This window comes from Martes martes, assembly GCF_963455335.1.
Source record: "Martes martes genome assembly, chromosome: 11".
Taxonomy (NCBI): Eukaryota; Metazoa; Chordata; class Mammalia; order Carnivora; family Mustelidae; genus Martes; species Martes martes.
This window is the reverse complement of record NC_137899.1, coordinates 17,173,635-17,240,677: the sequence shown is the minus strand read 5'-3', so window position 1 is coordinate 17,240,677 and position 67,043 is coordinate 17,173,635.

The following is a 67,043-nucleotide window of genomic DNA, read 5'->3' as shown; positions in this document are numbered from 1 at the left end:
GTTGGCATTGCGCTGGGGCAAGTGAGGCCAAGCAGGAGAGCCTGCCGTCTGAGCCCGAGTGGGTCGGGGGGTGGGGACAAGTGTCACCCACTCACGGGGCCCGGCGCCGGAAGCCTGGCTGCCAAGGAGACACGGGGGGATGATGAGGGCAGGGGCGCGTGCTCCGGTCTGAGCCAGCAGTCTGGGCAGAAGGCAGGCCCGTCCTGGGCCTCGAGGCCCAGGGCGACAGCAGGGCCTCGGCCAGCAGTCCCTGGGGCAGCCTTGTGGGGGCTCCCAGGCGCCAGCCCCTGAAAGCGCAGAAACCACTCCCTGGAGCAGCGGGCCGTCGGCCCCCGTCTCCCTCCAGGGTGGGGCAGCGTTCTGGGTGGCAGGGGCGGCCGGGGAAGGCGCGGGGACAGTCCCCCCACAGGCTCCCCGTCCCAGGGCCCGGGCGGTGCGCAGTGCTCCTGGAGCCTCTCCTCTCTGCGCGGGAAGCCCCAGGCCTCTTCCCGAGTCGGCCTGAACGCGAGAGGAAGAGGCCAGGCCCCGGCGAGCCCGGGAGAAGGCCGTCTGCGCAGAGGGGCCACCCCGGGCGACACACGCTGCTGCAAGGAGGAGGCCGCGTCTCCCGACATCGGCGAGGCCCTGGGAGCCCAGGGTCCGCACCTGGGCCCCGGGAAGCGAGGCCCCAGAAGCACCGACTCTCCCGCAACACTTCTCCCCTGTCGCGAGAGAGCGAACGCCCAAAGCCGGAGCGAGGAAGCAGCAGCGAGGCGCGGTCCGCTTCGTGCGGAAAACCTAGGCGAAAGCTCTGCCTTCGCTGGGGAATCAGGGTGGGGTCTGTGGGCTGCTGCTGGGTGCCGCAGCCGAGTGCTCTGCAGCGCTCTGGCAGAAACTACCCCGGAGTGAACGCCTCCTTGACGGGACATCCCGCCTGCCCCAGACAGGAGCCCGGTCGCGCCTGGGGGACCGGCCTTCAGAAAAGGGACACGCCTGTCCCCTCGGTCCCCAGGAGCATGTCTGGGGAGAGCGCAGCACGCCGCCCCGGCAGTGCAGCCGAGCCGTTGGCATTGCGCTGGGGCAAGTGAGGCCAAGCAGGAGAGCCTGCCGTCTGAGCCCGAGTGGGTCGGGCGGTGGGGACAAGTGTCACCCACTCACGGGGCCCGGCGCCGGAAGCCTGGCTGCTAAGGAGACACGGGGGGACGACGAGGGCAGGGGCGCGTGCTCCGGTCTGAGCCAGCAGTCTGGGCAGAAGGCAGGCCTGTCCTGGGCCTCGAGGCCCAGGGCGACAGCAGGGCTCGGCCAGCAGTCCCTGGGGCAGCCTTGGGGGGGCTCCCAGGCGCCAGCCCCTGAACGCGCAGAAACCGCTCCCTGGAGCAGCCGGCCGTCGGCCCCCGTCTCCCTCCAGGGTGGGGCAGCGTTCTGGGTGGCAGGGGCGGCCGGGGAAGGCGCGGGGACAGTCCCCCCACAGGCTCCCCGTCCCACGGCCCGGGCGGTGCGCAGTGCTCCTGGAGCCTCTCCTCGCTGCGCGGGAAGCCGCAGGCCTCTTCCCGAGTCGGCCTGAACGCGAAAGGAAGAGGCCAGGCCCCGGCGAGCCCGGGAGAAGGCCGTCTGCGCAGAGGGGCCACCCCGGGCGACACACGCTGCTGCACGGAGGACGCCACGTCTCCCGACATCGGCGAGGCCCTGGGAGCCCAGGGTCCGCACCTGGGCCCCGGGAAGCGAGGCCCCAGAAGCACCGACTCTCCCGCAACACTTCTCCCCTGTAGCGAGAGAGCGAACGCCCAAAGCCGGCGCGAGGAAGCAGCAGCGAGGCGCGGTCCGCTTCGTGCGAAAAACCTAGGCGAAAGCTCTGCCTTCGCTGGGGAATCAGGGTCATGTCTGTGAGCTGCTGCTGGGTGCCGCAGCCGAGTGCTCAGCAGCGCTCTGGCAGAAACTACCTCGGAGTGAACGCCTCCTTGCCGGGACATCCCGCCTGCCCCAGACAGGAGCCCGGTCGCGCCTGGGGGACCGGCCTTCAGAAAAGGGACACGCCTGTCCCCTCGGTCCCCAGGAGCATGTCTGGGGAGAGCGCAGCACGCCGCCCCGGCAGGGCAGCCGAGCCGTTGGCATTGCACTGGGGCAAGTGAGGCCAAGCAGGAGAGCCTGCCGTCTGAGCCCGAGTGGGTCGGGGGGTGGGGACAAGTGTCACCCACTCACGGGGCCCGGCACCGGAAGCCTGGCTGCTAAGGAGACACGGGGGGACGACGAGGGCAGGGGCACGTGCTCCGGTCTGAGCCAGCAGTCTGGGCAGAAGGCAGGCCTGTCCTGGGCCTCGAGGCCCAGGGCGACAGCAAGGCCTCGGCCACCAGTCCCTGGGGCAGCCTTGGGGGGGCTCCCAGGCGCCAGCCCCTGAACGTGCAGAAACCGCTCCTTGGAGCAGCGGGCCGTCGGCCCCCGTCTCCCTCCAGGGTGGGGCAGCTTTCTGGGTGGCAGGGGCGGCCGGGGAAGGCGCGGGGACATTCCCCCTAGAGGCTCCCCGTCCCAGGGCCCGGGCGGTGCGCAGTGCTCCTGGAGCCTCTCCTCTCTGCGCGGGAAGACGCGGGCCTCTTCCCGAGTCGGCCTGAACGCGAGAGGAAGAGGCCAGGCCCCGGCGAGCCCGGGAGAAGGCCGTCTGCGCAGAGGGGCCACCCCGGGCGACACACGCTGCTGCACGGAGGAGGCCGCGTCTCCCGACATCGGCGAGGCCCTGGGAGCCCAGGGTCCGCACCTGGGCCCCGGGAAGCGAGGCCCCAGAAGCACCGACTCTCCCGCAGCACTTCTCCCCTGACGCGAGAGAGCGAACGCCCAAAGCCGGAGCGAGGAAGCAGCAGCGAGGCGCGGTCCGCTTCGTGCGGAAAACCTCGGGGAAAGCTCTTCCTTCGCTGGGGAATCAGGGTCGGGCCTGTGTTTGCTGCTGGTTGCCGCAGCCGAGCGCTCTGCAGCGCTCTGGCAGAAACTACCCCGGAGTGAACGCCTCCTTGCCGGGACATCCCGCCTGCCCCAGACTGGAGCCCGGCCGCGCCTAGGGTATCAGCCTTCAGAAAAGGGACACGCCTGTCCCCTCGGTCCCCAGGAGCCTGTCCGGGGAGAGCGCAGCACGCCGCCCCGGCAGGGCAGCCGAGCCGTTGGCATTGCGCTGGGGCAAGTGAGGCCAAGCAGGAGAGCCTGCCGTCTGAGCCCGAGTGGGTCGGGGGGTGGGGACAAGTGTCACCCACTCACGGGGCGTGGCGCCGGAAGCCTGCCTGCTAAGGAGACACGGGAGGACGACGTGGGCAGGGGCACGGGCCCCGGTCTGAGCCAGCAGTCTGGGCAGAAGGCCGGCCTGTCCTGGGCTTCGAGGCCCAGGGCGACAGCAGGGCCTCGGCCACCAGTCCCTGGGGCAGCCTTGGGGGGGCTCCCAGGCGCCAGCCCCTGAACGCGCAGAAACCGCTCCCTGGAGCAGCGGGCCGTCGGCCCCCGTCTCCCTCCAGGGTGGGGCAGCGTTATGGGTGGCAGGGGCGGCCGGGGAAGTCGCGGGGACAGTCCCCCCACAGGCTCCCCGTCCCAGGGCCCGGGCGGTGCGCAGTGCTCCTGGAGCCTCTCCTCTCTGCGCGGGAATACGCGGGCCTCTTCCCGAGTCGGCCTGAACGCGAAAGGAAGAGGCCAGGCCCCGGCGAGCCCGGGAGAAGGCCGTCAGCGCAGAGGGGCCACCCCGGGCGACACACGCTGCTGCAAGGAGGAGGCCGCGTCTCCCGACATCGGCGAGGCCCTGGGAGCCCAGGGTCCGCACCGGGGCCCCGGGAAGCGAGGCCCCAGAAGCACCGACTCTCCCGCAACACTTCTCCCCTGTCGCGAGAGAGCGAACGCCCAAAGCCGGAGCGAGGAAGCAGCAGCGAGGCGCGGTCCGCTTCGTGCGGAAAACCTCCGGGAAAGCTCTTCCTTCGCTGGGGAATCAGGGTCGGGCCTGTGGTCTGCTGCTGGTTGCCGCAGCCGAGCGCTCTGCAGCGCTCTGGCAGAAACTACCCCGGAGTGAACGTCTCCTTGCCGGGACATCCCGCCTGCCCCAGACTGGAGCCCGGCCGCGCCTAGGGTATCAGCCTTCAGAAAAGGGACACGCCTGTCCCCTCGGTCCCCAGGAGCCTGTCCGGGGAGAGCGCAGCACGCCGCCCCGGCAGGGCAGCCGAGCCGTTGGCATTGCGCTGGGGCAAGTGAGGCCAAGCAGGAGAGCCTGCCGTCTGAGCCCGAGTGGGTCGGGGGGTGGGGACAAGTGTCACCCACTCACGGGGCGCGGCGCCGGAAGCCTGCCTGCTAAGGAGACACGGGAGGACGACGTGGGCAGGGGCGCGGGCCCCGGTCTGAGCCAGCAGTCTGGGCAGAAGGCCGGCCTGTCCTGGGCTTCGAGGCCCAGGGCGACAGCAGGGCCTCGGCCACCAGTCCCTGGGGCAGCCTTGGGGGGGCTCCCAGGCGCCAGCCCCTGAACGCGCAGAAACCGCTCCCTGGAGCAGCCGGCCGTCGGCCCCCGTCTCCCTCCAGGGTGGGGCAGCGTTCTGGGTGGCAGGGGCGGCCGGGGAAGGTGCGGGGACAGTCCCCCCACAGGCTCCCCGTCCCAGGGCCCGGGCGGTGCGCAGTGCTCCTGGAGCCTCTCCTCGCTGCGCGGGAAGCCGCAGGCCTCTTCCCGAGTCGGCCTGAACGCGAAAGGAAGAGGCCAGGCCCCGGCGAGCCCGGGAGAAGGCCGTCTGCGCAGAGGGGCCACCCCGGGCGACACACGCTGCTGCACGAGGACGCCACGTCTCCCGACATCGGCGAGGCCCTGGGAGCCCAGGGTCCGCACCTGGGCCCCGGGAAGCGAGGCCCCAGAAGCACCGACTCTCCCGCAACACTTCTCCCCTGTAGCGAGAGAGCGAACGCCCAAAGCCGGAGCGAGGAAGCAGCAGCGAGGCGCGGTTCGCTTCGTGCGAAAAACCTAGGCGAAAGCTCTGCCTTCGCTGGGGAATCAGGGTCATGTCTGTGAGCTGCTGCTGGGTTCCGCAGCCGAGTGCTCAGCAGCGCTCTGGCAGAAACTACCCCGGAGTGAACGCCTCCTTGCCGGGACATCCCGCCTGCCCCAGACAGGAGCCCGGTCGCGCCTGGGGGACCGGCCTTCAGAAAAGGGACACGCCTGTCCCCTCGGTCCCCAGGAGCATGTCTGGGGAGAGCGCAGCACGCCGCCCCGGCAGGGCAGCCGAGCCGTTGGCATTGCACTGGGGCAAGTGAGGCCAAGCAGGAGAGCCTGCCGTCTGAGCCCGAGTGGGTCGGGGGGTGGGGACAAGTGTCACCCACTCACGGGGCCCGGCACCGGAAGCCTGGCTGCTAAGGAGACACGGGGGGACGACGAGGGCAGGGGCGCGTGCTCCGGTCTGAGCCAGCAGTCTGGGCAGAAGGCAGGCCTGTCCTGGGCCTCGAGGCCCAGGGCGACAGCAAGGCCTCGGCCACCAGTCCCTGGGGCAGCCTTGGGGAGGGCTCCCAGGCGCCAGCCCCTGAACGTGCAGAAACCGCTCCTTGGAGCAGCGGGCCGTCGGCCCCCGTCTCCCTCCAGGGTGGGGCAGCTTTCTGGGTGGCAGGGGCGGCCGGGGAAGGCGCGGGGACATTCCCCCCAGAGGCTCCCCGTCCCAGGGCTCGGGCGGTGCGCAGTGCTCCTGGAGCCTCTCCTCTCTGCGCGGGAAGACGCGGGCCTCTTCCCGAGTCGGCCTGAACGCGAGAGGAAGAGGCCAGGCCCCGGCGAGCCCGGGAGAAGGCCGTCTGCGCAGAGGGGCCACCCCGGGCGACACACGCTGCTGCACGGAGGAGGCCGCGTCTCCCGACATCGGCGAGGCCCTGGGAGCCCAGGGTCCGCACCTGGGCCCCGGGAAGCGAGGCCCCAGAAGCACCGACTCTCCCGCAGCACTTCTCCCCTGACGCGAGAGAGCGAACGCCCAAAGCCGGAGCGAGGAAGCAGCAGCGAGGCGCGGTCCTCTTCGTGCCGAAAACCTCGGGGAAAGCTCTTCCTTCGCTGGGGAATCAGGGTCGGGCCTGTGGTCTGCTGCTGGTTGCCGCAGCCGAGCGCTCTGCAGCGCTCTGGCAGAAACTACCCCGGAGTGAATGCCTCCTTGCCGGAACATCCCGCCTGCCCCAGACAGGAGCCCGGTCGCGCCTGGGGGACCGGCCTTCAGAAAAGGGACACGCCTGTCCCCTCGGTCCCCAGGAGCATGTCTGGGGAGAGCGCAGCACGCCGCCCCGGCAGGGCAGCCGAGCCGTTGGCATGGCGCTGGGGCAAGTGAAGCCAAGCAGGAGAGCCTGCCGTCTGAGCCCGAGTGGGTCGGGGGGTGGGGACAAGTGTCACCCACTCAAGGGGCCCGGCGCCGGAAGCCTGGCTGCTAAGGAGACACGGGGGGACGACGAGGGCAGGGGCGCGTGCTCCGGTCTGAGCCAGCAGTCTGGGCAGAAGGCAGGTCTGTCCTGGGCCTCGAGGCCCAGGGCGACAGCAGGGCCTCGGCCACCAGTCCCTGGGGGAGCCTTGCGGGGGCTCCCAGGCGCCAGCCCCTGAACGCGCAGAAACCGCTCCTTGGAGCAGCGGGCCGTCGGCCCCCGTGTCCCTCCAGGGTGGGGCAGCTTTCTGGGTGGCAGGGGCGGCCGGGGAAGGCGCGGGGACAGTCCCCCCACAGGCTCCCCGTCCCAGGGCCCGGGCGGTGCGCAGTGCTCCTGGAGCCTCTCCTCTCTGCACGGGAAGACGCGGGCCTCTTCCCGAGTCGGCCTGAACGCGAGAGGAAGAGGCCAGGCCCCGGCGAGCCCGGGAGAAGGCCGTCTGCTCAGAGGGGCCACCCCGGGCGACACACGCTGCTGCACGGAGGAGGCCGCGTCTCCCGACATCGGCGAGGCCCTGGGAGCCCAGGGTCCGCACCTGGGCCCCGGGAAGCGAGGCCCCAGAAGCACCGACTCTCCCGCAACACTTCTCCCCTGACGCGAGAGAGCGAACGCCCAAAGCCGGAGCGAGGAAGCAGCAGCGAGGCGCGGTCCGCTTCGTGCGGAAAACCTCCGGGAAAGCTCTTCCTTCGCTGGGGAATCAGGGTCGGGCCTGTGGTCTGCTGCTGGTTGCCGCAGCCGAGCGCTCTGCAGCGCTCTGGCAGAAACTACCCCGGAGTGAACGTCTCCTTGCCGGGACATCCCGCCTGCCCCAGACTGGAGCCCGGCCGCGCCTAGGGTATCAGCCTTCAGAAAAGGGACACGCCTGTCCCCTCGGTCCCCAGGAGCCTGTCCGGGGAGAGCGCAGCACGCCGCCCCGGCAGGGCAGCCGAGCCGTTGGCATTGCGCTGGGGCAAGTGAGGCCAAGCAGGAGAGCCTGCCGTCTGAGCCCGAGTGGGTCGGGGGGTGGGGACAAGTGTCACCCACTCACGGGGCCCGGCACCGGAAGCCTGGCTGCTAAGGAGACACGGGGGGACGACGAGGGCAGGGGCGTGTGCTCCGGTCTGAGCCAGCAGTCTGGGCAGAAGGCAGGCCTGTCCTGGGCCTCGAGGCCCAGGGCGACAGCAAGGCCTCGGCCACCAGTCCCTGGGGCAGCCTTGGGGGGGCTCCCAGGCGCCAGCCCCTGAACGCGCAGAAACCGCTCCTTGGAGCAGCGGGCCGTCGGCCCCCGTCTCCCTCCAGGGTGGGGCAGCTTTCTGGGTGGCAGGGGCGGCCGGGGAAGGCGCGGGGACATTCCCCCCAGAGGCTCCCCGTCCCAGGGCCCGGGCGGTGCGCAGTGCTCCTGGAGCCTCTCCTCTCTGCGCGGGAAGACGCGGGCCTCTTCCCGAGTCGGCCTGAACGCGAGAGGAAGAGGCCAGGCCCCGGCGAGCCCGGGAGAAGGCCGTCTGCGCAGAGGGGCCACCCCGGGCGACACACGCTGCTGCACGGAGGAGGCCGCGTCTCCCGACATCGGCGAGGCCCTGGGAGCCCAGGGTCCGCACCTGGGCCCCGGGAAGCGAGGCCCCAGAAGCACCGACTCTCCCGCAGCACTTCTCCCCTGACGCGAGAGAGCGAACGCCCAAAGCCGGAGCGAGGAAGCAGCAGCGAGGCGCGGTCCGCTTCGTGCGGAAAACCTCGGGGAAAGCTCTTCCTTCGCTGGGGAATCAGGGTCGGGCCTGTGGTTGCTGCTGGTTGCCGCAGCCGAGCGCTCTGCAGCGCTCTGGCAGAAACTACCCCGGAGTGAACGCCTCCTTGCCGGGACATCCCGCCTGCCCCAGACTGGAGCCCGGCCGCGCCTAGGGTATCAGCCTTCAGAAAAGGGACACGCCTGTCCCCTCGGTCCCCAGGAGCCTGTCCGGGGAGAGCGCAGCACGCCGCCCCGGCAGGGCAGCCGAGCCGTTGGCATTGCGCTGGGGCAAGTGAGGCCAAGCAGGAGAGCCTGCCGTCTGAGCCCGAGTGGGTCGGGGGGTGGGGACAAGTGTCACCCACTCACGGGGCGCGGCGCCGGAAGCCTGCCTGCTAAGGAGACACGGGAGGACGACGTGGGCAGGGGCACGGGCCCCGGTCTGAGCCAGCAGTCTGGGCAGAAGGCCGGCCTGTCCTGGGCTTCGAGGCCCAGGGCGACAGCAGGGCCTCGGCCACCAGTCCCTGGGGCGGCCTTGGGGGGGCTCCCAGGCGCCAGCCCCTGAACGCGCAGAAACCGCTCCCTGGAGCAGCGGGCCGTCGGCCCCCGTCTCCCTCCAGGGTGGGGCAGCGTTATGGGTGGCAGGGGCGGCCGGGGAAGTCGCGGGGACAGTCCCCCCACAGGCTCCCCGTCCCAGGGCCCGGGCGGTGCGCAGTGCTCCTGGAGCCTCTCCTCTCTGCGCGGGAAGACGCGGGCCTCTTCCCGAGTCGGCCTGAACGCGAGAGGAAGAGGCCAGGCCCCGGCGAGCCCGGGAGAAGGCCGTCTGCGCAGAGGGGCCACCCCGGGCGACACACGCTGCTGCAAGGAGGAGGCCGCGTCTCCCGACATCGGCGAGGCCCTGGGAGCCCAGGGTCCGCACCGGGGCCCCGGGAAGCGAGGCCCCAGAAGCACCGACTCTCCCGCAACACTTCTCCCCTGTCGCGAGAGAGCGAACGCCCAAAGCCGGAGCCAGGAAGCAGCAGCGAGGCGCGGTCCGCTTCGTGCGAAAAACCTAGGCGAAAGCTCTGCCTTCGCTGGGGAATCAGGGTCGTGTCTGTGAGCTGCTGCTGGGTGCCGCAGCCGAGTGCTCAGCAGCGCTCTGGCAGAAACTACCCCGGAGTGAACGCCTCCTTGCCGGGACATCCCGCCTGCCCCAGACAGGAGCCCGGTCGCGCCTGGGGGACCGGCCTTCAGAAAAGGGACACGCCTGTCCCCTCGGTCCCCAGGAGCATGTCTGGGGAGAGCGCAGCACGCCAACCCGGCAGGGCAGCAGAGCCGTTGGCATTGCGCTGGGGCAAGTGAGGCCAAGCAGGAGAGCCTGCCGTCTGAGCCCGAGTGGGTCGGGGGGTGGGGACAAGTGTCACCCACTCACGGGGCGCGGCGCCGGAAGCCTGCCTGCTAAGGAGACACGGGAGGACGACGTGGGCAGGGGCACGGGCCCCGGTCTGAGCCAGCAGTCTGGGCAGAAGGCCGGCCTGTCCTGGGCTTCGAGGCCCAGGGCGACAGCAGGGCCTCGGCCACCAGTCCCTGGGGCAGCCTTGGGGGGGCTCCCAGGCGCCAGCCCCTGAACGCGCAGAAACCGCTCCCTGGAGCAGCCGGCCGTCGGCCCCCGTCTCCCTCCAGGGTGTGGCAGCGTTCTGGGTGGCAGGCGTGGCCGGGGACGGCGCGGGGACAGTCCCCCCACAGGCTCCCCGTCCCAGGGCCCGGGCGGTGCGCAGTGCTCCTGGAGCCTCTCCTCGCTGCGCGGGAAGCCGCAGGCCTCTTCCCGAGTCGGCCTGAACGCGAGAGGAAGAGTCCAGGCCCCGGCGAGCCCGGGAGAAGGCCGTCTGCGCAGAGGGGCCACCCCGGGCGACACACGCTGCTGCAAGGAGGAGGCCGCGTCTCCCGACATCGGCGAGGCCCTGGGAGCCCAGGGTCCGCACCGGGGCCCCGCGAAGCGAGGCCCCAGAAGCACCGACTCTCCCGCCACACATCTCCCCTGACGCGAGAGAGCGAACGCCCAAAGCCGGAGCGAGGAAGCAGCAGCGAGGCGCGGTCCGCTTCGTGCGGAAAACCTAGGCGAAAGCTATGCCTTCGCTGGGGAATCAGGGTCGGGTCTGTGGGCTGCTGCTGGTTGCCGCAGCCGAGCGTTCTGCAGCGCTCTGGCAGAAACTACCCCGGAGTGAACGCCTCCTTGCCGGGACATCCCGCCTGCCCCAGACAGGAGCCCGGTCGCGCCTGGGGGACCGGCCTTCAGAAAAGGGACACGCCTGTCCCCTCGGTCCCCAGGAGCATGTCTGGGGAGAGCGCAGCACGCCGCCCCGGCAGGGCAGCCGAGCCGTTGGCATTGCGCTGGGGCAAGTGAGGCCAAGCAGGAGAGCCTGCCGTCTGAGCCCGAGTGGGTCGGGGGGTGGGGACAAGTGTCACCCACTCACGGGGCCCGGCGCCAGAAGCCTGGCTGCTAAGGAGACACGGGAGGACGACGTGGGCAGGGGCGCGGGCCCCGGTCTGAGCCAGCAGTCTGGGAAGAAGGCAGGCCTGTCCTGGGCCTCGAGGCCCAGGACGACAGCAGGGCCTCGGCCACCAGTCCCTGGGGCAGCCTTGGGGGGGCTCCCAGGCGCCAGCCCCTGAACGCGCAGAAACCGCTCCTTGGAGCAGCGGGCCGTCGGCCCCTGTCTCCCTCCAGGGTGGGGCAGCATTCTGGGTGGCAGGGGCGGCCGGGGAAGACACGGGGACAGTCCCCCCACAGGCTCCCCGTCCCAGGGCCCGGGCGGTGCGCAGTGCTCCTGGAGCCTCTCCTCTCTGCGCGGGAAGACGCGGGCCTCTTCCCGAGTCGGCCTGAACGCGAGAGGAAGAGGCCAGGCCCCGGCGAGCCTGGTAGAAGGCCGTCTGCGCAGAGGGGCCACCCCGGGCGACACACGCTGCTGCACGGGGGAGGCCGCGTCTCCCGACATGGCGAGGCCCTGGGAGCCCAGGGTCCGCACCTGGGCCCCGGGAAGCGAGGCCCCAGAAGCACCGACTCTCCCGCAGCACTTCTCCCCTGACGCGAGAGAGCGAACGCCCAAAGTCAGAGCGAGGAAACAGCAGCGAGGCGCGGTCCGCTTCGTGCCGAAAACCTCGGGGAAAGCTCTGCCTTCACTGGGGAATCAGGGTCGGGCCTGTGGTCTGCTGCTGGTTGCCGCAGCCGAGCGCTCTGCAGCGCTCTGGCAGAAACTACCCCGGAGTGAACGCCTCCTTGCCGGGACATCCCGCCTCCCCCAGACTGGAGCCCGGTCGCGCCTGGGGGACCAGCCTGCAGAAAAGGGACACGCCTGTCCCCTTGGTCCCCAGGAGCCTGTCTGGGTAGAGCGCAGCACCTTGCCCCGGCAGGGCAGCCGAGCCGTTGGCATGGCGCTGGGGCAAGTGAAGCCAAGCAGGAGAGCCTGCCGTCTGAGCCCGAGTGGGTCGGGGGGTGGGGACAAGTGTCACCCACTCACGGGGCCCGGCGCCGGAAGCCTGGCTGCTAAGGAGACACGGGGGGACGACGAGGGCAGGGGCGCGTGCTCCGGTCTGAGCCAGCAGTCTGGGCAGAAGGCAGGTCTGTCCTGGGCCTCGAGGCCCAGGGCGACAGCAGGGCCTCGGCCACCAGTCCCTGGGGGAGCCTTGCGGGGGCTCCCAGGCGCCAGCCCCTGAACGCGCAGAAACCGCTCCTTTGAGCAGCGGGCCGTCGGCCCCCGTGTCCCTCCAGGGTGGGGCAGCTTTCTGGGTGGCAGGGGCGGCCGGGGAAGGCGCGGGGACAGTCCCCCCACAGGATCCCCGTCCCAGGGCCCGGGCGGTGCGCAGTGCTCCTGGAGCCTCTCCTCTCTGCACGGGAAGACGCGGGCCTCTTCCCGAGTCGGCCTGAACGCGAGAGGAAGAGGCCAGGCCCCGGCGAGCCCGGGAGAAGGCCGTCTGCTCAGAGGGGCCACCCCGGGCGACACACGCTGCTGCACGGAGGAGGCCGCGTCTCCCGATATCGGCGAGGCCCTGGGAGCCCAGGGTCCGCACCTGGGCCCCGGGAAGCGAGGCCCCAGAAGCACCGACTCTCCCGCAACACTTCTCCCCTGACGCGAGAGAGCGAACGCCCAAAGCCGGAGCGAGGAAGCAGCAGCGAGGCGCGGTCCGCTTCGTGCGGAAAACCTCCGGGAAAGCTCTTCCTTCGCTGGGGAATCAGGGTCGGGCCTGTGGTCTGCTGCTGGTTGCCGCAGCCGAGCGCTCTGCAGCGCTCTGGCAGAAACTACCCCGGAGTGAACGCCTCCTTGCCGGGACATCCCGCCTGCCCCAGACTGGAGCCCGGCACGCCTAGGGGATCAGCCTTCAGAAACGGGACACGCCTGTCCCCTCGGTCCCCAGGAGCCTGTCCGGGGAGAGCGCAGCACGCCGCCCCGGCAGGGCAGCCGAGCCGTTGGCATTGCGCTGGGGCAAGTGAGGCCAAGCAGGAGAGCCTGCCGTCTGAGCCCGAGTGGGTCGGGGGGTGGGGACAAGTGTCACCCACTCACGGGGCGCGGCGCCGGAAGCCTGCCTGCTAAGGAGACACGGGAGGACGACGTGGGCAGGGGCGCGGGCCCCGGTCTGAGCCAGCAGGCTGGGCAGAAGGCCGGCCTGTCCTGGGCTTCGAGGCCCAGGGCGACAGCAGGGCCTCGGCCACCAGTCCCTGGGGCAGCCTTGGGGGGGCTCCCAGGCGCCAGCACCTGAACGCGCAGAAACCGCTCCCTGGAGCAGCGGGCCGTCGGCCCCCGTCTCCCTCCAGGGTGGGGCAGCTTTCTGGGTGGCAGGGGCGGCCGGGGAAGGCGCGGGGACAGTCCCCCCACACGCTCCCCGTCCCAGGGCCCGGGCGGTGCGCAGTGCTCCTGGAGCCTCTCCTCTCTGCGCGGGAAGACGCGGGCCTCTTCCCGAGTCGGCCTGAACGCGAGAGGAAGAGGCCAGGCCCCGGCGAGCCCGGGAGAAGGCCGTCTGCGCAGTGGGGCCACCCCGGGCGACACACGCTGCTGCAAGGAGGAGGCCGCGTCTCCCGACATCGGCGAGGCCCTGGGAGCCCAGGGTCCGCACCGGGGCCCCGGGAAGCGAGGCCCCAGAAGCACCGACTCTCCCGCAACACTTCTCCCCTGACGCGAGAGAGCGAACGCCCAAAGCCGGAGCGAGGAAGCAGCAGCGAGGCGCGGTCCGCTTCGTGCCGAAAACCTCAGCGAAAGCTCTGCCTTCGCTGGGGAATCAGGGTCGGGCCTGTGGGCTGCTGCTGGTTGCCGCAGCCGAGCGCTCTGCAGCGCTCTGGCAGAAACTATCCCGGAGTGAACGCCTCCTTGCCGGGACATCCCGCCTGCCCCAGACTGGAGCCCGGCCGCGCCTAGGGGATCAGCCTTCAGAAAAGGGACACGCCTGTCCCCTCGGTCCCCAGGAGCCTGTCTGGGGAGAGCGCAGCACGCCGCCCCGGCAGGGCAGCCGAGCCGTTGGCATTGCGCTGGGGCAAGTGAGGCCAAGCAGGAGAGCCTGCCGTCTGAGCCCGAGTGGGTCGGGGGGTGGGGACAAGTGTCACCCACTCACGGGGCCCGGCGCCGGAAGCCTGGCTGCTAAGGAGACACGGGAGGACGACGTGGGCAGGGGCGCGGGCCCCGGTCTGAGCCAGCAGTCTGGGAAGAAGGCAGGCCTGTCCTGGGCCTCGAGGCCCAGGGCGACAGCAGGGCCTCGGCCACAAGTCCCTGGGGCAGCCTTGGGGGGGCTCCCAGGCGCCAGCCCCTGAACGCGCAGAAACCGCTCCTTGGAGCAGCGGGCCGTCGGCCCCCGTCTCCCTCCAGGGTGGGGCAGCGTTCTGGGTGGCAGGGGCGGCCGGGGAAGGCGCGGGGACAGTCCCCCCACAGGCTCCCCGTCCCAGGGCCCGGGCGGTGCGCAGTGCTCCTGGAGCCTCTCCTCGCTGCGCGGGAAGCCGCAGGCCTCTTCCCGAGTCGGCCTGAACGCGAGAGGAAGAGGCCAGGCCCCGGCGAGCCCGGGAGAAGGCCGTCTCCGCAGAGGGGCCACCCCGGGCGACACACGCTGCTGCACGGAGGAGGCAACGTCTTCCGACATCGGCGAGGCCCTGGGAGCCCAGGGTCCGCACCTGGGCCCCGGGAAGCGAGGCCCCAGAAGCACCGACTCTCCCGCAACACTTCTCCCCTGTCGCGAGAGAGCGAACGCCCAAACCCGGAGCGAGGAAGCAGCAGCGAGGCGCGGTCCGCTTCGTGCGGAAAACCTAGGCGAAAGCTCTGCCTTCGCTGGGGAATCAGGGTCGGGTCTGTGGGCTGTTGCTGGGTGCCGCAGCCGAGTGCTCTGCAGCGCTCTGGCAGAAACTACCCCGGAGTGAACGCCTCCTTGCCGGGACATCCCGCCTGCCCCAGACAGGAGCCCGGTCGCGCCTGGGGGACCGGCCTTCAGAAAAGGGACACGCCTGTCGCCTCGGTCCCCAGGAGCATGTCTGGGGAGAGCGCAGCACGCCAACCCGGCAGGGCAGCAGAGCCGTTGGCATTGCGCTGGGGCAAGTGAGGCCAAGCAGGAGAGCCTGCCGTCTGAGCCCGAGTGGGTCGGGCGGTGGGGACAAGTGTCACCCACTCACGGGGCCCGGCGCCGGAAGCCTGGCTGCTAAGGAGACACGGGGGGACGACGAGGGCAGGGGCGCGTGCTCCGGTCTGAGCCAGCAGTCTGGGCAGAAGGCAGGCCTGTCCTGGGCCTCGAGGCCCAGGGCGACAGCAGGGCTCGGCCAGCAGTCCCTGGGGCAGCCTTGGGGGGGCTCCCAGGCGCCAGCCCCTGAACGCGCAGAAACCGCTCCTTGGAGCAGCGGGCCGTCGGCCCCCGTCTCCCTCCAGGGTGGGGCAGCTTTCTGGGTGGCAGGGGCGGCCGGGGAAGGCGCGGGGACATTCCCCCCAGAGGCTCCCCGTCCCAGGGCCCGGGCGGTGCGCAGTGCTCCTGGAGCCTCTCCTCTCTGCGCGGGAAGACGCGGGCCTCTTCCCGAGTCGGCCTGAACGCGAGAGGAAGAGGCCAGGCCCCGGCGAGCCCGGGAGAAGGCCGTCTGCGCAGAGGGGCCACCCCGGGCGACACACGCTGCTGCACGGAGGAGGCCGCGTCTCCCGACATCGGCGAGGCCCTGGGAGCCCAGGGTCCGCACCTGGGCCCCGGGAAGCGAGGCCCCAGAAGCACCGACTCTCCCGCAGCACTTCTCCCCTGACGCGAGAGAGCGAACGCCCAAAGCCGGAGCGAGGAAGCAGCAGCGAGGCGCGGTCCGCTTCGTGCGGAAAACCTAGGCGAAAGCTCTTCCTTCGCTGGGGAATCAGGGTCGGGCCTGTGGTCTGCTGCTGGTTGCCGCAGCCGAGCGCTCTGCAGCGCTCTGGCAGAAACTACCCCGGAGTGAATGCCTCCTTGCCGGGACATCCCGCCTGCCCCAGACTGGAGCCCGGCCGCGCCTAGGGTATCAGCCTTCAGAAAAGGGACACGCCTGTCCCCTCGGTCCCCAGGAGCCTGTCCGGGGAGAGCGCAGCACGCCGCCCCGGCAGGGCAGCCGAGCCGTTGGCATTGCGCTGGGGCAAGTGAGGCCAAGCAGGAGAGCCTGCCGTCTGAGCCCGAGTGGGTCGGGGGGTGGGGACAAGTGTCACCCACTCACGGGGCCCGGCGCCGGAAGCCTGGCTGCTAAGGAGACACGGGGGGACGACGAGGGCAGGGGCGCGTGCTCCGGTCTGAGCCAGCAGTCTGGGCAGAAGGCAGGCCCGTCCTGGGCCTCGAGGCCCAGGGCGACAGCAGGGCCTCGGCCAGCAGTCCCTGGGGCAGCCTTGGGGGGGCTCCCAGGCGCCAACGCCTGAACGCGCAGAAACCGCTCCCTGGAGCAGCGGGCCGTCGGCCCCCGTCTCCCTCCAGGGTGGGGCAGCTTTCTGGGTGGCAGGGGCGGCCGGGGACGGCGCGGGGACAGTCCCCCCACAGGCTCCCCGTCCCAGGGCCCGGGCGGTGCGCAGTGCTCCTGGAGCCTCTCCTCTCTGCGCGGGACGCCGCAGGCCTCTTCCCGAGTTGGCCTGAACGCGAGAGGAAGAGGCCAGGCCCCGGCGAGCCCGGGAGAAGGCCGTCTGCGCAGAGGGGCCACCCCGGGCGACACACGCTGCTGCAAGGAGGAGGCCGCGTCTCCCGACATCGGCGAGGCCCTGGGAGCCCAGGGTCCGCACCTGGGCCCCGGGAAGCGAGGCCCCAGAAGCACCGACTCTCCCGCAACACTTCTCCCCTGTCGCGAGAGAGCGAACGCCCAAAGCCGGAGCGAGGAAGCAGCAGCGAGGCGCGGTCCGCTTCGTGCGGAAAACCTAGGCGAAAGCTCTGCCTTCGCTGGGGAATCAGGGTCGTGTCTGTGAGCTGCTGCTGGGTGCCGCAGCCGAGTGCTCAGCAGCGCTCTGGCAGAAACTACCCCGGAGTGAACGCCTCCTTGCCGGGACATCCCGCCTGCCCCAGACAGGAGCCCGGTCGCGCCTGGGGGACCGGCCTTCAGAAAAGGGACACGCCTGTCCCCTCGGTCCCCAGGAGCATGTCTGGGGAGAGCGCAGCACGCCGCCCCGGCAGGGCAGCCGAGCCGTTGGCATTGCACTGGGGCAAGTGAGGCCAAGCAGGAGAGCCTGCCGTCTGAGCCCGAGTGGGTCGGGGGGTGGGGACAAGTGTCACCCACTCACGGGGCCCGGCACCGGAAGCCTGGCTGCTAAGGAGACACGGGGGGACGACGAGGGCAGGGGCGCGTGCTCCGGTCTGAGCCAGCAGTCTGGGCAGAAGGCAGGCCTGTCCTGGGCCTCGAGGCCCAGGGCGACAGCAAGGCCTCGGCCACCAGTCCCTGGGGCAGCCTTGGGGGGGCTCCCAGGCGCCAGCCCCTGAACGCGCAGAAACCGCTCCTTGGAGCAGCGGGCCGTCGGCCCCCGTCTCCCTCCAGGGTGGGGCAGCTTTCTGGGTGGCAGGGGCGGCCGGGGAAGGCGCGGGGACATTCCCCCCAGAGGCTCCCCGTCCCAGGGCCCGGGCGGTGCGCAGTGCTCCTGGAGCCTCTCCTCTCTGCGCGGGAAGACGCGGGCCTCTTCCCGAGTCGGCCTGAACGCGAGAGGAAGAGGCCAGGCCCCGGCGAGCCCGGGAGAAGGCCGTCTGCGCAGAGGGGCCACCCCGGGCGACACACGCTGCTGCACGGAGGAGGCCGCGTCTCCCGACATCGGCGAGGCCCTGGGAGCCCAGGGTCCGCACCTGGGCCCCGGGAAGCGAGGCCCCAGAAGCACCGACTCTCCCGCAGCACTTCTCCCCTGACGCGAGAGAGCGAACGCCCAAAGCCGGAGCGAGGAAGCAGCAGCGAGGCGCGGTCCGCTTCGTGCGGAAAACCTCGGGGAAAGCTCTTCCTTCGCTGGGGAATCAGGGTCGGGCCTGTGGTTGCTGCTGGTTGCCGCAGCCGAGCGCTCTGCAGCGCTCTGGCAGAAACTACCCCGGAGTGAACGCCTCCTTGCCGGGACATCCCGCCTGCCCCAGACTGGAGCCCGGCCGCGCCTAGGGTATCAGCCTTCAGAAAAGGGACACGCCTGTCCCCTCGGTCCCCAGGAGCCTGTCCGGGGAGAGCGCAGCACGCCGCCCCGGCAGGGCAGCCGAGCCGTTGGCATTGCGCTGGGGCAAGTGAGGCCAAGCAGGAGAGCCTGCCGTCTGAGCCCGAGTGGGTCGGGGGGTGGGGACAAGTGTCACCCACTCACGGGGCGCGGCGCCGGAAGCCTGCCTGCTAAGGAGACACGGGAGGACGACGTGGGCAGGGGCACGGGCCCCGGTCTGAGCCAGCAGTCTGGGCAGAAGGCCGGCCTGTCCTGGGCTTCGAGGCCCAGGGCGACAGCAGGGCCTCGGCCACCAGTCCCTGGGGCAGCCTTGGGGGGGCTCCCAGGCGCCAGCCCCTGAACGCGCAGAAACCGCTCCCTGGAGCAGCGGGCCGTCGGCCCCCGTCTCCCTCCAGGGTGGGGCAGCGTTATGGGTGGCAGGGGCGGCCGGGGAAGTCGCGGGGACAGTCCCCCCACAGGCTCCCCGTCCCAGGGCCCGGGCGGTGCGCAGTGCTCCTGGAGCCTCTCCTCTCTGCGCGGGAATACGCGGGCCTCTTCCCGAGTCGGCCTGAACGCGAGAGGAAGAGGCCAGGCCCCGGCGAGCCCGGGAGAAGGCCGTCTGCGCAGAGGGGCCACCCCGGGCGACACACGCTGCTGCAAGGAGGAGGCCGCGTCTCCCGACATCGGCGAGGCCCTGGGAGCCCAGGGTCCGCACCGGGGCCCCGGGAAGCGAGGCCCCAGAAGCACCGACTCTCCCGCAACACTTCTCCCCTGTCGCGAGAGAGCGAACGCCCAAAGCCGGAGCCAGGAAGCAGCAGCGAGGCGCGGTCCGCTTCGTGCGAAAAACCTAGGCGAAAGCTCTGCCTTCGCTGGGGAATCAGGGTCGTGTCTGTGAGCTGCTGCTGGGTGCCGCAGCCGAGTGCTCAGCAGCGCTCTGGCAGAAACTACCCCGGAGTGAACGCCTCCTTGCCGGGACATCCCGCCTGCCCCAGACAGGAGCCCGGTCGCGCCTGGGGGACCGGCCTTCAGAAAAGGGACACGCCTGTCCCCTCGGTCCCCAGGAGCATGTCTGGGGAGAGCGCAGCACGCCAACCCGGCAGGGCAGCAGAGCCGTTGGCATTGCGCTGGGGCAAGTGAGGCCAAGCAGGAGAGCCTGCCGTCTGAGCCCGAGTGGGTCGGGGGGTGGGGACAAGTGTCACCCACTCACGGGGCCCGGCGCCGGAAGCCTGGCTGCCAAGGAGACACGGGGGGATGATGAGGGCAGGGGCGCGTGCTCCGGTCTGAGCCAGCAGTCTGGGCAGAAGGCAGGCCCGTCCTGGGCCTCGAGGCCCAGGGCGACAGCAGGGCCTCGGCCAGCAGTCCCTGGGGCAGCCTTGGGGGGGCTCCCAGGCGCCAGCCCCTGAAAGCGCAGAAACCACTCCCTGGAGCAGCGGGCCGTCGGCCCCCGTCTCCCTCCAGGGTGGGGCAGCGTTCTGGGTGGCAGGGGCGGCCGGGGAAGGCGCGGGGACAGTCCCCCCACAGGCTCCCCGTCCCAGGGCCCGGGCGGTGCGCAGTGCTCCTGGAGCCTCTCCTCTCTGCGCGGGAAGCCCCAGGCCTCTTCCCGAGTCGGACTAAACGCGAGAGGAAGAGGCCAGGCCCCGGCGAGCCCGGGAGAAGGCCGTCTGCGCAGAGGGGCCACCCCGGGCGACACACGCTGCTGCACGGAGGAGGCCGCGTCTCCCGACATCGGCGAGGCCCTGGGAGCCCAGGGTCCGCACCTGGGCCCCGGGAAGCGAGGCCCCAGAAGCACCGACTCTCCCGCAGCACTTCTCCCCTGACGCGAGAGAGCGAACGCCCAAAGCCGGAGCGAGGAAGCAGCAGCGAGGCGCGGTCCGCTTCGTGCCGAAAACCTCGGGGAAAGCTCTTCCTTCGCTGGGGAATCAGGGTCGGGCCTGTGGTCTGCTGCTGGTTGCCGCAGCCGAGCGCTCTGCAGCGCTCTGGCAGAAACTACCCCGGAGTGAATGCCTCCTTGCCGGGACATCCCGCCTGCCCCAGACTGGAGCCCGGCCGCGCCTAGGGTATCAGCCTTCAGAAAAGGGACACGCCTGTCCCCTCGGTCCCCAGGAGCCTGTCCGGGGAGAGCGCAGCACGCCGCCCCGGCAGGGCAGCCGAGCCGTTGGCATTGCGCTGGGGCAAGTGAGGCCAAGCAGGAGAGCCTGCCGTCTGAGCCCGAGTGGGTCGGGGGGTGGGGACAAGTGTCACCCACTCACGGGGCCCGGCGCCGGAAGCCTGGCTGCTAAGGAGACACGGGGGGACGACGAGGGCAGGGGCGCGTGCTCCGGTCTGAGCCAGCAGTCTGGGCAGAAGGCAGGCCCGTCCTGGGCCTCGAGGCCCAGGGCGACAGCAGGGCCTCGGCCAGCAGTCCCTGGGGCAGCCTTGGGGGGGCTCCCAGGCGCCAACGCCTGAACGCGCAGAAACCGCTCCCTGGAGCAGCGGGCCGTCGGCCCCCGTCTCCCTCCAGGGTGGGGCAGCGTTCTGGGTGGCAGGGGCGGCCGGGGACGGCGCGGGGACAGTCCCCCCACAGGCTCCCCGTCCCAGGGCCCGGGCGGTGCGCAGTGCTCCTGGAGCCTCTCCTCTCTGCGCGGGACGCCGCAGGCCTCTTCCCGAGTCGGCCTGAACGCGAGAGGAAGAGGCCAGGCCCCGGCGAGCCCGGGAGAAGGCCGTCTGCGCAGAGGGGCCACCCCGGGCGACACACGCTGCTGCAAGGAGGAGGCCGCGTCTCCCGACATCGGCGAGGCCCTGGGAGCCCAGGGTCCGCACCTGGGCCCCGGGAAGCGAGGCCCCAGAAGCACCGACTCTCCCGCAACACTTCTCCCCTGTCGCGAGAGAGCGAACGCCCAAAGCCGGAGCGAGGAAGCAGCAGCGAGGCGCGGTCCGCTTCGTGCGGAAAACCTAGGCGAAAGCTCTGCCTTCGCTGGGGAATCAGGGTCGTGTCTGTGAGCTGCTGCTGGGTGCCGCAGCCGAGTGCTCAGCAGCGCTCTGGCAGAAACTACCCCGGAGTGAACGCCTCCTTGCCGGGACATCCCGCCTGCCCCAGACTGGAGCCCGGCCGCGCCTAGGGGATCAGCCTTCAGAAAAGGGACACGCCTGTCCCCTCGGTCCCCAGGAGCCTGTCTGGGGAGAGCGCAGCACGCCGCCCCGGCAGGGCAGCCGAGCCGTTGGCATTGCGCTGGGGCAAGTGAGGCCAAGCAGGAGAGCCTGCCGTCTGAGCCCGAGTGGGTCGGGGGGTGGGGACAAGTGTCACCCACTCACGGGGCCCGGCACCGGAAGCCTGGCTGCTAAGGAGACACGGGGGGACGACGAGGGCAGGGGCGCGTGCTCCGGTCTGAGCCAGCAGTCTGGGCAGAAGGCAGGCCTGTCCTGGGCCTCGAGGCCCAGGGCGACAGCAAGGCCTCGGCCACCAGTCCCTGGGGCAGCCTTGGGGGGGCTCCCAGGCGCCAGCCCCTGAACGCGCAGAAACCGCTCCTTGGAGCAGCGGGCCGTCGGCCCCCGTCTCCCTCCAGGGTGGGGCAGCTTTCTGGGTGGCAGGGGCGGCCGGGGAAGGCGCGGGGACATTCCCCCCAGAGGCTCCCCGTCCCAGGGCCCGGGCGGTGCGCAGTGCTCCTGGAGCCTCTCCTCTCTGCGCGGGAAGACGCGGGCCTCTTCCCGAGTCGGCCTGAACGCGAGAGGAAGAGGCCAGGCCCCGGCGAGCCCGGGAGAAGGCCGTCTGCGCAGAGGGGCCACCCCGGGCGACACACGCTGCTGCACGGAGGAGGCCGCGTCTCCCGACATCGGCGAGGCCCTGGGAGCCCAGGGTCCGCACCTGGGCCCCGGGAAGCGAGGCCCCAGAAGCACCGACTCTCCCGCAGCACTTCTCCCCTGACGCGAGAGAGCGAACGCCCAAAGCCGGAGCGAGGAAGCAGCAGCGAGGCGCGGTCCGCTTCGTGCCGAAAACCTCGGGGAAAGCTCTTCCTTCGCTGGGGAATCAGGGTCGGGCCTGTGGTCTGCTGCTGGTTGCCGCAGCCGAGCGCTCTGCAGCGCTCTGGCAGAAACTACCCCGGAGTGAATGCCTCCTTGCCGGGACATCCCGCCTGCCCCAGACTGGAGCCCGGCCGCGCCTAGGGTATCAGCCTTCAGAAAAGGGACACGCCTGTCCCCTCGGTCCCCAGGAGCCTGTCCGGGGAGAGCGCAGCACGCCGCCCCGGCAGGGCAGCCGAGCCGTTGGCATTGCGCTGGGGCAAGTGAGGCCAAGCAGGAGAGCCTGCCGTCTGAGCCCGAGTGGGTCGGGGGGTGGGGACAAGTGTCACCCACTCACGGGGCGCGGCGCCGGAAGCCTGCCTGCTAAGGAGACACGGGAGGACGACGTGGGCAGGGGCACGGGCCCCGGTCTGAGCCAGCAGTCTGGGCAGAAGGCCGGCCTGTCCTGGGCTTCGAGGCCCAGGGCGACAGCAGGGCCTCGGCCACCAGTCCCTGGGGCAGCCTTGGGGGGGCTCCCAGGCGCCAGCCCCTGAACGCGCAGAAACCGCTCCCTGGAGCAGCGGGCCGTCGGCCCCCGTCTCCCTCCAGGGTGGGGCAGCGTTATGGGTGGCAGGGGCGGCCGGGGAAGGCGCGGGGACAGTCCCCCCACAGGCTCCCCGTCCCAGGGCCCGGGCGGTGCGCAGTGCTCCTGGAGCCTCTCCTCTCTGCGCGGGAATACGCGGGCCTCTTCCCGAGTCGGCCTGAACGCGAGAGGAAGAGGCCAGGCCCCGGCGAGCCCGGGAGAAGGCCGTCTGCGCAGAGGGGCCACCCCGGGCGACACACGCTGCTGCAAGGAGGAGGCCGCGTCTCCCGACATCGGCGAGGCCCTGGGAGCCCAGGGTCCGCACCGGGGCCCCGGGAAGCGAGGCCCCAGAAGCACCGACTCTCCCGCAACACTTCTCCCCTGTCGCGAGAGAGCGAACGCCCAAAGCCGGAGCGAGGAAGCAGCAGCGAGGCGCGGTCCGCTTCGTGCGAAAAACCTAGGCGAAAGCTCTGCCTTCGCTGGGGAATCAGGGTCGTGTCTGTGAGCTGCTGCTGGGTGCCGCAGCCGAGTGCTCAGCAGCGCTCTGGCAGAAACTACCCCGGAGTGAACGCCTCCTTGCCGGGACATCCCGCCTGCCCCAGACAGGAGCCCGGTCGCGCCTGGGGGACCGGCCTTCAGAAAAGGGACACGCCTGTCCCCTCGGTCCCCAGGAGCATGTCTGGGGAGAGCGCAGCACGCCGCCCCGGCAGGGCAGCCGAGCCGTTGGCATTGCGCTGGGGCAAGTGAGGCCAAGCAGGAGAGCCTGCCGTCTGAGCCCGAGTGGGTCGGGGGGTGGGGACAAGTGTCACCCACTCACGGGGCCCGGCGCCGGAAGCCTGGCTGCCAAGGAGACACGGGGGGATGATGAGGGCAGGGGCGCGTGCTCCGGTCTGAGCCAGCAGTCTGGGCAGAAGGCAGGCCTGTCCTGGGCCTCGAGGCCCAGGGCGACAGCAAGGCCTCGGCCACCAGTCCCTGGGGCAGCCTTGGGGGGGCTCCCAGGCGCCAGCCCCTGAACGCGCAGAAACCGCTCCTTGGAGCAGCGGGCCGTCGGCCCCCGTCTCCCTCCAGGGTGGGGCAGCTTTCTGGGTGGCAGGGGCGGCCGGGGAAGGCGCGGGGACATTCCCCCCAGAGGCTCCCCGTCCCAGGGCCCGGGCGGTGCGCAGTGCTCCTGGAGCCTCTCCTCTCTGCGCGGGAAGACGCGGGCCTCTTCCCGAGTCGGCCTGAACGCGAGAGGAAGAGGCCAGGCCCCGGCGAGCCCGGGAGAAGGCCGTCTGCGCAGAGGGGCCACCCCGGGCGACACACGCTGCTGCACGGAGGAGGCCGCGTCTCCCGACATCGGCGAGGCCCTGGGAGCCCAGGGTCCGCACCTGGGCCCCGGGAAGCGAGGCCCCAGAAGCACCGACTCTCCCGCAGCACTTCTCCCCTGACGCGAGAGAGCGAACGCCCAAAGCCGGAGCGAGGAAGCAGCAGCGAGGCGCGGTCCGCTTCGTGCGGAAAACCTCGGGGAAAGCTCTTCCTTCGCTGGGGAATCAGGGTCGGGCCTGTGGTTGCTGCTGGTTGCCGCAGCCGAGCGCTCTGCAGCGCTCTGGCAGAAACTACCCCGGAGTGAACGCCTCCTTGCCGGGACATCCCGCCTGCCCCAGACTGGAGCCCGGCCGCGCCTAGGGTATCAGCCTTCAGAAAAGGGACACGCCTGTCCCCTCGGTCCCCAGGAGCCTGTCCGGGGAGAGCGCAGCACGCCGCCCCGGCAGGGCAGCCGAGCCGTTGGCATTGCGCTGGGGCAAGTGAGGCCAAGCAGGAGAGCCTGCCGTCTGAGCCCGAGTGGGTCGGGGGGTGGGGACAAGTGTCACCCACTCACGGGGCGCGGCGCCGGAAGCCTGCCTGCTAAGGAGACACGGGAGGACGACGTGGGCAGGGGCACGGGCCCCGGTCTGAGCCAGCAGTCTGGGCAGAAGGCCGGCCTGTCCTGGGCTTCGAGGCCCAGGGCGACAGCAGGGCCTCGGCCACCAGTCCCTGGGGCAGCCTTGGGGGGGCTCCCAGGCGCCAGCCCCTGAACGCGCAGAAACCGCTCCCTGGAGCAGCGGGCCGTCGGCCCCCGTCTCCCTCCAGGGTGGGGCAGCGTTATGGGTGGCAGGGGCGGCCGGGGAAGTCGCGGGGACAGTCCCCCCACAGGCTCCCCGTCCCAGGGCCCGGGCGGTGCGCAGTGCTCCTGGAGCCTCTCCTCTCTGCGCGGGAATACGCGGGCCTCTTCCCGAGTCGGCCTGAACGCGAGAGGAAGAGGCCAGGCCCCGGCGAGCCCGGGAGAAGGCCGTCTGCGCAGAGGGGCCACCCCGGGCGACACACGCTGCTGCAAGGAGGAGGCCGCGTCTCCCGACATCGGCGAGGCCCTGGGAGCCCAGGGTCCGCACCGGGGCCCCGGGAAGCGAGGCCCCAGAAGCACCGACTCTCCCGCAACACTTCTCCCCTGTCGCGAGAGAGCGAACGCCCAAAGCCGGAGCCAGGAAGCAGCAGCGAGGCGCGGTCCGCTTCGTGCGAAAAACCTAGGCGAAAGCTCTGCCTTCGCTGGGGAATCAGGGTCGTGTCTGTGAGCTGCTGCTGGGTGCCGCAGCCGAGTGCTCAGCAGCGCTCTGGCAGAAACTACCCCGGAGTGAACGCCTCCTTGCCGGGACATCCCGCCTGCCCCAGACAGGAGCCCGGTCGCGCCTGGGGGACCGGCCTTCAGAAAAGGGACACGCCTGTCCCCTCGGTCCCCAGGAGCATGTCTGGGGAGAGCGCAGCACGCCAACCCGGCAGGGCAGCAGAGCCGTTGGCATTGCGCTGGGGCAAGTGAGGCCAAGCAGGAGAGCCTGCCGTCTGAGCCCGAGTGGGTCGGGGGGTGGGGACAAGTGTCACCCACTCACGGGGCCCGGCGCCGGAAGCCTGGCTGCCAAGGAGACACGGGGGGATGATGAGGGCAGGGGCGCGTGCTCCGGTCTGAGCCAGCAGTCTGGGCAGAAGGCAGGCCCGTCCTGGGCCTCGAGGCCCAGGGCGACAGCAGGGCCTCGGCCAGCAGTCCCTGGGGCAGCCTTGGGGGGGCTCCCAGGCGCCAGCCCCTGAAAGCGCAGAAACCACTCCCTGGAGCAGCGGGCCGTCGGCCCCCGTCTCCCTCCAGGGTGGGGCAGCGTTCTGGGTGGCAGGGGCGGCCGGGGAAGGCGCGGGGACAGTCCCCCCACAGGCTCCCCGTCCCAGGGCCCGGGCGGTGCGCAGTGCTCCTGGAGCCTCTCCTCTCTGCGCGGGAAGCCCCAGGCCTCTTCCCGAGTCGGCCTAAACGCGAGAGGAAGAGGCCAGGCCCCGGCGAGCCCGGGAGAAGGCCGTCTGCGCAGAGGGGCCACCCCGGGCGACACACGCTGCTGCACGGAGGAGGCCGCGTCTCCCGACATCGGCGAGGCCCTGGGAGCCCAGGGTCCGCACCTGGGCCCCGGGAAGCGAGGCCCCAGAAGCACCGACTCTCCCGCAGCACTTCTCCCCTGACGCGAGAGAGCGAACGCCCAAAGCCGGAGCGAGGAAGCAGCAGCGAGGCGCGGTCCGCTTCGTGCCGAAAACCTCGGGGAAAGCTCTTCCTTCGCTGGGGAATCAGGGTCGGGCCTGTGGTCTGCTGCTGGTTGCCGCAGCCGAGCGCTCTGCAGCGCTCTGGCAGAAACTACCCCGGAGTGAATGCCTCCTTGCCGGGACATCCCGCCTGCCCCAGACTGGAGCCCGGCCGCGCCTAGGGTATCAGCCTTCAGAAAAGGGACACGCCTGTCCCCTCGGTCCCCAGGAGCCTGTCCGGGGAGAGCGCAGCACGCCGCCCCGGCAGGGCAGCCGAGCCGTTGGCATTGCGCTGGGGCAAGTGAGGCCAAGCAGGAGAGCCTGCCGTCTGAGCCCGAGTGGGTCGGGGGGTGGGGACAAGTGTCACCCACTCACGGGGCCCGGCGCCGGAAGCCTGGCTGCTAAGGAGACACGGGGGGACGACGAGGGCAGGGGCGCGTGCTCCGGTCTGAGCCAGCAGTCTGGGCAGAAGGCAGGCCCGCCCTGGGCCTCGAGGCCCAGGGCGACAGCAGGGCCTCGGCCAGCAGTCCCTGGGGCAGCCTTGGGGGGGCTCCCAGGCGCCAACGCCTGAACGCGCAGAAACCGCTCCCTGGAGCAGCGGGCCGTCGGCCCCCGTCTCCCTCCAGGGTGGGGCAGCGTTCTGGGTGGCAGGGGCGGCCGGGGACGGCGCGGGGACAGTCCCCCCACAGGCTCCCCGTCCCAGGGCCCGGGCGGTGCGCAGTGCTCCTGGAGCCTCTCCTCTCTGCGCGGGACGCCGCAGGCCTCTTCCCGAGTCGGCCTGAACGCGAGAGGAAGAGGCCAGGCCCCGGCGAGCCCGGGAGAAGGCCGTCAGCGCAGAGGGGCCACCCCGGGCGACACACGCTGCTGCAAGGAGGAGGCCGCGTCTCCCGACATCGGCGAGGCCCTGGGAGCCCAGGGTCCGCACCGGGGCCCCGGGAAGCGAGGCCCCAGAAGCACCGACTCTCCCGCAACACTTCTCCCCTGTCGCGAGAGAGCGAACGCCCAAAGCCGGAGCGAGGAAGCAGCAGCGAGGCGCGGTCCGCTTCGTGCGGAAAACCTCCGGGAAAGCTCTTCCTTCGCTGGGGAATCAGGGTCGGGCCTGTGGTCTGCTGCTGGTTGCCGCAGCCGAGCGCTCTGCAGCGCTCTGGCAGAAACTACCCCGGAGTGAACGTCTCCTTGCCGGGACATCCCGCCTGCCCCAGACTGGAGCCCGGCCGCGCCTAGGGTATCAGCCTTCAGAAAAGGGACACGCCTGTCCCCTCGGTCCCCAGGAGCCTGTCCGGGGAGAGCGCAGCACGCCGCCCCGGCAGGGCAGCCGAGCCGTTGGCATTGCGCTGGGGCAAGTGAGGCCAAGCAGGAGAGCCTGCCGTCTGAGCCCGAGTGGGTCGGGGGGTGGGGACAAGTGTCACCCACTCACGGGGCGCGGCGCCGGAAGCCTGCCTGCTAAGGAGACACGGGAGGACGACGTGGGCAGGGGCGCGGGCCCCGGTCTGAGCCAGCAGTCTGGGCAGAAGGCCGGCCTGTCCTGGGCTTCGAGGCCCAGGGCGACAGCAGGGCCTCGGCCACCAGTCCCTGGGGCAGCCTTGGGGGGGCTCCCAGGCGCCAGCCCCTGAACGTGCAGAAACCGCTCCCTGGAGCAGCCGGCCGTCGGCCCCCGTCTCCCTCCAGGGTGGGGCAGCGTTCTGGGTGGCAGGGGCGGCCGGGGAAGGTGCGGGGACAGTCCCCCCACAGGCTCCCCGTCCCAGGGCCCGGGCGGTGCGCAGTGCTCCTGGAGCCTCTCCTCGCTGCGCGGGAAGCCGCAGGCCTCTTCCCGAGTCGGCCTGAACGCGAAAGGAAGAGGCCAGGCCCCGGCGAGCCCGGGAGAAGGCCGTCTGCGCAGAGGGGCCACCCCGGGCGACACACGCTGCTGCACGAGGACGCCACGTCTCCCGACATCGGCGAGGCCCTGGGAGCCCAGGGTCCGCACCTGGGCCCCGGGAAGCGAGGCCCCAGAAGCACCGACTCTCCCGCAACACTTCTCCCCTGTAGCGAGAGAGCGAACGCCCAAAGCCGGAGCGAGGAAGCAGCAGCGAGGCGCGGTTCGCTTCGTGCGAAAAACCTAGGCGAAAGCTCTGCCTTCGCTGGGGAATCAGGGTCATGTCTGTGAGCTGCTGCTGGGTTCCGCAGCCGAGTGCTCAGCAGCGCTCTGGCAGAAACTACCCCGGAGTGAACGCCTCCTTGCCGGGACATCCCGCCTGCCCCAGACAGGAGCCCGGTCGCGCCTGGGGGACCGGCCTTCAGAAAAGGGACACGCCTGTCCCCTCGGTCCCCAGGAGCATGTCTGGGGAGAGCGCAGCACGCCGCCCCGGCAGGGCAGCCGAGCCGTTGGCATTGCACTGGGGCAAGTGAGGCCAAGCAGGAGAGCCTGCCGTCTGAGCCCGAGTGGGTCGGGGGGTGGGGACAAGTGTCACCCACTCACGGGGCCCGGCACCGGAAGCCTGGCTGCTAAGGAGACACGGGGGGACGACGAGGGCAGGGGCGCGTGCTCCGGTCTGAGCCAGCAGTCTGGGCAGAAGGCAGGCCTGTCCTGGGCCTCGAGGCCCAGGGCGACAGCAAGGCCTCGGCCACCAGTCCCTGGGGCAGCCTTGGGGAGGGCTCCCAGGCGCCAGCCCCTGAACGTGCAGAAACCGCTCCTTGGAGCAGCGGGCCGTCGGCCCCCGTCTCCCTCCAGGGTGGGGCAGCTTTCTGGGTGGCAGGGGCGGCCGGGGAAGGCGCGGGGACATTCCCCCCAGAGGCTCCCCGTCCCAGGGCTCGGGCGGTGCGCAGTGCTCCTGGAGCCTCTCCTCTCTGCGCGGGAAGACGCGGGCCTCTTCCCGAGTCGGCCTGAACGCGAGAGGAAGAGGCCAGGCCCCGGCGAGCCCGGGAGAAGGCCGTCTGCGCAGAGGGGCCACCCCGGGCGACACACGCTGCTGCACGGAGGAGGCCGCGTCTCCCGACATCGGCGAGGCCCTGGGAGCCCAGGGTCCGCACCTGGGCCCCGGGAAGCGAGGCCCCAGAAGCACCGACTCTCCCGCAGCACTTCTCCCCTGACGCGAGAGAGCGAACGCCCAAAGCCGGAGCGAGGAAGCAGCAGCGAGGCGCGGTCCTCTTCGTGCCGAAAACCTCGGGGAAAGCTCTTCCTTCGCTGGGGAATCAGGGTCGGGCCTGTGGTCTGCTGCTGGTTGCCGCAGCCGAGCGCTCTGCAGCGCTCTGGCAGAAACTACCCCGGAGTGAATGCCTCCTTGCCGGGACATCCCGCCTGCCCCAGACAGGAGCCCGGTCGCGCCTGGGGGACCGGCCTTCAGAAAAGGGACACGCCTGTCCCCTCGGTCCCCAGGAGCATGTCTGGGGAGAGCGCAGCACGCCGCCCCGGCAGGGCAGCCGAGCCGTTGGCATGGCGCTGGGGCAAGTGAAGCCAAGCAGGAGAGCCTGCCGTCTGAGCCCGAGTGGGTCGGGGGGTGGGGACAAGTGTCACCCACTCAAGGGGCCCGGCGCCGGAAGCCTGGCTGCTAAGGAGACACGGGGGGACGACGAGGGCAGGGGCGCGAGCTCCGGTCTGAGCCAGCAGTCTGGGCAGAAGGCAGGTCTGTCCTGGGCCTCGAGGCCCAGGGCGACAGCAGGGCCTCGGCCACCAGTCCCTGGGGGAGCCTTGCGGGGGCTCCCAGGCGCCAGCCCCTGAACGCGCAGAAACCGCTCCTTGGAGCAGCGGGCCGTCGGCCCCCGTGTCCCTCCAGGGTGGGGCAGCTTTCTGGGTGGCAGGGGCGGCCGGGGAAGGCGCGGGGACAGTCCCCCCACAGGCTCCCCGTCCCAGGGCCCGGGCGGTGCGCAGTGCTCCTGGAGCCTCTCCTCTCTGCACGGGAAGACGCGGGCCTCTTCCCGAGTCGGCCTGAACGCGAGAGGAAGAGGCCAGGCCCCGGCGAGCCCGGGAGAAGGCCGTCTGCTCAGAGGGGCCACCCCGGGCGACACACGCTGCTGCACGGAGGAGGCCGCGTCTCCCGACATCGGCGAGGCCCTGGGAGCCCAGGGTCCGCACCTGGGCCCCGGGAAGCGAGGCCCCAGAAGCACCGACTCTCCCGCAACACTTCTCCCCTGACGCGAGAGAGCGAACGCCCAAAGCCGGAGCGAGGAAGCAGCAGCGAGGCGCGGTCCGCTTCGTGCGGAAAACCTCCGGGAAAGCTCTTCCTTCGCTGGGGAATCAGGGTCGGGCCTGTGGTCTGCTGCTGGTTGCCGCAGCCGAGCGCTCTGCAGCGCTCTGGCAGAAACTACCCCGGAGTGAACGTCTCCTTGCCGGGACATCCCGCCTGCCCCAGACTGGAGCCCGGCCGCGCCTAGGGTATCAGCCTTCAGAAAAGGGACACGCCTGTCCCCTCGGTCCCCAGGAGCCTGTCCGGGGAGAGCGCAGCACGCCGCCCCGGCAGGGCAGCCGAGCCGTTGGCATTGCGCTGGGGCAAGTGAGGCCAAGCAGGAGAGCCTGCCGTCTGAGCCCGAGTGGGTCGGGGGGTGGGGACAAGTGTCACCCACTCACGGGGCGCGGCGCCGGAAGCCTGCCTGCTAAGGAGACACGGGAGGACGACGTGGGCAGGGGCGCGGGCCCCGGTCTGAGCCAGCAGTCTGGGCAGAAGGCCGGCCTGTCCTGGGCTTCGAGGCCCAGGGCGACAGCAGGGCCTCGGCCACCAGTCCCTGGGGCAGCCTTGGGGGGGCTCCCAGGCGCCAGCCCCTGAACGCGCAGAAACCGCTCCTTGGAGCAGCGGGCCGTCGGCCCCCGTCTCCCTCCAGGGTGGGGCAGCGTTCTGGGTGGCAGGGGCGGCCGGGGAAGGCGCGGGGACAGTCCCCCCACAGGCTCCCCGTCCCAGGGCCCGGGCGGTGCGCAGTGCTCCTGGAGCCTCTCCTCGCTGCGCGGGAAGCCGCAGGCCTCTTCCCGAGTCGGCCTGAACGCGAGAGGAAGAGGCCAGGCCCCGGCGAGCCCGGGAGAAGGCCGTCTCCGCAGAGGGGCCACCCCGGGCGACACACGCTGCTGCACGGAGGAGGCAACGTCTTCCGACATCGGCGAGGCCCTGGGAGCCCAGGGTCCGCACCTGGGCCCCGGGAAGCGAGGCCCCAGAAGCACCGACTCTCCCGCAACACTTCTCCCCTGTCGCGAGAGAGCGAACGCCCAAACCCGGAGCGAGGAAGCAGCAGCGAGGCGCGGTCCGCTTCGTGCGGAAAACCTAGGCGAAAGCTCTGCCTTCGCTGGGGAATCAGGGTCGGGTCTGTGGGCTGCTGCTGGGTGCCGCAGCCGAGTGCTCTGCAGCGCTCTGGCAGAAACTACCCCGGAGTGAACGCCTCCTTGACGGGACATCCCGCCTGCCCCAGACAGGAGCCCGGTCGCGCCTGGGGGACCGGCCTTCAGAAAAGGGACACGCCTGTCCCCTCGGTCCCCAGGAGCATGTCTGGGGAGAGCGCAGCACGCCGCCCCGGCAGTGCAGCCGAGCCGTTGGCATTGCGCTGGGGCAAGTGAGGCCAAGCAGGAGAGCCTGCCGTCTGAGCCCGAGTGGGTCGGGCGGTGGGGACAAGTGTCACCCACTCACGGGGCCCGGCGCCGGAAGCCTGGCTGCTAAGGAGACACGGGGGGACGACGAGGGCAGGGGCGCGTGCTCCGGTCTGAGCCAGCAGTCTGGGCAGAAGGCAGGCCTGTCCTGGGCCTCGAGGCCCAGGGCGACAGCAAGGCCTCGGCCACCAGTCCCTGGGGCAGCCTTGGGGAGGGCTCCCAGGCGCCAGCCCCTGAACGTGCAGAAACCGCTCCTTGGAGCAGCGGGCCGTCGGCCCCCGTCTCCCTCCAGGGTGGGGCAGCTTTCTGGGTGGCAGGGGCGGCCGGGGAAGGCGCGGGGACATTCCCCCCAGAGGCTCCCCGTCCCAGGGCTCGGGCGGTGCGCAGTGCTCCTGGAGCCTCTCCTCTCTGCGCGGGAAGACGCGGGCCTCTTCCCGAGTCGGCCTGAACGCGAGAGGAAGAGGCCAGGCCCCGGCGAGCCCGGGAGAAGGCCGTCTGCGCAGAGGGGCCACCCCGGGCGACACACGCTGCTGCACGGAGGAGGCCGCGTCTCCCGACATCGGCGAGGCCCTGGGAGCCCAGGGTCCGCACCTGGGCCCCGGGAAGCGAGGCCCCAGAAGCACCGACTCTCCCGCAGCACTTCTCCCCTGACGCGAGAGAGCGAACGCCCAAAGCCGGAGCGAGGAAGCAGCAGCGAGGCGCGGTCCTCTTCGTGCCGAAAACCTCGGGGAAAGCTCTTCCTTCGCTGGGGAATCAGGGTCGGGCCTGTGGTCTGCTGCTGGTTGCCGCAGCCGAGCGCTCTGCAGCGCTCTGGCAGAAACTACCCCGGAGTGAATGCCTCCTTGCCGGGACATCCCGCCTGCCCCAGACAGGAGCCCGGTCGCGCCTGGGGGACCGGCCTTCAGAAAAGGGACACGCCTGTCCCCTCGGTCCCCAGGAGCATGTCTGGGGAGAGCGCAGCACGCCGCCCCGGCAGGGCAGCCGAGCCGTTGGCATGGCGCTGGGGCAAGTGAAGCCAAGCAGGAGAGCCTGCCGTCTGAGCCCGAGTGGGTCGGGGGGTGGGGACAAGTGTCACCCACTCAAGGGGCCCGGCGCCGGAAGCCTGGCTGCTAAGGAGACACGGGGGGACGACGAGGGCAGGGGCGCGAGCTCCGGTCTGAGCCAGCAGTCTGGGCAGAAGGCAGGTCTGTCCTGGGCCTCGAGGCCCAGGGCGACAGCAGGGCCTCGGCCACCAGTCCCTGGGGGAGCCTTGCGGGGGCTCCCAGGCGCCAGCCCCTGAACGCGCAGAAACCGCTCCTTGGAGCAGCGGGCCGTCGGCCCCCGTGTCCCTCCAGGGTGGGGCAGCTTTCTGGGTGGCAGGGGCGGCCGGGGAAGGCGCGGGGACAGTCCCCCCACAGGCTCCCCGTCCCAGGGCCCGGGCGGTGCGCAGTGCTCCTGGAGCCTCTCCTCTCTGCACGGGAAGACGCGGGCCTCTTCCCGAGTCGGCCTGAACGCGAGAGGAAGAGGCCAGGCCCCGGCGAGCCCGGGAGAAGGCCGTCTGCTCAGAGGGGCCACCCCGGGCGACACACGCTGCTGCACGGAGGAGGCCGCGTCTCCCGACATCGGCGAGGCCCTGGGAGCCCAGGGTCCGCACCTGGGCCCCGGGAAGCGAGGCCCCAGAAGCACCGACTCTCCCGCAACACTTCTCCCCTGACGCGAGAGAGCGAACGCCCAAAGCCGGAGCGAGGAAGCAGCAGCGAGGCGCGGTCCGCTTCGTGCGGAAAACCTCCGGGAAAGCTCTTCCTTCGCTGGGGAATCAGGGTCGGGCCTGTGGTCTGCTGCTGGTTGCCGCAGCCGAGCGCTCTGCAGCGCTCTGGCAGAAACTACCCCGGAGTGAACGTCTCCTTGCCGGGACATCCCGCCTGCCCCAGACTGGAGCCCGGCCGCGCCTAGGGTATCAGCCTTCAGAAAAGGGACACGCCTGTCCCCTCGGTCCCCAGGAGCCTGTCCGGGGAGAGCGCAGCACGCCGCCCCGGCAGGGCAGCCGAGCCGTTGGCATTGCGCTGGGGCAAGTGAGGCCAAGCAGGAGAGCCTGCCGTCTGAGCCCGAGTGGGTCGGGGGGTGGGGACAAGTGTCACCCACTCACGGGGCGCGGCGCCGGAAGCCTGCCTGCTAAGGAGACACGGGAGGACGACGTGGGCAGGGGCGCGGGCCCCGGTCTGAGCCAGCAGTCTGGGCAGAAGGCCGGCCTGTCCTGGGCTTCGAGGCCCAGGGCGACAGCAGGGCCTCGGCCACCAGTCCCTGGGGCAGCCTTGGGGGGGCTCCCAGGCGCCAGCCCCTGAACGCGCAGAAACCGCTCCTTGGAGCAGCGGGCCGTCGGCCCCCGTCTCCCTCCAGGGTGGGGCAGCGTTCTGGGTGGCAGGGGCGGCCGGGGAAGGCGCGGGGACAGTCCCCCCACAGGCTCCCCGTCCCAGGGCCCGGGCGGTGCGCAGTGCTCCTGGAGCCTCTCCTCGCTGCGCGGGAAGCCGCAGGCCTCTTCCCGAGTCGGCCTGAACGCGAGAGGAAGAGGCCAGGCCCCGGCGAGCCCGGGAGAAGGCCGTCTCCGCAGAGGGGCCACCCCGGGCGACACACGCTGCTGCACGGAGGAGGCAACGTCTTCCGACATCGGCGAGGCCCTGGGAGCCCAGGGTCCGCACCTGGGCCCCGGGAAGCGAGGCCCCAGAAGCACCGACTCTCCCGCAACACTTCTCCCCTGTCGCGAGAGAGCGAACGCCCAAACCCGGAGCGAGGAAGCAGCAGCGAGGCGCGGTCCGCTTCGTGCGGAAAACCTAGGCGAAAGCTCTGCCTTCGCTGGGGAATCAGGGTCGGGTCTGTGGGCTGCTGCTGGGTGCCGCAGCCGAGTGCTCTGCAGCGCTCTGGCAGAAACTACCCCGGAGTGAACGCCTCCTTGACGGGACATCCCGCCTGCCCCAGACAGGAGCCCGGTCGCGCCTGGGGGACCGGCCTTCAGAAAAGGGACACGCCTGTCCCCTCGGTCCCCAGGAGCATGTCTGGGGAGAGCGCAGCACGCCGCCCCGGCAGTGCAGCCGAGCCGTTGGCATTGCGCTGGGGCAAGTGAGGCCAAGCAGGAGAGCCTGCCGTCTGAGCCCGAGTGGGTCGGGCGGTGGGGACAAGTGTCACCCACTCACGGGGCCCGGCGCCGGAAGCCTGGCTGCTAAGGAGACACGGGGGGACGACGAGGGCAGGGGCGCGTGCTCCGGTCTGAGCCAGCAGTCTGGGCAGAAGGCAGGCCTGTCCTGGGCCTCGAGGCCCAGGGCGACAGCAGGGCTCGGCCAGCAGTCCCTGGGGCAGCCTTGGGGGGGCTCCCAGGCGCCAGCCCCTGAACGCGCAGAAACCGCTCCTTGGAGCAGCGGGCCGTCGGCCCCCGTCTCCCTCCAGGGTGGGGCAGCTTTCTGGGTGGCAGGGGCGGCCGGGGAAGGCGCGGGGACATTCCCCCCAGAGGCTCCCCGTCCCAGGGCCCGGGCGGTGCGCAGTGCTCCTGGAGCCTCTCCTCTCTGCGCGGGAAGACGCGGGCCTCTTCCCGAGTCGGCCTGAACGCGAGAGGAAGAGGCCAGGCCCCGGCGAGCCCGGGAGAAGGCCGTCTGCGCAGAGGGGCCACCCCGGGCGACACACGCTGCTGCACGGAGGAGGCCGCGTCTCCCGACATCGGCGAGGCCCTGGGAGCCCAGGGTCCGCACCTGGGCCCCGGGAAGCGAGGCCCCAGAAGCACCGACTCTCCCGCAGCACTTCTCCCCTGACGCGAGAGAGCGAACGCCCAAAGCCGGAGCGAGGAAGCAGCAGCGAGGCGCGGTCCGCTTCGTGCCGAAAACCTCGGGGAAAGCTCTTCCTTCGCTGGGGAATCAGGGTCGGGCCTGTGGTCTGCTGCTGGTTGCCGCAGCCGAGCGCTCTGCAGCGCTCTGGCAGAAACTACCCTGGAGTGAATGCCTCCTTGCCGGGACATCCCGCCTGCCCCAGACTGGAGCCCGGCCGCGCCTAGGGTATCAGCCTTCAGAAAAGGGACACGCCTGTCCCCTCGGTCCCCAGGAGCCTGTCCGGGGAGAGCGCAGCACGCCGCCCCGGCAGGGCAGCCGAGCCGTTGGCATTGCGCTGGGGCAAGTGAGGCCAAGCAGGAGAGCCTGCCGTCTGAGCCCGAGTGGGTCGGGGGGTGGGGACAAGTGTCACCCACTCACGGGGCCAGGCGCCGGAAGCCTGGCTGCTAAGGAGACACGGGGGGACGACGAGGGCAGGGGCGCGTGCTCCGGTCTGAGCCAGCAGTCTGGGCAGAAGGCAGGCCCGTCCTGGGCCTCGAGGCCCAGGGCGACAGCAGGGCCTCGGCCAGCAGTCCCTGGGGCAGCCTTGGGGGGGCTCCCAGGCGCCAACGCCTGAACGCGCAGAAACCGCTCCCTGGAGCAGCGGGCCGTCGGCCCCCGTCTCCCTCCAGGGTGGGGCAGCGTTCTGGGTGGCAGGGGCGGCCGGGGACGGCGCGGGGACAGTCCCCCCACAGGCTCCCCGTCCCAGGGCCCGGGCGGTGCGCAGTGCTCCTGGAGCCTCTCCTCTCTGCGCGGGAAGCCCCAGGCCTCTTCCCGAGTCGGCCTGAACGCGAGAGGAAGAGGCCAGGCCCCGGCGAGCCCGGGAGAAGGCCGTCTGCGCAGAGGGGCCACCCCGGGCGACACACGCTGCTGCAAGGAGGAGGCCGCGTCTCCCGACATCGGCGAGGCCCTGGGAGCCCAGGGTCCGCACCTGGGCCCCGGGAAGCGAGGCCCCAGAAGCACCGACTCTCCCGCAACACTTCTCCCCTGTCGCGAGAGAGCGAACGCCCAAAGCCGGAGCGAGGAAGCAGCAGCGAGGCGCGGTCCGCTTCGTGCGGAAAACCTAGGCGAAAGCTCTGCCTTCGCTGGGGAATCAGGGTCGTGTCTGTGAGCTGCTGCTGGGTGCCGCAGCCGAGTGCTCAGCAGCGCTCTGGCAGAAACTACCCCGGAGTGAACGCCTCCTTGCCGGGACATCCCGCCTGCCCCAGACAGGAGCCCGGTCGCGCCTGGGGGACCGGCCTTCAGAAAAGGGACACGCCTGTCCCCTCGGTCCCCAGGAGCATGTCTGGGGAGAGCGCAGCACGCCGCCCCGGCAGGGCAGCCGAGCCGTTGGCATTGCACTGGGGCAAGTGAGGCCAAGCAGGAGAGCCTGCCGTCTGAGCCCGAGTGGGTCGGGGGGTGGGGACAAGTGTCACCCACTCACGGGGCCCGGCACCGGAAGCCTGGCTGCTAAGGAGACACGGGGGGACGACGAGGGCAGGGGCGCGTGCTCCGGTCTGAGCCAGCAGTCTGGGCAGAAGGCAGGCCTGTCCTGGGCCTCGAGGCCCAGGGCGACAGCAAGGCCTCGGCCACCAGTCCCTGGGGCAGCCTTGGGGGGGCTCCCAGGCGCCAGCCCCTGAACGCGCAGAAACCGCTCCTTGGAGCAGCGGGCCGTCGGCCCCCGTCTCCCTCCAGGGTGGGGCAGCTTTCTGGGTGGCAGGGGCGGCCGGGGAAGGCGCGGGGACATTCCCCCCAGAGGCTCCCCGTCCCAGGGCCCGGGCGGTGCGCAGTGCTCCTGGAGCCTCTCCTCTCTGCGCGGGAAGACGCGGGCCTCTTCCCGAGTCGGCCTGAACGCGAGAGGAAGAGGCCAGGCCCCGGCGAGCCCGGGAGAAGGCCGTCTGCGCAGAGGGGCCACCCCGGGCGACACACGCTGCTGCACGGAGGAGGCCGCGTCTCCCGACATCGGCGAGGCCCTGGGAGCCCAGGGTCCGCACCTGGGCCCCGGGAAGCGAGGCCCCAGAAGCACCGACTCTCCCGCAGCACTTCTCCCCTGACGCGAGAGAGCGAACGCCCAAAGCCGGAGCGAGGAAGCAGCAGCGAGGCGCGGTCCGCTTCGTGCGGAAAACCTCGGGGAAAGCTCTTCCTTCGCTGGGGAATCAGGGTCGGGCCTGTGGTTGCTGCTGGTTGCCGCAGCCGAGCGCTCTGCAGCGCTCTGGCAGAAACTACCCCGGAGTGAACGCCTCCTTGCCGGGACATCCCGCCTGCCCCAGACTGGAGCCCGGCCGCGCCTAGGGTATCAGCCTTCAGAAAAGGGACACGCCTGTCCCCTCGGTCCCCAGGAGCCTGTCCGGGGAGAGCGCAGCACGCCGCCCCGGCAGGGCAGCCGAGCCGTTGGCATTGCGCTGGGGCAAGTGAGGCCAAGCAGGAGAGCCTGCCGTCTGAGCCCGAGTGGGTCGGGGGGTGGGGACAAGTGTCACCCACTCACGGGGCGCGGCGCCGGAAGCCTGCCTGCTAAGGAGACACGGGAGGACGACGTGGGCAGGGGCACGGGCCCCGGTCTGAGCCAGCAGTCTGGGCAGAAGGCCGGCCTGTCCTGGGCTTCGAGGCCCAGGGCGACAGCAGGGCCTCGGCCACCAGTCCCTGGGGCAGCCTTGGGGGGGCTCCCAGGCGCCAGCCCCTGAACGCGCAGAAACCGCTCCCTGGAGCAGCGGGCCGTCGGCCCCCGTCTCCCTCCAGGGTGGGGCAGCGTTATGGGTGGCAGGGGCGGCCGGGGAAGTCGCGGGGACAGTCCCCCCACAGGCTCCCCGTCCCAGGGCCCGGGCGGTGCGCAGTGCTCCTGGAGCCTCTCCTCTCTGCGCGGGAATACGCGGGCCTCTTCCCGAGTCGGCCTGAACGCGAGAGGAAGAGGCCAGGCCCCGGCGAGCCCGGGAGAAGGCCGTCTGCGCAGAGGGGCCACCCCGGGCGACACACGCTGCTGCAAGGAGGAGGCCGCGTCTCCCGACATCGGCGAGGCCCTGGGAGCCCAGGGTCCGCACCGGGGCCCCGGGAAGCGAGGCCCCAGAAGCACCGACTCTCCCGCAACACTTCTCCCCTGTCGCGAGAGAGCGAACGCCCAAAGCCGGAGCCAGGAAGCAGCAGCGAGGCGCGGTCCGCTTCGTGCGAAAAACCTAGGCGAAAGCTCTGCCTTCGCTGGGGAATCAGGGTCGTGTCTGTGAGCTGCTGCTGGGTGCCGCAGCCGAGTGCTCAGCAGCGCTCTGGCAGAAACTACCCCGGAGTGAACGCCTCCTTGCCGGGACATCCCGCCTGCCCCAGACAGGAGCCCGGTCGCGCCTGGGGGACCGGCCTTCAGAAAAGGGACACGCCTGTCCCCTCGGTCCCCAGGAGCATGTCTGGGGAGAGCGCAGCACGCCAACCCGGCAGGGCAGCAGAGCCGTTGGCATTGCGCTGGGGCAAGTGAGGCCAAGCAGGAGAGCCTGCCGTCTGAGCCCGAGTGGGTCGGGGGGTGGGGACAAGTGTCACCCACTCACGGGGCCCGGCGCCGGAAGCCTGGCTGCCAAGGAGACACGGGGGGATGATGAGGGCAGGGGCGCGTGCTCCGGTCTGAGCCAGCAGTCTGGGCAGAAGGCAGGCCCGTCCTGGGCCTCGAGGCCCAGGGCGACAGCAGGGCCTCGGCCAGCAGTCCCTGGGGCAGCCTTGGGGGGGCTCCCAGGCGCCAGCCCCTGAAAGCGCAGAAACCACTCCCTGGAGCAGCGGGCCGTCGGCCCCCGTCTCCCTCCAGGGTGGGGCAGCGTTCTGGGTGGCAGGGGCGGCCGGGGAAGGCGCGGGGACAGTCCCCCCACAGGCTCCCCGTCCCAGGGCCCGGGCGGTGCGCAGTGCTCCTGGAGCCTCTCCTCTCTGCGCGGGAAGCCCCAGGCCTCTTCCCGAGTCGGCCTAAACGCGAGAGGAAGAGGCCAGGCCCCGGCGAGCCCGGGAGAAGGCCGTCTGCGCAGAGGGGCCACCCCGGGCGACACACGCTGCTGCACGGAGGAGGCCGCGTCTCCCGACATCGGCGAGGCCCTGGGAGCCCAGGGTCCGCACCTGGGCCCCGGGAAGCGAGGCCCCAGAAGCACCGACTCTCCCGCAGCACTTCTCCCCTGACGCGAGAGAGCGAACGCCCAAAGCCGGAGCGAGGAAGCAGCAGCGAGGCGCGGTCCGCTTCGTGCCGAAAACCTCGGGGAAAGCTCTTCCTTCGCTGGGGAATCAGGGTCGGGCCTGTGGTCTGCTGCTGGTTGCCGCAGCCGAGCGCTCTGCAGCGCTCTGGCAGAAACTACCCCGGAGTGAATGCCTCCTTGCCGGGACATCCCGCCTGCCCCAGACTGGAGCCCGGCCGCGCCTAGGGTATCAGCCTTCAGAAAAGGGACACGCCTGTCCCCTCGGTCCCCAGGAGCCTGTCCGGGGAGAGCGCAGCACGCCGCCCCGGCAGGGCAGCCGAGCCGTTGGCATTGCGCTGGGGCAAGTGAGGCCAAGCAGGAGAGCCTGCCGTCTGAGCCCGAGTGGGTCGGGGGGTGGGGACAAGTGTCACCCACTCACGGGGCCCGGCGCCGGAAGCCTGGCTGCTAAGGAGACACGGGGGGACGACGAGGGCAGGGGCGCGTGCTCCGGTCTGAGCCAGCAGTCTGGGCAGAAGGCAGGCCCGTCCTGGGCCTCGAGGCCCAGGGCGACAGCAGGGCCTCGGCCAGCAGTCCCTGGGGCAGCCTTGGGGGGGCTCCCAGGCGCCAACGCCTGAACGCGCAGAAACCGCTCCCTGGAGCAGCGGGCCGTCGGCCCCCGTCTCCCTCCAGGGTGGGGCAGCGTTCTGGGTGGCAGGGGCGGCCGGGGACGGCGCGGGGACAGTCCCCCCACAGGCTCCCCGTCCCAGGGCCCGGGCGGTGCGCAGTGCTCCTGGAGCCTCTCCTCTCTGCGCGAGACGCCGCAGGCCTCTTCCCGAGTCGGCCTGAACGCGAGAGGAAGAGGCCAGGCCCCGGCGAGCCCGGGAGAAGGCCGTCTGCGCAGAGGGGCCACCCCGGGCGACACACGCTGCTGCAAGGAGGAGGCCGCGTCTCCCGACATCGGCGAGGCCCTGGGAGCCCAGGGTCCGCACCTGGGCCCCGGGAAGCGAGGCCCCAGAAGCACCGACTCTCCCGCAACACTTCTCCCCTGTCGCGAGAGAGCGAACGCCCAAAGCCGGAGCGAGGAAGCAGCAGCGAGGCGCGGTCCGCTTCGTGCGGAAAACCTAGGCGAAAGCTCTGCCTTCGCTGGGGAATCAGGGTCGTGTCTGTGAGCTGCTGCTGGGTGCCGCAGCCGAGTGCTCAGCAGCGCTCTGGCAGAAACTACCCCGGAGTGAACGCCTCCTTGCCGGGACATCCCGCCTGCCCCAGACAGGAGCCCGGTCGCGCCTGGGGGACCGGCCTTCAGAAAAGGGACACGCCTGTCCCCTCGGTCCCCAGGAGCATGTCTGGGGAGAGCGCAGCACGCCGCCCCGGCAGGGCAGCCGAGCCGTTGGCATTGCACTGGGGCAAGTGAGGCCAAGCAGGAGAGCCTGCCGTCTGAGCCCGAGTGGGTCGGGGGGTGGGGACAAGTGTCACCCACTCACGGGGCCCGGCACCGGAAGCCTGGCTGCTAAGGAGACACGGGGGGACGACGAGGGCAGGGGCGCGTGCTCCGGTCTGAGCCAGCAGTCTGGGCAGAAGGCAGGCCTGTCCTGGGCCTCGAGGCCCAGGGCGACAGCAAGGCCTCGGCCACCAGTCCCTGGGGCAGCCTTGGGGGGGCTCCCAGGCGCCAGCCCCTGAACGTGCAGAAACCGCTCCTTGGAGCAGCGGGCCGTCGGCCCCCGTCTCCCTCCAGGGTGGGGCAGCTTTCTGGGTGGCAGGGGCGGCCGGGGAAGGCGCGGGGACATTCCCCCCAGAGGCTCCCCGTCCCAGGGCCCGGGCGGTGCGCAGTGCTCCTGGAGCCTCTCCTCTCTGCGCGGGAAGACGCGGGCCTCTTCCCGAGTCGGCCTGAACGCGAGAGGAAGAGGCCAGGCCCCGGCGAGCCCGGGAGAAGGCCGTCTGCGCAGAGGGGCCACCCCGGGCGACACACGCTGCTGCACGGAGGAGGCCGCGTCTCCCGACATCGGCGAGGCCCTGGGAGCCCAGGGTCCGCACCTGGGCCCCGGGAAGCGAGGCCCCAGAAGCACCGACTCTCCCGCAGCACTTCTCCCCTGACGCGAGAGAGCGAACGCCCAAAGCCGGAGCGAGGAAGCAGCAGCGAGGCGCGGTCCGCTTCGTGCCGAAAACCTCGGGGAAAGCTCTTCCTTCGCTGGGGAATCAGGGTCGGGCCTGTGGTCTGCTGCTGGTTGCCGCAGCCGAGCGCTCTGCAGCGCTCTGGCAGAAACTACCCCGGAGTGAATGCCTCCTTGCCGGGACATCCCGCCTGCCCCAGACTGGAGCCCGGCCGCGCCTAGGGTATCAGCCTTCAGAAAAGGGACACGCCTGTCCCCTCGGTCCCCAGGAGCCTGTCCGGGGAGAGCGCAGCACGCCGCCCCGGCAGGGCAGCCGAGCCGTTGGCATTGCGCTGGGGCAAGTGAGGCCAAGCAGGAGAGCCTGCCGTCTGAGCCCGAGTGGGTCGGGGGGTGGGGACAAGTGTCACCCACTCACGGGGCGCGGCGCCGGAAGCCTGCCTGCTAAGGAGACACGGGAGGACGACGTGGGCAGGGGCACGGGCCCCGGTCTGAGCCAGCAGTCTGGGCAGAAGGCCGGCCTGTCCTGGGCTTCGAGGCCCAGGGCGACAGCAGGGCCTCGGCCACCAGTCCCTGGGGCAGCCTTGGGGGGGCTCCCAGGCGCCAGCCCCTGAACGCGCAGAAACCGCTCCCTGGAGCAGCGGGCCGTCGGCCCCCGTCTCCCTCCAGGGTGGGGCAGCGTTATGGGTGGCAGGGGCGGCCGGGGAAGGCGCGGGGACAGTCCCCCCACAGGCTCCCCGTCCCAGGGCCCGGGCGGTGCGCAGTGCTCCTGGAGCCTCTCCTCTCTGCGCGGGAATACGCGGGCCTCTTCCCGAGTCGGCCTGAACGCGAGAGGAAGAGGCCAGGCCCCGGCGAGCCCGGGAGAAGGCCGTCTGCGCAGAGGGGCCACCCCGGGCGACACACGCTGCTGCAAGGAGGAGGCCGCGTCTCCCGACATCGGCGAGGCCCTGGGAGCCCAGGGTCCGCACCGGGGCCCCGGGAAGCGAGGCCCCAGAAGCACCGACTCTCCCGCAACACTTCTCCCCTGTCGCGAGAGAGCGAACGCCCAAAGCCGGAGCGAGGAAGCAGCAGCGAGGCGCGGTCCGCTTCGTGCGAAAAACCTAGGCGAAAGCTCTGCCTTCGCTGGGGAATCAGGGTCGTGTCTGTGAGCTGCTGCTGGGTGCCGCAGCCGAGTGCTCAGCAGCGCTCTGGCAGAAACTACCCCGGAGTGAACGCCTCCTTGCCGGGACATCCCGCCTGCCCCAGACAGGAGCCCGGTCGCGCCTGGGGGACCGGCCTTCAGAAAAGGGACACGCCTGTCCCCTCGGTCCCCAGGAGCATGTCTGGGGAGAGCGCAGCACGCCGCCCCGGCAGGGCAGCCGAGCCGTTGGCATTGCGCTGGGGCAAGTGAGGCCAAGCAGGAGAGCCTGCCGTCTGAGCCCGAGTGGGTCGGGGGGTGGGGACAAGTGTCACCCACTCACGGGGCCCGGCGCCGGAAGCCTGGCTGCCAAGGAGACACGGGGGGATGATGAGGGCAGGGGCGCGTGCTCCGGTCTGAGCCAGCAGTCTGGGCAGAAGGCAGGCCCGTCCTGGGCCTCGAGGCCCAGGGCGACAGCAGGGCCTCGGCCAGCAGTCCCTGGGGCAGCCTTGGGGGGGCTCCCAGGCGCCAGCCCCTGAAAGCGCAGAAACCACTCCCTGGAGCAGCGGGCCGTCGGCCCCCGTCTCCCTCCAGGGTGGGGCAGCGTTCTGGGTGGCAGGGGCGGCCGGGGAAGGCGCGGGGACAGTCCCCCCACAGGCTCCCCGTCCCAGGGCCCGGGCGGTGCGCAGTGCTCCTGGAGCCTCTCCTCTCTGCGCGGGAAGCCCCAGGCCTCTTCCCGAGTCGGCCTGAACGCGAGAGGAAGAGGCCAGGCCCCGGCGAGCCCGGGAGAAGGCCGTCTGCGCAGAGGGGCCACCCCGGGCGACACACGCTGCTGCAAGGAGGAGGCCGCGTCTCCCGACATCGGCGAGGCCCTGGGAGCCCAGGGTCCGCACCTGGGCCCCGGGAAGCGAGGCCCCAGAAGCACCGACTCTCCCGCAACACTTCTCCCCTGTCGCGAGAGAGCGAACGCCCAAAGCCGGAGCGAGGAAGCAGCAGCGAGGCGCGGTCCGCTTCGTGCGGAAAACCTAGGCGAAAGCTCTGCCTTCGCTGGGGAATCAGGGTGGGGTCTGTGGGCTGCTGCTGGGTGCCGCAGCCGAGTGCTCTGCAGCGCTCTGGCAGAAACTACCCCGGAGTGAACGCCTCCTTGACGGGACATCCCGCCTGCCCCAGACAGGAGCCCGGTCGCGCCTGGGGGACCGGCCTTCAGAAAAGGGACACGCCTGTCCCCTCGGTCCCCAGGAGCATGTCTGGGGAGAGCGCAGCACGCCGCCCCGGCAGTGCAGCCGAGCCGTTGGCATTGCGCTGGGGCAAGTGAGGCCAAGCAGGAGAGCCTGCCGTCTGAGCCCGAGTGGGTCGGGCGGTGGGGACAAGTGTCACCCACTCACGGGGCCCGGCGCCGGAAGCCTGGGTGCTAAGGAGACACGGGGGGACGACGAGGGCAGGGGCGCGTGCTCCGGTCTGAGCCAGCAGTCTGGGCAGAAGGCAGGCCTGTCCTGGGCCTCGAGGCCCAGGGCGACAGCAGGGCTCGGCCAGCAGTCCCTGGGGCAGCCTTGGGGGGGCTCCCAGGCGCCAGCCCCTGAACGCGCAGAAACCGCTCCCTGGAGCAGCCGGCCGTCGGCCCCCGTCTCCCTCCAGGGTGGGGCAGCGTTCTGGGTGGCAGGGGCGGCCGGGGAAGGCGCGGGGACAGTCCCCCCACAGGCTCCCCGTCCCACGGCCCGGGCGGTGCGCAGTGCTCCTGGAGCCTCTCCTCGCTGCGCGGGAAGCCGCAGGCCTCTTCCCGAGTCGGCCTGAACGCGAAAGGAAGAGGCCAGGCCCCGGCGAGCCCGGGAGAAGGCCGTCTGCGCAGAGGGGCCACCCCGGGCGACACACGCTGCTGCACGGAGGACGCCACGTCTCCCGACATCGGCGAGGCCCTGGGAGCCCAGGGTCCGCACCTGGGCCCCGGGAAGCGAGGCCCCAGAAGCACCGACTCTCCCGCAACACTTCTCCCCTGTAGCGAGAGAGCGAACGCCCAAAGCCGGCGCGAGGAAGCAGCAGCGAGGCGCGGTCCGCTTCGTGCGAAAAACCTAGGCGAAAGCTCTGCCTTCGCTGGGGAATCAGGGTCATGTCTGTGAGCTGCTGCTGGGTGCCGCAGCCGAGTGCTCAGCAGCACTCTGGCAGAAACTACCCCGGAGTGAACGCCTCCTTGCCGGGACATCCCGCCTGCCCCAGACAGGAGCCCGGTCGCGCCTGGGGGACCGGCCTTCAGAAAAGGGACACGCCTGTCCCCTCGGTCCCCAGGAGCATGTCTGGGGAGAGCGCAGCACGCCGCCCCGGCAGGGCAGCCGAGCCGTTGGCATTGCACTGGGGCAAGTGAGGCCAAGCAGGAGAGCCTGCCGTCTGAGCCCGAGTGGGTCGGGGGGTGGGGACAAGTGTCACCCACTCACGGGGCCCGGCACCGGAAGCCTGGCTGCTAAGGAGACACGGGGGGACGACGAGGGCAGGGGCGCGTGCTCCGGTCTGAGCCAGCAGTCTGGGCAGAAGGCAGGCCTGTCCTGGGCCTCGAGGCCCAGGGCGACAGCAAGGCCTCGGCCACCAGTCCCTGGGGCAGCCTTGGGGGGGCTCCCAGGCGCCAGCCCCTGAACGTGCAGAAACCGCTCCTTGGAGCAGCGGGCCGTCGGCCCCCGTCTCCCTCCAGGGTGGGGCAGCTTTCTGGGTGGCAGGGGCGGCCGGGGAAGGCGCGGGGACATTCCCCCCAGAGGCTCCCCGTCCCAGGGCCCGGGCGGTGCGCAGTGCTCCTGGAGCCTCTCCTCTCTGCGCGGGAAGACGCGGGCCTCTTCCCGAGTCGGCCTGAACGCGAGAGGAAGAGGCCAGGCCCCGGCGAGCCCGGGAGAAGGCCGTCTGCGCAGAGGGGCCACCCCGGGCGACACACGCTGCTGCACGGAGGAGGCCGCGTCTCCCGACATCGGCGAGGCCCTGGGAGCCCAGGGTCCGCACCTGGGCCCCGGGAAGCGAGGCCCCAGAAGCACCGACTCTCCCGCAGCACTTCTCCCCTGACGCGAGAGAGCGAACGCCCAAAGCCGGAGCGAGGAAGCAGCAGCGAGGCGCGGTCCGCTTCGTGCCGAAAACCTCGGGGAAAGCTCTTCCTTCGCTGGGGAATCAGGGTCGGGCCTGTGTTTGCTGCTGGTTGCCGCAGCCGAGCGCTCTGCAGCGCTCTGGCAGAAACTACCCCGGAGTGAACGCCTCCTTGCCGGGACATCCCGCCTGCCCCAGACTGGAGCCCGGCCGCGCCTAGGGTATCAGCCTTCAGAAAAGGGACACGCCTGTCCCCTCGGTCCCCAGGAGCCTGTCCGGGGAGAGCGCAGCACGCCGCCCCGGCAGGGCAGCCGAGCCGTTGGCATTGCGCTGGGGCAAGTGAGGCCAAGCAGGAGAGCCTGCCGTCTGAGCCCGAGTGGGTCGGGGGGTGGGGACAAGTGTCACCCACTCACGGGGCGCGGCGCCGGAAGCCTGCCTGCTAAGGAGACACGGGAGGACGACGTGGGCAGGGGCACGGGCCCCGGTCTGAGCCAGCAGTCTGGGCAGAAGGCCGGCCTGTCCTGGGCTTCGAGGCCCAGGGCGACAGCAGGGCCTCGGCCACCAGTCCCTGGGGCAGCCTTGGGGGGGCTCCCAGGCGCCAGCCCCTGAACGCGCAGAAACCGCTCCCTGGAGCAGCGGGCCGTCGGCCCCCGTCTCCCTCCAGGGTGGGGCAGCGTTATGGGTGGCAGGGGCGGCCGGGGAAGTCGCGGGGACAGTCCCCCCACAGGCTCCCCGTCCCAGGGCCCGGGCGGTGCGCAGTGCTCCTGGAGCCTCTCCTCTCTGCGCGGGAATACGCGGGCCTCTTCCCGAGTCGGCCTGAACGCGAGAGGAAGAGGCCAGGCCCCGGCGAGCCCGGGAGAAGGCCGTCAGCGCAGAGGGGCCACCCCGGGCGACACACGCTGCTGCAAGGAGGAGGCCGCGTCTCCCGACATCGGCGAGGCCCTGGGAGCCCAGGGTCCGCACCGGGGCCCCGGGAAGCGAGGCCCCAGAAGCACCGACTCTCCCGCAACACTTCTCCCCTGTCGCGAGAGAGCGAACGCCCAAAGCCGGAGCGAGGAAGCAGCAGCGAGGCGCGGTCCGCTTCGTGCGGAAAACCTCCGGGAAAGCTCTTCCTTCGCTGGGGAATCAGGGTCGGGCCTGTGGTCTGCTGCTGGTTGCCGCAGCCGAGCGCTCTGCAGCGCTCTGGCAGAAACTACCCCGGAGTGAACGTCTCCTTGCCGGGACATCCCGCCTGCCCCAGACTGGAGCCCGGCCGCGCCTAGGGTATCAGCCTTCAGAAAAGGGACACGCCTGTCCCCTCGGTCCCCAGGAGCCTGTCCGGGGAGAGCGCAGCACGCCGCCCCGGCAGGGCAGCCGAGCCGTTGGCATGGCGCTGGGGCAAGTGAAGCCAAGCAGGAGAGCCTGCCGTCTGAGCCCGAGTGGGTCGGGGGGTGGGGACAAGTGTCACCCACTCAAGGGGCCCGGCGCCGGAAGCCTGGCTGCTAAGGAGACACGGGGGGACGACGAGGGCAGGGGCGCGTGCTCCGGTCTGAGCCAGCAGTCTGGGCAGAAGGCAGGTCTGTCCTGGGCCTCGAGGCCCAGGGCGACAGCAGGGCCTCGGCCACCAGTCCCTGGGGGAGCCTTGCGGGGGCTCCCAGGCGCCAGCCCCTGAACGCGCAGAAACCGCTCCTTGGAGCAGCGGGCCGTCGGCCCCCGTGTCCCTCCAGGGTGGGGCAGCTTTCTGGGTGGCAGGGGCGGCCGGGGAAGGCGCGGGGACAGTCCCCCCACAGGCTCCCCGTCCCAGGGCCCGGGCGGTGCGCAGTGCTCCTGGAGCCTCTCCTCTCTGCACGGGAAGACGCGGGCCTCTTCCCGAGTCGGCCTGAACGCGAGAGGAAGAGGCCAGGCCCCGGCGAGCCCGGGAGAAGGCCGTCTGCTCAGAGGGGCCACCCCGGGCGACACACGCTGCTGCACGGAGGAGGCCGCGTCTCCCGACATCGGCGAGGCCCTGGGAGCCCAGGGTCCGCACCTGGGCCCCGGGAAGCGAGGCCCCAGAAGCACCGACTCTCCCGCAACACTTCTCCCCTGACGCGAGAGAGCGAACGCCCAAAGCCGGAGCGAGGAAGCAGCAGCGAGGCGCGGTCCGCTTCGTGCGGAAAACCTCCGGGAAAGCTCTTCCTTCGCTGGGGAATCAGGGTCGGGCCTGTGGTCTGCTGCTGGTTGCCGCAGCCGAGCGCTCTGCAGCGCTCTGGCAGAAACTACCCCGGAGTGAACGTCTCCTTGCCGGGACATCCCGCCTGCCCCAGACTGGAGCCCGGCCGCGCCTAGGGTATCAGCCTTCAGAAAAGGGACACGCCTGTCCCCTCGGTCCCCAGGAGCCTGTCCGGGGAGAGCGCAGCACGCCGCCCCGGCAGGGCAGCCGAGCCGTTGGCATTGCGCTGGGGCAAGTGAGGCCAAGCAGGAGAGCCTGCCGTCTGAGCCCGAGTGGGTCGGGGGGTGGGGACAAGTGTCACCCACTCACGGGGCGCGGCGCCGGAAGCCTGCCTGCTAAGGAGACACGGGAGGACGTCGTGGGCAGGGGCGCGGGCCCCGGTCTGAGCCAGCAGTCTGGGCAGAAGGCCGGCCTGTCCTGGGCTTCGAGGCCCAGGGCGACAGCAGGGCCTCGGCCACCAGTCCCTGGGGCAGCCTTGGGGGGGCTCCCAGGCGCCAGCCCCTGAACGCGCAGAAACCGCTCCCTGGAGCAGCGGGCCGTCGGCCCCCGTCTCCCTCCAGGGTGGGGCAGCGTTCTGGGTGGCAGGGGCGGCCGGGGAAGGTGCGGGGACAGTCCCCCCACAGGCTCCCCGTCCCAGGGCCCGGGCGGTGCGCAGTGCTCCTGGAGCCTCTCCTCGCTGCGCGGGAAGCCGCAGGCCTCTTCCCGAGTCGGCCTGAACGCGAAAGGAAGAGGCCAGGCCCCGGCGAGCCCGGGAGAAGGCCGTCTGCGCAGAGGGGCCACCCCGGGCGACACACGCTGCTGCACGAGGACGCCACGTCTCCCGACATCGGCGAGGCCCTGGGAGCCCAGGGTCCGCACCTGGGCCCCGGGAAGCGAGGCCCCAGAAGCACCGACTCTCCCGCAACACTTCTCCCCTGTAGCGAGAGAGCGAACGCCCAAAGCCGGAGCGAGGAAGCAGCAGCGAGGCGCGGTTCGCTTCGTGCGAAAAACCTAGGCGAAAGCTCTGCCTTCGCTGGGGAATCAGGGTCATGTCTGTGAGCTGCTGCTGGGTGCCGCAGCCGAGTGCTCAGCAGCGCTCTGGCAGAAACTACCCCGGAGTGAACGCCTCCTTGCCGGGACATCCCGCCTGCCCCAGACAGGAGCCCGGTCGCGTCTGGGGGACCGGCCTTCAGAAAAGGGACACGCCTGTCCCCTCGGTCCCCAGGAGCATGTCTGGGGAGAGCGCAGCACGCCGCCCCGGCAGGGCAGCCGAGCCGTTGGCATTGCACTGGGGCAAGTGAGGCCAAGCAGGAGAGCCTGCCGTCTGAGCCCGAGTGGGTCGGGGGGTGGGGACAAGTGTCACCCACTCACGGGGCCCGGCACCGGAAGCCTGGCTGCTAAGGAGACACGGGGGGACGACGAGGGCAGGGGCGCGTGCTCCGGTCTGAGCCAGCAGTCTGGGCAGAAGGCAGGCCTGTCCTGGGCCTCGAGGCCCAGGGCGACAGCAAGGCCTCGGCCACCAGTCCCTGGGGCAGCCTTGGGGGGGCTCCCAGGCGCCAGCCCCTGAACGCGCAGAAACCGCTCCTTGGAGCAGCGGGCCGTCGGCCCCCGTCTCCCTCCAGGGTGGGGCAGCTTTCTGGGTGGCAGGGGCGGCCGGGGAAGGCGCGGGGACATTCCCCCCAGAGGCTCCCCGTCCCAGGGCCCGGGCGGTGCGCAGTGCTCCTGGAGCCTCTCCTCTCTGCGCGGGAAGACGCGGGCCTCTTCCCGAGTCGGCCTGAACGCGAGAGGAAGAGGCCAGGCCCCGGCGAGCCCGGGAGAAGGCCGTCTGCGCAGAGGGGCCACCCCGGGCGACACACGCTGCTGCACGGAGGAGGCCGCGTCTCCCGACATCGGCGAGGCCCTGGGAGCCCAGGGTCCGCACCTGGGCCCCGGGAAGCGAGGCCCCAGAAGCACCGACTCTCCCGCAGCACTTCTCCCCTGACGCGAGAGAGCGAACGCCCAAAGCCGGAGCGAGGAAGCAGCAGCGAGGCGCGGTCCGCTTCGTGCGGAAAACCTCGGGGAAAGCTCTTCCTTCGCTGGGGAATCAGGCTCGGGCCTGTGGTTGCTGCTGGTTGCCGCAGCCGAGCGCTCTGCAGCGCTCTGGCAGAAACTACCCCGGAGTGAATGCCTCCTTGCCGGGACATCCCGCCTGCCCCAGACTGGAGCCCGGCCGCGCCTAGGGTATCAGCCTTCAGAAAAGGGACACGCCTGTCCCCTCGGTCCCCAGGAGCCTGTCCGGGGAGAGCGCAGCACGCCGCCCCGGCAGGGCAGCCGAGCCGTTGGCATTGCGCTGGGGCAAGTGAGGCCAAGCAGGAGAGCCTGCCGTCTGAGCCCGAGTGGGTCGGGGGGTGGGGACAAGTGTCACCCACTCACGGGGCGCGGCGCCGGAAGCCTGCCCGCTAAGGAGACACGGGAGGACGACGTGGGCAGGGGCACGGGCCCCGGTCTGAGCCAGCAGTCTGGGCAGAAGGCCGGCCTGTCCTGGGCTTCGAGGCCCAGGGCGACAGCAGGGCCTCGGCCACCAGTCCCTGGGGCAGCCTTGGGGGGGCTCCCAGGCGCCAGCCCCTGAACGCGCAGAAACCGCTCCCTGGAGCAGCGGGCCGTCGGCCCCCGTCTCCCTCCAGGGTGGGGCAGCGTTATGGGTGGCAGGGGCGGCCGGGGAAGGCGCGGGGACAGTCCCCCCACAGGCTCCCCGTCCCAGGGCCCGGGCGGTGCGCAGTGCTCCTGGAGCCTCTCCTCTCTGCGCGGGAATACGCGGGCCTCTTCCCGAGTCGGCCTGAACGCGAGAGGAAGAGGCCAGGCCCCGGCGAGCCCGGGAGAAGGCCGTCTGCTCAGAGGGGCCACCCCGGGCGACACACGCTGCTGCAAGGAGGAGGCCGCGTCTCCCGACATCGGCGAGGCCCTGGGAGCCCAGGGTCCGCACCGGGGCCCCGGGAAGCGAGGCCCCAGAAGCACCGACTCTCCCGCAACACTTCTCCCCTGTCGCGAGAGAGCGAACGCCCAAACCCGGAGCGAGGAAGCAGCAGCGAGGCGCGGTCCGCTTCGTGCGAAAAACCTAGGCGAAAGCTCTGCCTTCGCTGGGGAATCAGGGTCGTGTCTGTGAGCTGCTGCTGGGTGCCGCAGCCGAGTGCTCAGCAGCGCTCTGGCAGAAACTACCCCGGAGTGAACGCCTCCTTGCCGGGACATCCCGCCTGCCCCAGACAGGAGCCCGGTCGCGCCTGGGGGACCGGCCTTCAGAAAAGGGACACGCCTGTCCCCTCGGTCCCCAGGAGCATGTCTGGGGAGAGCGCAGCACGCCGCCCCGGCAGGGCAGCCGAGCCGTTGGCATTGCGCTGGGGCAAGTGAGGCCAAGCAGGAGAGCCTGCCGTCTGAGCCCGAGTGGGTCGGGGGGTGGGGACAAGTGTCACCCACTCACGGGGCCCGGCGCCGGAAGCCTGGCTGCCAAGGAGACACGGGGGGATGATGAGGGCAGGGGCGCGTGCTCCGGTCTGAGCCAGCAGTCTGGGCAGAAGGCAGGCCCGTCCTGGGCCTCGAGGCCCAGGGCGACAGCAGGGCCTCGGCCAGCAGTCCCTGGGGCAGCCTTGTGGGGGCTCCCAGGCGCCAGCCCCTGAAAGCGCAGAAACCACTCCCTGGAGCAGCGGGCCGTCGGCCCCCGTCTCCCTCCAGGGTGGGGCAGCGTTCTGGGTGGCAGGGGCGGCCGGGGAAGGCGCGGGGACAGTCCCCCCACAGGCTCCCCGTCCCAGGGCCCGGGCGGTGCGCAGTGCTCCTGGAGCCTCTCCTCTCTGCGCGGGAAGCCCCAGGCCTCTTCCCGAGTCGGCCTGAACGCGAGAGGAAGAGGCCAGGCCCCGGCGAGCCCGGGAGAAGGCCGTCTGCGCAGAGGGGCCACCCCGGGCGACACACGCTGCTGCAAGGAGGAGGCCGCGTCTCCCGACATCGGCGAGGCCCTGGGAGCCCAGGGTCCGCACCTGGGCCCCGGGAAGCGAGGCCCCAGAAGCACCGACTCTCCCGCAACACTTCTCCCCTGTCGCGAGAGAGCGAACGCCCAAAGCCGGAGCGAGGAAGCAGCAGCGAGGCGCGGTCCGCTTCGTGCGGAAAACCTAGGCGAAAGCTCTGCCTTCGCTGGGGAATCAGGGTGGGGTCTGTGGGCTGCTGCTGGGTGCCGCAGCCGAGTGCTCTGCAGCGCTCTGGCAGAAACTACCCCGGAGTGAACGCCTCCTTGACGGGACATCCCGCCTGCCCCAGACAGGAGCCCGGTCGCGCCTGGGGGACCGGCCTTCAGAAAAGGGACACGCCTGTCCCCTCGGTCCCCAGGAGCATGTCTGGGGAGAGCGCAGCACGCCGCCCCGGCAGTGCAGCCGAGCCGTTGGCATTGCGCTGGGGCAAGTGAGGCCAAGCAGGAGAGCCTGCCGTCTGAGCCCGAGTGGGTCGGGCGGTGGGGACAAGTGTCACCCACTCACGGGGCCCGGCGCCGGAAGCCTGGCTGCTAAGGAGACACGGGGGGACGACGAGGGCAGGGGCGCGTGCTCCGGTCTGAGCCAGCAGTCTGGGCAGAAGGCAGGCCTGTCCTGGGCCTCGAGGCCCAGGGCGACAGCAGGGCTCGGCCAGCAGTCCCTGGGGCAGCCTTGGGGGGGCTCCCAGGCGCCAGCCCCTGAACGCGCAGAAACCGCTCCCTGGAGCAGCCGGCCGTCGGCCCCCGTCTCCCTCCAGGGTGGGGCAGCGTTCTGGGTGGCAGGGGCGGCCGGGGAAGGCGCGGGGACAGTCCCCCCACAGGCTCCCCGTCCCACGGCCCGGGCGGTGCGCAGTGCTCCTGGAGCCTCTCCTCGCTGCGCGGGAAGCCGCAGGCCTCTTCCCGAGTCGGCCTGAACGCGAAAGGAAGAGGCCAGGCCCCGGCGAGCCCGGGAGAAGGCCGTCTGCGCAGAGGGGCCACCCCGGGCGACACACGCTGCTGCACGGAGGACGCCACGTCTCCCGACATCGGCGAGGCCCTGGGAGCCCAGGGTCCGCACCTGGGCCCCGGGAAGCGAGGCCCCAGAAGCACCGACTCTCCCGCAACACTTCTCCCCTGTAGCGAGAGAGCGAACGCCCAAAGCCGGCGCGAGGAAGCAGCAGCGAGGCGCGGTCCGCTTCGTGCGAAAAACCTAGGCGAAAGCTCTGCCTTCGCTGGGGAATCAGGGTCATGTCTGTGAGCTGCTGCTGGGTGCCGCAGCCGAGTGCTCAGCAGCGCTCTGGCAGAAACTACCCCGGAGTGAACGCCTCCTTGCCGGGACATCCCGCCTGCCCCAGACAGGAGCCCGGTCGCGCCTGGGGGACCGGCCTTCAGAAAAGGGACACGCCTGTCCCCTCGGTCCCCAGGAGCATGTCTGGGGAGAGCGCAGCACGCCGCCCCGGCAGGGCAGCCGAGCCGTTGGCATTGCACTGGGGCAAGTGAGGCCAAGCAGGAGAGCCTGCCGTCTGAGCCCGAGTGGGTCGGGGGGTGGGGACAAGTGTCACCCACTCACGGGGCCCGGCACCGGAAGCCTGGCTGCTAAGGAGACACGGGGGGACGACGAGGGCAGGGGCGCGTGCTCCGGTCTGAGCCAGCAGTCTGGGCAGAAGGCAGGCCTGTCCTGGGCCTCGAGGCCCAGGGCGACAGCAAGGCCTCGGCCACCAGTCCCTGGGGCAGCCTTGGGGGGGCTCCCAGGCGCCAGCCCCTGAACGTGCAGAAACCGCTCCTTGGAGCAGCGGGCCGTCGGCCCCCGTCTCCCTCCAGGGTGGGGCAGCTTTCTGGGTGGCAGGGGCGGCCGGGGAAGGCGCGGGGACATTCCCCCCAGAGGCTCCCCGTCCCAGGGCCCGGGCGGTGCGCAGTGCTCCTGGAGCCTCTCCTCTCTGCGCGGGAAGACGCGGGCCTCTTCCCGAGTCGGCCTGAACGCGAGAGGAAGAGGCCAGGCCCCGGCGAGCCCGGGAGAAGGCCGTCTGCGCAGAGGGGCCACCCCGGGCGACACACGCTGCTGCACGGAGGAGGCCGCGTCTCCCGACATCGGCGAGGCCCTGGGAGCCCAGGGTCCGCACCTGGGCCCCGGGAAGCGAGGCCCCAGAAGCACCGACTCTCCCGCAGCACTTCTCCCCTGACGCGAGAGAGCGAACGCCCAAAGCCGGAGCGAGGAAGCAGCAGCGAGGCGCGGTCCGCTTCGTGCGGAAAACCTCGGGGAAAGCTCTTCCTTCGCTGGGGAATCAGGGTCGGGCCTGTGTTTGCTGCTGGTTGCCGCAGCCGAGCGCTCTGCAGCGCTCTGGCAGAAACTACCCCGGAGTGAACGCCTCCTTGCCGGGACATCCCGCCTGCCCCAGACTGGAGCCCGGCCGCGCCTAGGGTATCAGCCTTCAGAAAAGGGACACGCCTGTCCCCTCGGTCCCCAGGAGCCTGTCCGGGGAGAGCGCAGCACGCCGCCCCGGCAGGGCAGCCGAGCCGTTGGCATTGCGCTGGGGCAAGTGAGGCCAAGCAGGAGAGCCTGCCGTCTGAGCCCGAGTGGGTCGGGGGGTGGGGACAAGTGTCACCCACTCACGGGGCGCGGCGCCGGAAGCCTGCCTGCTAAGGAGACACGGGAGGACGACGTGGGCAGGGGCACGGGCCCCGGTCTGAGCCAGCAGTCTGGGCAGAAGGCCGGCCTGTCCTGGGCTTCGAGGCCCAGGGCGACAGCAGGGCCTCGGCCACCAGTCCCTGGGGCAGCCTTGGGGGGGCTCCCAGGCGCCAGCCCCTGAACGCGCAGAAACCGCTCCCTGGAGCAGCGGGCCGTCGGCCCCCGTCTCCCTCCAGGGTGGGGCAGCGTTATGGGTGGCAGGGGCGGCCGGGGAAGTCGCGGGGACAGTCCCCCCACAGGCTCCCCGTCCCAGGGCCCGGGCGGTGCGCAGTGCTCCTGGAGCCTCTCCTCTCTGCGCGGGAATACGCGGGCCTCTTCCCGAGTCGGCCTGAACGCGAGAGGAAGAGGCCAGGCCCCGGCGAGCCCGGGAGAAGGCCGTCAGCGCAGAGGGGCCACCCCGGGCGACACACGCTGCTGCAAGGAGGAGGCCGCGTCTCCCGACATCGGCGAGGCCCTGGGAGCCCAGGGTCCGCACCGGGGCCCCGGGAAGCGAGGCCCCAGAAGCACCGACTCTCCCGCAACACTTCTCCCCTGTCGCGAGAGAGCGAACGCCCAAAGCCGGAGCGAGGAAGCAGCAGCGAGGCGCGGTCCGCTTCGTGCGGAAAACCTCCGGGAAAGCTCTTCCTTCGCTGGGGAATCAGGGTCGGGCCTGTGGTCTGCTGCTGGTTGCCGCAGCCGAGCGCTCTGCAGCGCTCTGGCAGAAACTACCCCGGAGTGAACGTCTCCTTGCCGGGACATCCCGCCTGCCCCAGACTGGAGCCCGGCCGCGCCTAGGGTATCAGCCTTCAGAAAAGGGACACGCCTGTCCCCTCGGTCCCCAGGAGCCTGTCCGGGGAGAGCGCAGCACGCCGCCCCGGCAGGGCAGCCGAGCCGTTGGCATTGCGCTGGGGCAAGTGAGGCCAAGCAGGAGAGCCTGCCGTCTGAGCCCGAGTGGGTCGGGGGGTGGGGACAAGTGTCACCCACTCACGGGGCGCGGCGCCGGAAGCCTGCCTGCTAAGGAGACACGGGAGGACGACGTGGGCAGGGGCGCGGGCCCCGGTCTGAGCCAGCAGTCTGGGCAGAAGGCCGGCCTGTCCTGGGCTTCGAGGCCCAGGGCGACAGCAGGGCCTCGGCCACCAGTCCCTGGGGCAGCCTTGGGGGGGCTCCCAGGCGCCAGCCCCTGAACGCGCAGAAACCGCTCCCTGGAGCAGCCGGCCGTCGGCCCCCGTCTCCCTCCAGGGTGGGGCAGCGTTCTGGGTGGCAGGGGCGGCCGGGGAAGGTGCGGGGACAGTCCCCCCACAGGCTCCCCGTCCCAGGGCCCGGGCGGTGCGCAGTGCTCCTGGAGCCTCTCCTCGCTGCGCGGGAAGCCGCAGGCCTCTTCCCGAGTCGGCCTGAACGCGAAAGGAAGAGGCCAGGCCCCGGCGAGCCCGGGAGAAGGCCGTCTGCGCAGAGGGGCCACCCCGGGCGACACACGCTGCTGCACGAGGACGCCACGTCTCCCGACATCGGCGAGGCCCTGGGAGCCCAGGGTCCGCACCTGGGCCCCGGGAAGCGAGGCCCCAGAAGCACCGACTCTCCCGCAACACTTCTCCCCTGTAGCGAGAGAGCGAACGCCCAAAGCCGGAGCGAGGAAGCAGCAGCGAGGCGCGGTTGGCTTCGTGCGAAAAACCTAGGCGAAAGCTCTGCCTTCGCTGGGGAATCAGGGTCATGTCTGTGAGCTGCTGCTGGGTGCCGCAGCCGAGTGCTCAGCAGCGCTCTGGCAGAAACTACCCCGGAGTGAACGCCTCCTTGCCGGGACATCCCGCCTGCCCCAGACAGGAGCCCGGTCGCGCCTGGGGGACCGGCCTTCAGAAAAGGGACACGCCTGTCCCCTCGGTCCCCAGGAGCATGTCTGGGGAGAGCGCAGCACGCCGCCCCGGCAGGGCAGCCGAGCCGTTGGCATTGCACTGGGGCAAGTGAGGCCAAGCAGGAGAGCCTGCCGTCTGAGCCCGAGTGGGTCGGGGGGTGGGGACAAGTGTCACCCACTCACGGGGCCCGGCACCGGAAGCCTGGCTGCTAAGGAGACACGGGGGGACGACGAGGGCAGGGGCGCGTGCTCCGGTCTGAGCCAGCAGTCTGGGCAGAAGGCAGGCCTGTCCTGGGCCTCGAGGCCCAGGGCGACAGCAAGGCCTCGGCCACCAGTCCCTGGGGCAGCCTTGGGGGGGGCTCCCAGGCGCCAGCCCCTGAACGTGCAGAAACCGCTCCTTGGAGCAGCGGGCCGTCGGCCCCCGTCTCCCTCCAGGGTGGGGCAGCTTTCTGGGTGGCAGGGGCGGCCGGGTAAGGCGCGGGGACATTCCCCCCAGAGGCTCCCCGTCCCAGGGCTCGGGCGGTGCGCAGTGCTCCTGGAGCCTCTCCTCTCTGCGCGGGAAGACGCGGGCCTCTTCCCGAGTCGGCCTGAACGCGAGAGGAAGAGGCCAGGCCCCGGCGAGCCCGGGAGAAGGCCGTCTGCGCAGAGGGGCCACCCCGGGCGACACACGCTGCTGCACGGAGGAGGCCGCGTCTCCCGACATCGGCGAGGCCCTGGGAGCCCAGGGTCCGCACCTGGGCCCCGGGAAGCGAGGCCCCAGAAGCACCGACTCTCCCGCAGCACTTCTCCCCTGACGCGAGAGAGCGAACGCCCAAAGCCGGAGCGAGGAAGCAGCAGCGAGGCGCGGTCCGCTTCGTGCCGAAAACCTCGGGGAAAGCTCTTCCTTCGCTGGGGAATCAGGGTCGGGCCTGTGGTCTGCTGCTGGTTGCCGCAGCCGAGCGCTCTGCAGCGCTCTGGCAGAAACTACCCCGGAGTGAATGCCTCCTTGCCGGGACATCCCGCCTGCCCCAGACAGGAGCCCGGTCGCGCCTGGGGGACCGGCCTTCAGAAAAGGGACACGCCTGTCCCCTCGGTCCCCAGGAGCATGTCTGGGGAGAGCGCAGCACGCCGCCCCGGCAGGGCAGCCGAGCCGTTGGCATGGCGCTGGGGCAAGTGAAGCCAAGCAGGAGAGCCTGCCGTCTGAGCCCGAGTGGGTCGGGGGGTGGGGACAAGTGTCACCCACTCAAGGGGCCCGGCGCCGGAAGCCTGGCTGCTAAGGAGACACGGGGGGACGACGAGGGCAGGGGCGCGTGCTCCGGTCTGAGCCAGCAGTCTGGGCAGAAGGCAGGTCTGTCCTGGGCCTCGAGGCCCAGGGCGACAGCAGGGCCTCGGCCACCAGTCCCTGGGGGAGCCTTGCGGGGGCTCCCAGGCGCCAGCCCCTGAACGCGCAGAAACCGCTCCTTGGAGCAGCGGGCCGTCGGCCCCCGTGTCCCTCCAGGGTGGGGCAGCGTTCTGGGTGGCAGGGGCGGCCGGGGAAGGCGCGGGGACAGTCCCCCCACAGGCTCCCCGTCCCAGGGCCCGGGCGGTGCGCAGTGCTCCTGGAGCCTCTCCTCTCTGCGCGGGAAGCCCCAGGCCTCTTCCCGAGTCGGCCTGAACGCGAGAGGAAGAGGCCAGGCCCCGGCGAGCCCGGGAGAAGGCCGTCTGCGCAGAGGGGCCACCCCGGGCGACACACGCTGCTGCACGGAGGAGGCCGCGTCTCCCGACATCGGCGAGGCCCTGGGAGCCCAGGGTCCGCACCTGGGCCCCGGGAAGCGAGGCCCCAGAAGCACCGACTCTCCCGCAGCACTTCTCCCCTGACGCGAGAGAGCGAACGCCCAAAGCCGGAGCGAGGAAGCAGCAGCGAGGCGCGGTCCGCTTCGTGCCGAAAACCTCGGGGAAAGCTCTTCCTTCGCTGGGGAATCAGGGTCGGGCCTGTGGTCTGCTGCTGGTTGCCGCAGCCGAGCGCTCTGCAGCGCTCTGGCAGAAACTACCCCGGAGTGAATGCCTCCTTGCCGGGACATCCCGCCTGCCCCAGACAGGAGCCCGGTCGCGCCTGGGGGACCGGCCTTCAGAAAAGGGACACGCCTGTCCCCTCGGTCCCCAGGAGCCTGTCCGGGGAGAGCGCAGCACGCCGCCCCGGCAGGGCAGCCGAGCCGTTGGCATTGCGCTGGGGCAAGTGAGGCCAAGCAGGAGAGCCTGCCGTCTGAGCCCGAGTGGGTCGGGGGGTGGGGACAAGTGTCACCCACTCACGGGGCGCGGCGCCGGAAGCCTGCCTGCTAAGGAGACACGGGAGGACGACGTGGGCAGGGGCACGGGCCCCGGTCTGAGCCAGCAGTCTGGGCAGAAGGCCGGCCTGTCCTGGGCTTCGAGGCCCAGGGCGACAGCAGGGCCTCGGCCACCAGTCCCTGGGGCAGCCTTGGGGGGGCTCCCAGGCGCCAGCCCCTGAACGCGCAGAAACCGCTCCCTGGAGCAGCGGGCCGTCGGCCCCCGTCTCCCTCCAGGGTGGGGCAGCGTTATGGGTGGCAGGGGCGGCCGGGGAAGGCGCGGGGACAGTCCCCCCACAGGCTCCCCGTCCCAGGGCCCGGGCGGTGCGCAGTGCTCCTGGAGCCTCTCCTCTCTGCGCGGGAATACGCGGGCCTCTTCCCGAGTCGGCCTGAACGCGAGAGGAAGAGGCCAGGCCCCGGCGAGCCCGGGAGAAGGCCGTCTGCGCAGAGGGGCCACCCCGGGCGACACACGCTGCTGCAAGGAGGAGGCCGCGTCTCCCGACATCGGCGAGGCCCTGGGAGCCCAGGGTCCGCACCGGGGCCCCGGGAAGCGAGGCCCCAGAAGCACCGACTCTCCCGCAACACTTCTCCCCTGTCGCGAGAGAGCGAACGCCCAAAGCCGGAGCGAGGAAGCAGCAGCGAGGCGCGGTCCGCTTCGTGCGAAAAACCTAGGCGAAAGCTCTGCCTTCGCTGGGGAATCAGGGTCGTGTCTGTGAGCTGCTGCTGGGTGCCGCAGCCGAGTGCTCAGCAGCGCTCTGGCAGAAACTACCCCGGAGTGAACGCCTCCTTGCCGGGACATCCCGCCTGCCCCAGACAGGAGCCCGGTCGCGCCTGGGGGACCGGCCTTCAGAAAAGGGACACGCCTGTCCCCTCGGTCCCCAGGAGCATGTCTGGGGAGAGCGCAGCACGCCGCCCCGGCAGGGCAGCCGAGCCGTTGGCATTGCGCTGGGGCAAGTGAGGCCAAGCAGGAGAGCCTGCCGTCTGAGCCCGAGTGGGTCGGGGGGTGGGGACAAGTGTCACCCACTCACGGGGCCCGGCGCCGGAAGCCTGGCTGCCAAGGAGACACGGGGGGATGATGAGGGCAGGGGCGCGTGCTCCGGTCTGAGCCAGCAGTCTGGGCAGAAGGCAGGCCCGTCCTGGGCCTCGAGGCCCAGGGCGACAGCAGGGCCTCGGCCAGCAGTCCCTGGGGCAGCCTTGTGGGGGCTCCCAGGCGCCAGCCCCTGAAAGCGCAGAAACCACTCCCTGGAGCAGCGGGCCGTCGGCCCCCGTCTCCCTCCAGGGTGGGGCAGCGTTCTGGGTGGCAGGGGCGGCCGGGGAAGGCGCGGGGACAGTCCCCCCACAGGCTCCCCGTCCCAGGGCCCGGGCGGTGCGCAGTGCTCCTGGAGCCTCTCCTCTCTGCGCGGGAAGCCCCAGGCCTCTTCCCGAGTCGGCCTGAACGCGAGAGGAAGAGGCCAGGCCCCGGCGAGCCCGGGAGAAGGCCGTCTGCGCAGAGGGGCCACCCCGGGCGACACACGCTGCTGCAAGGAGGAGGCCGCGTCTCCCGACATCGGCGAGGCCCTGGGAGCCCAGGGTCCGCACCTGGGCCCCGGGAAGCGAGGCCCCAGAAGCACCGACTCTCCCGCAACACTTCTCCCCTGTCGCGAGAGAGCGAACGCCCAAAGCCGGAGCGAGGAAGCAGCAGCGAGGCGCGGTCCGCTTCGTGCGGAAAACCTAGGCGAAAGCTCTGCCTTCGCTGGGGAATCAGGGTGGGGTCTGTGGGCTGCTGCTGGGTGCCGCAGCCGAGTGCTCTGCAGCGCTCTGGCAGAAACTACCCCGGAGTGAACGCCTCCTTGACGGGACATCCCGCCTGCCCCAGACAGGAGCCCGGTCGCGCCTGGGGGACCGGCCTTCAGAAAAGGGACACGCCTGTCCCCTCGGTCCCCAGGAGCATGTCTGGGGAGAGCGCAGCACGCCGCCCCGGCAGTGCAGCCGAGCCGTTGGCATTGCGCTGGGGCAAGTGAGGCCAAGCAGGAGAGCCTGCCGTCTGAGCCCGAGTGGGTCGGGCGGTGGGGACAAGTGTCACCCACTCACGGGGCCCGGCGCCGGAAGCCTGGCTGCTAAGGAGACACGGGGGGACGACGAGGGCAGGGGCGCGTGCTCCGGTCTGAGCCAGCAGTCTGGGCAGAAGGCAGGCCTGTCCTGGGCCTCGAGGCCCAGGGCGACAGCAGGGCTCGGCCAGCAGTCCCTGGGGCAGCCTTGGGGGGGCTCCCAGGCGCCAGCCCCTGAACGCGCAGAAACCGCTCCCTGGAGCAGCCGGCCGTCGGCCCCCGTCTCCCTCCAGGGTGGGGCAGCGTTCTGGGTGGCAGGGGCGGCCGGGGAAGGCGCGGGGACAGTCCCCCCACAGGCTCCCCGTCCCACGGCCCGGGCGGTGCGCAGTGCTCCTGGAGCCTCTCCTCGCTGCGCGGGAAGCCGCAGGCCTCTTCCCGAGTCGGCCTGAACGCGAAAGGAAGAGGCCAGGCCCCGGCGAGCCCGGGAGAAGGCCGTCTGCGCAGAGGGGCCACCCCGGGCGACACACGCTGCTGCACGGAGGACGCCACGTCTCCCGACATCGGCGAGGCCCTGGGAGCCCAGGGTCCGCACCTGGGCCCCGGGAAGCGAGGCCCCAGAAGCACCGACTCTCCCGCAACACTTCTCCCCTGTAGCGAGAGAGCGAACGCCCAAAGCCGGCGCGAGGAAGCAGCAGCGAGGCGCGGTCCGCTTCGTGCGAAAAACCTAGGCGAAAGCTCTGCCTTCGCTGGGGAATCAGGGTCATGTCTGTGAGCTGCTGCTGGGTGCCGCAGCCGAGTGCTCAGCAGCGCTCTGGCAGAAACTACCCCGGAGTGAACGCCTCCTTGCCGGGACATCCCGCCTGCCCCAGACAGGAGCCCGGTCGCGCCTGGGGGACCGGCCTTCAGAAAAGGGACACGCCTGTCCCCTCGGTCCCCAGGAGCATGTCTGGGGAGAGCGCAGCACGCCGCCCCGGCAGGGCAGCCGAGCCGTTGGCATTGCACTGGGGCAAGTGAGGCCAAGCAGGAGAGCCTGCCGTCTGAGCCCGAGTGGGTCGGGGGGTGGGGACAAGTGTCACCCACTCACGGGGCCCGGCACCGGAAGCCTGGCTGCTAAGGAGACACGGGGGGACGACGAGGGCAGGGGCGCGTGCTCCGGTCTGAGCCAGCAGTCTGGGCAGAAGGCAGGCCTGTCCTGGGCCTCGAGGCCCAGGGCGACAGCAAGGCCTCGGCCACCAGTCCCTGGGGCAGCCTTGGGGGGGCTCCCAGGCGCCAGCCCCTGAACGTGCAGAAACCGCTCCTTGGAGCAGCGGGCCGTCGGCCCCCGTCTCCCTCCAGGGTGGGGCAGCTTTCTGGGTGGCAGGGGCGGCCGGGGAAGGCGCGGGGACATTCCCCCCAGAGGCTCCCCGTCCCAGGGCCCGGGCGGTGCGCAGTGCTCCTGGAGCCTCTCCTCTCTGCGCGGGAAGACGCGGGCCTCTTCCCGAGTCGGCCTGAACGCGAGAGGAAGAGGCCAGGCCCCGGCGAGCCCGGGAGAAGGCCGTCTGCGCAGAGGGGCCACCCCGGGCGACACACGCTGCTGCACGGAGGAGGCCGCGTCTCCCGACATCGGCGAGGCCCTGGGAGCCCAGGGTCCGCACCTGGGCCCCGGGAAGCGAGGCCCCAGAAGCACCGACTCTCCCGCAGCACTTCTCCCCTGACGCGAGAGAGCGAACGCCCAAAGCCGGAGCGAGGAAGCAGCAGCGAGGCGCGGTCCGCTTCGTGCGGAAAACCTCGGGGAAAGCTCTTCCTTCGCTGGGGAATCAGGGTCGGGCCTGTGTTTGCTGCTGGTTGCCGCAGCCGAGCGCTCTGCAGCGCTCTGGCAGAAACTACCCCGGAGTGAACGCCTCCTTGCCGGGACATCCCGCCTGCCCCAGACTGGAGCCCGGCCGCGCCTAGGGTATCAGCCTTCAGAAAAGGGACACGCCTGTCCCCTCGGTCCCCAGGAGCCTGTCCGGGGAGAGCGCAGCACGCCGCCCCGGCAGGGCAGCCGAGCCGTTGGCATTGCGCTGGGGCAAGTGAGGCCAAGCAGGAGAGCCTGCCGTCTGAGCCCGAGTGGGTCGGGGGGTGGGGACAAGTGTCACCCACTCACGGGGCGCGGCGCCGGAAGCCTGCCTGCTAAGGAGACACGGGAGGACGACGTGGGCAGGGGCACGGGCCCCGGTCTGAGCCAGCAGTCTGGGCAGAAGGCCGGCCTGTCCTGGGCTTCGAGGCCCAGGGCGACAGCAGGGCCTCGGCCACCAGTCCCTGGGGCAGCCTTGGGGGGGCTCCCAGGCGCCAGCCCCTGAACGCGCAGAAACCGCTCCCTGGAGCAGCGGGCCGTCGGCCCCCGTCTCCCTCCAGGGTGGGGCAGCGTTATGGGTGGCAGGGGCGGCCGGGGAAGTCGCGGGGACAGTCCCCCCACAGGCTCCCCGTCCCAGGGCCCGGGCGGTGCGCAGTGCTCCTGGAGCCTCTCCTCTCTGCGCGGGAATACGCGGGCCTCTTCCCGAGTCGGCCTGAACGCGAGAGGAAGAGGCCAGGCCCCGGCGAGCCCGGGAGAAGGCCGTCAGCGCAGAGGGGCCACCCCGGGCGACACACGCTGCTGCAAGGAGGAGGCCGCGTCTCCCGACATCGGCGAGGCCCTGGGAGCCCAGGGTCCGCACCGGGGCCCCGGGAAGCGAGGCCCCAGAAGCACCGACTCTCCCGCAACACTTCTCCCCTGTCGCGAGAGAGCGAACGCCCAAAGCCGGAGCGAGGAAGCAGCAGCGAGGCGCGGTCCGCTTCGTGCGGAAAACCTCCGGGAAAGCTCTTCCTTCGCTGGGGAATCAGGGTCGGGCCTGTGGTCTGCTGCTGGTTGCCGCAGCCGAGCGCTCTGCAGCGCTCTGGCAGAAACTACCCCGGAGTGAACGTCTCCTTGCCGGGACATCCCGCCTGCCCCAGACTGGAGCCCGGCCGCGCCTAGGGTATCAGCCTTCAGAAAAGGGACACGCCTGTCCCCTCGGTCCCCAGGAGCCTGTCCGGGGAGAGCGCAGCACGCCGCCCCGGCAGGGCAGCCGAGCCGTTGGCATTGCGCTGGGGCAAGTGAGGCCAAGCAGGAGAGCCTGCCGTCTGAGCCCGAGTGGGTCGGGGGGTGGGGACAAGTGTCACCCACTCACGGGGCGCGGCGCCGGAAGCCTGCCTGCTAAGGAGACACGGGAGGACGACGTGGGCAGGGGCGCGGGCCCCGGTCTGAGCCAGCAGTCTGGGCAGAAGGCCGGCCTGTCCTGGGCTTCGAGGCCCAGGGCGACAGCAGGGCCTCGGCCACCAGTCCCTGGGGCAGCCTTGGGGGGGCTCCCAGGCGCCAGCCCCTGAACGCGCAGAAACCGCTCCCTGGAGCAGCCGGCCGTCGGCCCCCGTCTCCCTCCAGGGTGGGGCAGCGTTCTGGGTGGCAGGGGCGGCCGGGGAAGGTGCGGGGACAGTCCCCCCACAGGCTCCCCGTCCCAGGGCCCGGGCGGTGCGCAGTGCTCCTGGAGCCTCTCCTCGCTGCGCGGGAAGCCGCAGGCCTCTTCCCGAGTCGGCCTGAACGCGAAAGGAAGAGGCCAGGCCCCGGCGAGCCCGGGAGAAGGCCGTCTGCGCAGAGGGGCCACCCCGGGCGACACACGCTGCTGCACGAGGACGCCACGTCTCCCGACATCGGCGAGGCCCTGGGAGCCCAGGGTCCGCACCTGGGCCCCGGGAAGCGAGGCCCCAGAAGCACCGACTCTCCCGCAACACTTCTCCCCTGTAGCGAGAGAGCGAACGCCCAAAGCCGGAGCGAGGAAGCAGCAGCGAGGCGCGGTTCGCTTCGTGCGAAAAACCTAGGCGAAAGCTCTGCCTTCGCTGGGGAATCAGGGTCATGTCTGTGAGCTGCTGCTGGGTGCCGCAGCCGAGTGCTCAGCAGCGCTCTGGCAGAAACTACCCCGGAGTGAACGCCTCCTTGCCGGGACATCCCGCCTGCCCCAGACAGGAGCCCGGTCGCGCCTGGGGGACCGGCCTTCAGAAAAGGGACACGCCTGTCCCCTCGGTCCCCAGGAGCATGTCTGGGGAGAGCGCAGCACGCCGCCCCGGCAGGGCAGCCGAGCCGTTGGCATTGCACTGGGGCAAGTGAGGCCAAGCAGGAGAGCCTGCCGTCTGAGCCCGAGTGGGTCGGGGGGTGGGGACAAGTGTCACCCACTCACGGGGCCCGGCACCGGAAGCCTGGCTGCTAAGGAGACACGGGGGGACGACGAGGGCAGGGGCGCGTGCTCCGGTCTGAGCCAGCAGTCTGGGCAGAAGGCAGGCCTGTCCTGGGCCTCGAGGCCCAGGGCGACAGCAAGGCCTCGGCCACCAGTCCCTGGGGCAGCCTTGGGGGGGGCTCCCAGGCGCCAGCCCCTGAACGTGCAGAAACCGCTCCTTGGAGCAGCGGGCCGTCGGCCCCCGTCTCCCTCCAGGGTGGGGCAGCTTTCTGGGTGGCAGGGGCGGCCGGGGAAGGCGCGGGGACATTCCCCCCAGAGGCTCCCCGTCCCAGGGCTCGGGCGGTGCGCAGTGCTCCTGGAGCCTCTCCTCTCTGCGCGGGAAGACGCGGGCCTCTTCCCGAGTCGGCCTGAACGCGAGAGGAAGAGGCCAGGCCCCGGCGAGCCCGGGAGAAGGCCGTCTGCGCAGAGGGGCCACCCCGGGCGACACACGCTGCTGCACGGAGGAGGCCGCGTCTCCCGACATCGGCGAGGCCCTGGGAGCCCAGGGTCCGCACCTGGGCCCCGGGAAGCGAGGCCCCAGAAGCACCGACTCTCCCGCAGCACTTCTCCCCTGACGCGAGAGAGCGAACGCCCAAAGCCGGAGCGAGGAAGCAGCAGCGAGGCGCGGTCCGCTTCGTGCCGAAAACCTCGGGGAAAGCTCTTCCTTCGCTGGGGAATCAGGGTCGGGCCTGTGGTCTGCTGCTGGTTGCCGCAGCCGAGCGCTCTGCAGCGCTCTGGCAGAAACTACCCCGGAGTGAATGCCTCCTTGCCGGGACATCCCGCCTGCCCCAGACAGGAGCCCGGTCGCGCCTGGGGGACCGGCCTTCAGAAAAGGGACACGCCTGTCCCCTCGGTCCCCAGGAGCATGTCTGGGGAGAGCGCAGCACGCCGCCCCGGCAGGGCAGCCGAGCCGTTGGCATGGCGCTGGGGCAAGTGAAGCCTAGCAGGAGAGCCTGCCGTCTGAGCCCGAGTGGGTCGGGGGGTGGGGACAAGTGTCACCCACTCAAGGGGCCCGGCGCCGGAAGCCTGGCTGCTAAGGAGACACGGGGGGACGACGAGGGCAGGGGCGCGTGCTCCGGTCTGAGCCAGCAGTCTGGGCAGAAGGCAGGTCTGTCCTGGGCCTCGAGGCCCAGGGCGACAGCAGGGCCTCGGCCACCAGTCCCTGGGGGAGCCTTGCGGGGGCTCCCAGGCGCCAGCCCCTGAACGCGCAGAAACCGCTCCTTGGAGCAGCGGGCCGTCGGCCCCCGTGTCCCTCCAGGGTGGGGCAGCTTTCTGGGTGGCAGGGGCGGCCGGGGAAGGCGCGGGGACAGTCCCCACACAGGCTCCCCGTCCCAGGGCCCGGGCGGTGCGCAGTGCTCCTGGAGCCTCTCCTCTCTGCACGGGAAGACGCGGGCCTCTTCCCGAGTCGGCCTGAACGCGAGAGGAAGAGGCCAGGCCCCGGCGAGCCCGGGAGAAGGCCGTCTGCTCAGAGGGGCCACCCCGGGCGACACACGCTGCTGCACGGAGGAGGCCGCGTCTCCCGACATCGGCGAGGCCCTGGGAGCCCAGGGTCCGCACCTGGGCCCCGGGAAGCGAGGCCCCAGAAGCACCGACTCTCCCGCAACACTTCTCCCCTGACGCGAGAGAGCGAACGCCCAAAGCCGGAGCGAGGAAGCAGCAGCGAGGCGCGGTCCGCTTCGTGCGGAAAACCTCCGGGAAAGCTCTTCCTTCGCTGGGGAATCAGGGTCGGGCCTGTGGTCTGCTGCTGGTTGCCGCAGCCGAGCGCTCTGCAGCGCTCTGGCAGAAACTACCCCGGAGTGAACGTCTCCTTGCCGGGACATCCCGCCTGCCCCAGACTGGAGCCCGGCCGCGCCTAGGGTATCAGCCTTCAGAAAAGGGACACGCCTGTCCCCTCGGTCCCCAGGAGCCTGTCCGGGGAGAGCGCAGCACGCCGCCCCGGCAGGGCAGCCGAGCCGTTGGCATTGCGCTGGGGCAAGTGAGGCCAAGCAGGAGAGCCTGCCGTCTGAGCCCGAGTGGGTCGGGGGGTGGGGACAAGTGTCACCCACTCACGGGGCGCGGCGCCGGAAGCCTGCCTGCTAAGGAGACACGGGAGGACGACGTGGGCAGGGGCGCGGGCCCCGGTCTGAGCCAGCAGTCTGGGCAGAAGGCCGGCCTGTCCTGGGCTTCGAGGCCCAGGGCGACAGCAGGGCCTCGGCCACCAGTCCCTGGGGCAGCCTTGGGGGGGCTCCCAGGCGCCAGCCCCTGAACGCGCAGAAACCGCTCCCTGGAGCAGCCGGCATACGGCCCCCGTCTCCCTCCAGGGTGGGGCAGCGTTCTGGGTGGCAGG